Source organism: Sceloporus occidentalis, unplaced genomic scaffold (genome assembly GCF_023333645.1).
Source record: "Sceloporus occidentalis isolate IW3139 unplaced genomic scaffold, rSceOcc1.0.p SCAF_373, whole genome shotgun sequence".
Lineage (NCBI taxonomy): Eukaryota > Metazoa > Chordata > Lepidosauria > Squamata > Phrynosomatidae > Sceloporus > Sceloporus occidentalis.
Window position 1 is genome coordinate 158,774 of NW_028317353.1, and position 60,948 is coordinate 219,721.

General features: G+C 49.9%; 6 protein-coding genes across 7 annotated transcripts; 5 read left to right on the forward strand and 1 right to left on the reverse strand.

The window, feature by feature from the left end:
• The first annotated feature begins 3,497 nt into the window (after positions 1-3,497).
• LOC149273477 (inositol-trisphosphate 3-kinase A-like) lies at positions 3,498-16,646 on the forward strand. Its single transcript, XM_089506249.1, has 7 exons — positions 3,498-4,388; positions 14,466-14,562; positions 14,703-14,916; positions 15,007-15,211; positions 15,580-15,681; positions 16,114-16,185; positions 16,443-16,646. The coding sequence occupies exons 1-7, from the start codon at positions 3,498-3,500 to the stop codon at positions 16,644-16,646; spliced, it is 1,785 nt and encodes a 594-aa protein (XP_089362375.1).
• A 2,107-nt stretch (positions 16,647-18,753) lies between these two features.
• On the reverse strand, positions 18,754-20,078 carry ACTMAP (actin maturation protease). The gene is made up of 5 exons (XM_089506251.1): positions 20,017-20,078; positions 19,779-19,903; positions 19,500-19,629; positions 19,173-19,243; positions 18,754-19,061 (listed from the first exon to the last, which is right to left on the reverse strand). Exons 2-5 carry the CDS (start codon positions 19,879-19,881, stop codon positions 18,754-18,756), a joined length of 612 nt encoding a protein of 203 aa, XP_089362377.1. The 5' UTR covers positions 19,882-19,903; positions 20,017-20,078.
• Positions 20,079-22,391: 2,313 nt separating this feature from the next.
• Positions 22,392-24,305, forward strand: LOC149273479 (U1 small nuclear ribonucleoprotein A). 2 transcript variants are annotated; one of them, XM_089506240.1, is made up of 6 exons: positions 22,392-22,464; positions 23,014-23,186; positions 23,402-23,572; positions 23,653-23,826; positions 23,981-24,069; positions 24,146-24,305. In XM_089506240.1, the coding sequence occupies exons 1-6, from the start codon at positions 22,392-22,394 to the stop codon at positions 24,303-24,305; spliced, it is 840 nt and encodes a 279-aa protein (XP_089362366.1). The 2 variants fall into 2 exon arrangements, with proteins under 2 accessions (XP_089362366.1, XP_089362367.1); XM_089506241.1 differs by having other exon boundaries at positions 23,662-23,826.
• A 2,465-nt stretch (positions 24,306-26,770) lies between these two features.
• LOC149273480 (melanoma-derived growth regulatory protein-like) lies at positions 26,771-27,564 on the forward strand. The gene is made up of 4 exons (XM_089506252.1): positions 26,771-26,882; positions 26,981-27,114; positions 27,197-27,307; positions 27,541-27,564. The coding sequence occupies exons 1-4, from the start codon at positions 26,771-26,773 to the stop codon at positions 27,562-27,564; spliced, it is 381 nt and encodes a 126-aa protein (XP_089362378.1).
• A 4,915-nt stretch (positions 27,565-32,479) lies between these two features.
• On the forward strand, positions 32,480-34,782 carry LOC149273481 (rho-related GTP-binding protein RhoU-like). Its single transcript, XM_089506221.1, has 3 exons — positions 32,480-32,699; positions 33,965-34,023; positions 34,330-34,782. Exons 1-3 carry the CDS (start codon positions 32,480-32,482, stop codon positions 34,780-34,782), a joined length of 732 nt encoding a protein of 243 aa, XP_089362347.1.
• A 21,903-nt stretch (positions 34,783-56,685) lies between these two features.
• Positions 56,686-60,283, forward strand: LOC149273482 (ras-related protein Rab-4B-like). The gene is made up of 7 exons (XM_089506223.1): positions 56,686-56,701; positions 57,862-57,942; positions 58,067-58,181; positions 58,839-58,901; positions 59,267-59,421; positions 59,557-59,652; positions 60,168-60,283. Exons 1-7 carry the CDS (start codon positions 56,686-56,688, stop codon positions 60,281-60,283), a joined length of 642 nt encoding a protein of 213 aa, XP_089362349.1.
• Positions 60,284-60,948: the final 665 nt, after the last annotated feature.

A 60,948-nucleotide genomic window follows, 5' to 3' on the forward strand; every position in this document is an offset into this window, starting at 1 on the left:
GGGCTCCGCGCCCCCCACTGTGAACTCCGCTCCCCCCATGGACTCGGGCAGCCCCCCCGTAAACTTTTCTAATCCCTTCAGGTATTCGAGGGACGAGGCCGAGCCAAACGCAGCATTAAAGGCGCAGCGATGCATACGGATACCCTGTGCAACGGCATGATGCGTAGATACTCGGTACTCATGTACTGCGGCCCCTGGGGACCCACACAAACCGTCTGTGCAACTGCATGATGCGTAGATACTCGGTACTCACGTACTGCGGCCCCTGTTAACCCTTTCATCACCAGGGAACGCAGTTTGATCCATACATTCCAGATAAAATGGTATAGGTTCTGGGAGACCCCCATCAGGCCGACGCGCTTAGTGTGACAGTTTACTACCCCTTTAGGGCTACAACTCTCATCACTGCCAGCCAGCACGTTAGGCATCCCATAACGTCATGGTTACTGAATGTTCTGCTGCAGGTCACTCATCTCACCAGGTGGTGGCAGCACTGAGTCACTTGCCTTTTATTTCACATAAATACAGCTACAGCCACACCCCTTCTGTCTGTGTCGCCCCGCAGTGGGAGGGGCAGAGTCCGTGTCCCATAGCTCCCCCCTGTCCGCATCACCAGGCAGTGGGAGGGGCAGAGTCTGCAACCTATAGTCCACTTCTGTCCTGTTTACATGACTCAGTCCCACACGTTCGGGAGTCACGGGTGACGCTTCATTTACGCACTAAGCACAAAACATGCATTCTAAGCATGAAGGGGGGGGGCGTTGGGTCACTTCCTGTGGTGCCAATAACATGTTTATACACAGAGCTAAAAAAAAGTATCATTATACAGCGCGCCGTGACACTTGGTACCGTTATAGAACGTGCCATGACACTCTGTATCGTTATAGAACGTGCCATGACACTCGGTACCGTTATAGAGCGCGCTGTGATACCCGGTACCGTTATAGAGCGTGCTGTTATACTCGGTACCGTTATAGAGCGCGCTGTGATACTCGGTACCGTTATAGAACGCGCCGTGACACTCTGTATCGGTATAGAGCGCGCCGTGACACCCTGTATCGGTATAGAGCGCGCCGTGACACTCTGTATCGGTATAGAGCGCGCCGTGACACTCTGTATCGGTATAGAGCGCGCTGTGATACTCGGTATGATGTTTTTAGGGATATTGTGATCTTTCCTGTCACCCCGTCTCGTGTCTGTCCTTCTGTCTGTCTCTCTATCCCCATCCGGCCGACTCTCTCTATCCCCCTCTGTCTGTCTCTCGATCCCCGTCTGGCTGTCTCTCTTCCTTTAGACGCCGGTTCCCAGCAGCGCTCGGGTGACTCACTTCATACAACAACATGACCAGCAACCAGGACGGGTTCAGACAGCCCCGGCGCGCAGGAACACGCAGAGCGAGCCTCATCCCCACATTACATACCATGCCCGAGCCCGTCCCGATACCCTGCCCCAGCCCGTCCCCACACCCCCCCCGGAGCCCGTCCCCATACACCCCCCCGGAGTCCCCCCCCCGGAGCCCGTCCCCACACCCCCCCGGAGCCCGTCCCCATACCCCCCCGCCGGAGCCCCAGGAGTTTACAATCTAGAGGCTGGGAGGGGGATGAGCTGATCGGTCCGGATGATGTAGAGGTTGTTGGTCGTTCAGTCGGCTGGATTAGGATGCTGGCTGAGAGTCATAGGAGAAAAGGTTGGACGCTTCTCGTAATAGCAGGTTTTCAAAGAGCGTTGAGGGAGAGAGTCTGACGGGACGGGGCAGATAATCCCACAGAAGGGGCAAATCCTGAATACGGGAGCGAGAAGGGGCAGAGCAGGGGGAGCAAATCCTGAATACGGGAGCGAGAAGGGGTCCCCCCGGCCGCCATCACACGTTATATAAATGTTTCACCAAAAATAACTTACCAAAGAGCTGCCTAATACACACACCAGGGAGCCGTCAGTCAGCGGCTGGCTAAGGGTAATGGGAGCAGATGTCAAATGCTTCTAACGTGTTGCACAAACCTTCATTTTATACACTTAATTCCAGCCCAAGTAAGAATGCTTCCTCTGCCACTCAGGGGGCTGCGGCTGGCTGAGCATGCTGGGAGTTGTAGCCCCTGCCTCTGATATGTGTATATATGTATATATATATATGTTATTAGCATGTTCCGTTTTGTATGTAAAGGGGTTTTTTGGGATATTCGGAATATTTCACGTTTCCCTGGAAACGCATTAGTATATTCTGTATGTAAAGGCTGTGTATGTATATAACAATCCCTGCTCTTGTCTTTCTGCACAGATAAACCCTACGGAGACAACAGCAGCATTTGGAAGGGTCCTGCCGGTGACCGGTCACTACTTCCTGCCGGTGACCGGTCACTTCCTTTATTAATCACATTTCCGGCTTCCCCCTTTTTTTTTTTTGCCATCGTTGGAAGTGTTATGGACTATATTTTGGTAGCGCAGCTTCCCCGCGGAGGCACACCTGTTATCCGACCTAAGATACACCACGCGCCGCTGAATGTGTTGCTGGGACACGCTGGGCTTTGTTTTTCCAGTCACGCCTTCTCGTCTTTGATTGGCTGCTTCCGCTCGTGACGTATGCTACGAGTGTAGGGAGTCTCCGGATAACGGTGGCTGGGATGGGACAAAGATCATCTAGTCGCGCAGCTGGGGCTGCCGCTGCTCCCTCCGCACCCGGAGACTGGAAGAAGCTGTTGGAAGTTCGGAGGCGTCGGCGAGGGGAGAGCAGGAGGCCGAACAACACCCTCACCCCTACCCCGAGGACCGAGAGGGGCACCGAGCAAGGGTACCAGCAGCCGGGCAGAGAGAGGGGTACAGTACTGAGTACACAGGCTGAAATAGTGAGGGGTACAGTGCTTAGTATACAGCCAGGTACAGAGAGGGGTACAGTACTGAGTACATGGCCTGAAGTAGAAAGGGGTTCAGTACTCTGTACTCATTCTGAAATAGAGAGGGGTAGAGAACAGAGTACAGAGTGTGGTGTAGAGACCAGTGCAGTACAAAGTATACAGACTGAATTAGATGTGGGTACAGCACAGGGTTTAGAGCCTGGCGCAGCCAGGGGTACAGTGCAGAGTATAGCAGCAGTCCCAGGGCAGAGTTTAGAGTCTATGAGGATTGCTGGCACAGTGCAGCCCGGACTGTCTGATGGCACAGCGCCGTGCGCAGAGGTCCCCGCGCCGGGTACACCGCAGGCCGACACCGTCCTAAGGCTGTTATCGGGCACAGCACCGAGTACAAGGACTGACGCAGGAGCCACTACTCTTAAACCTTCACAAAGAGCAGATCCCCCGATCGGAGCTGCCGGTCCGTCTCTGGGCGCAGGCAGCCGAGGCTGGCCAAGCGGAGCCGGTTTAGGAGGAGCGAAAGCAACAGTGGCCCTTCGTAGAGGTACAGCACCGAGCACACAAGCCATCCCAGCACCTGACATGACACTGGATGTGCAGGGAGTCGGATGCACGAGGGATTTATCCACAGCGGGCGGCTCAGCGACCGAAATGACCGGGAGAGAGAAGCCATGGCCCGTGGACTGCGGAAAAAGCCAAGCGGGGTCACTAGGAGACCCCCCAATCATCACAGCGGGGGAAGCGATCGTCTCGGGGGGCAACAAACACACGAGCAGCCTTGGGGCAGAACACCGGAGCGGGGCAACGGACAGCCTGGGGCAGTTACACATTCCAGAGGGTATGGGCCCCAGGGGTAACAACACAGTGATCTGCCCCGGACCCCCTGGGACTGCGGACCCCCCGGTAGGGGTGGTCTTTACTGGAGAAACAACGACCGTAACACTCGAGAGGACGGGGAAGACAGACTGTTTCCATCTGGCCGACCTGTCGCTACCCGGGACGGGGCACTGCTGCCGGGCCCCTCGGCCCCCCTCTCGCCCGCTGGAGGGTCCGGGCATCGGGGCTCTTGGCATCACCAGCTTGAGGCTGACTGTTACCCCACCGGCTCAGGAGACCCTTCACGAGACGTCGCCCGGGGCGGACCCCCCGAGAGAGCAGCCGCGGTGTAAGAAAGGACCCCCTCTCCTGGAGTTCAGGCTGCTGCCGGCCGAGCTGGCCCCCGACAACCAAACTTACCCCATCCCGAGGCTCATCGTCACGCGGGACCCCGGCCCCAACCACCACCTGTCCTCCTCCCCCCAGCTCTCCGACCCCGGCTGCTGCCTGGACGTGCCCCTCTGCGGGGAGGCCGAGTCCCCCTGCTCCGACAGCGGCTGCGGGGGGTCGCCGGTGCCCTCCCTCTACCTGCGGAAGCTGTCCAGCTCGTCGGGTCTCTCGTCAGCTTCTTCCTTCGAGGAGTCCGAGGATGACTTCGGCGGCAGCGACGCGGAGCCCAACGGGGTTCATGTCCTCCTCTGCAGCCCCGACGACCAGGCGGCCGCCGTGAGTATCTCCTCTTCTCGCCTGTCCGCACTCTGGGTTTATGTGCCTCCTGAGCCTCGTTTATAGCGCAGGTCGGCCCCATCCGGCCCCCGTCTAGTCGCCTGCTTCTCCTGCTGAAACGACTCAAACCTTAATCAGGCGTTGGTCTCGTCTTAGATTCAGGAGCTGTATGTCTATCCCATGCATGTTTAATCCCCTCACTGTATTACCCTCTACCACCTCTGCTGGGAGGCTGTTCCACTTATCTACCACCCTAGTAGTAACGTTTTCCGAGGATGGAATATCTCTGCTGGGTTACTATAGGGCAACCACAATGAATGTGTATGTAATACTGGGCAATGTGATAAAAATGTGAGAGACGGTCCCACGGGGGCCGGTTCAGGGATTGCTGTATGGGGCATTCAGGAGGGGGGGTCAACAGCAGTCACCCCAGAAAATGCCCTCAGGGTGTGGAAGTCCGAAATACTCGACGATGCATGGGGGGGGGCATTGACAAGGGTTTTATGTCTACATTGGGATGGAATGTGGGGGGGCTCCCTGGGGGCCGTGGGTTCGCGGATGATCCTGCAGGTCATGGAGCGGGTTGGAGAGCCGGTGCCCCCCCCAGTGAGACAGTTCATTAGAGCGCTGTCTGTGTTTGCCGAGAGATAATCGTCGTTATGTTTGCTCTTCAGGCGCTTTGTGCTCAGTTTACCTCCGGCAAACACTTTGTGTGCAGGGACTCGGTACTCAGCGCAGAGCAAGCTGTCCGCGCGTGCCCCCCGCCCCCAAAGAGAGCGCCGTCCCCGTGCGTGCTCCCCCCGCCCCCAAAGAGAGCGCCGTCCGCACGCGTGCTCCCCCCCGCCCCCAAAGAGAGCGCCGTCCCCGTGCGTGCTCCCCCCGCCCCCAAAGAGAGCGCCGTCCGCACGCGTGCTCCCCCCCGCCCCCAAAGAGAGCGCTGTCCCCGTGCGTGCTCCCCCCCCGCCCCCAAAGAGAGCGCCGTCCGCACGTGTGCACATCGTCCCCCAAAGAGAGCGCCATCCGCACGCGTGCACATCGTCCCCCAAAGAGAGTGCACCGTACCCTGCACATGTAATTAGGGGGTATAATGCAGAATTGCCCCCATGTGTTTGCACCCCCCCATCCTATGAGAGCGCGTGTGATGCTGCGGCCCCCCTTTAAGAGGCGAATCATTGCTGTGGATACAAAGTATCTGCCGCTCTAAAGCTGCCGTTCCACCTCCTCGCGGAATTCGACACTTCTTGTAACTAAACGCTGTTTCGGAAACGTTGTTCCCGCTTTTGGCGGCCGGCCGGACCCCTCCCCCTCTCTGTCTGGGATGGCGCCGTCATATTCCGCAGCGCTGCACAATCATTCCTTAATCAAATACCATGTTGCGGTCATTTTTTATTTGATTGTCACGTGACATGGAAGCGGGCAGTGATTGGATGATGAAGACGTTTTATCGTATGATGGATCTGGTCCGGGTGATGAGTACGTTTTTTTCCCCTGAAAAAGGGACCTCCGTGGCATTTATCCGGACGTGGGGAAGAATAAGCTTCTGATTTAACCCTGTGTGTTCCGCGCTGGGTTACGCATGATGATGATGTGATGATGATGATGATGATGATGATGAGGCTGTGAGTCAGTGGGTTTGAATCTGTTTTGATTTACTGGGACGGGATCCAAAGCGGCTCGGCCCGGACACGCCGCTCCGCCGATAAGCATCTCCGAGCTCTGCAGGTGCCGCGGAAATACCTGTCCGACCGGTGCAGCATGCGCGACTCGGGGGAAAAGTTCACATTCCTGCATCATCATCATCATCATCGTCGTTCCATTCCTGCCAACTGTCCCATGCTCCAAAGAAGTCCTGTGTTTTCACGCGCAAGAAACGTACCCTTTCCCTTCTGGGTGTTCTGACTGAGTGTAGTGGGAGTTGCTCTCCAGCAGTTATAGCCCCCCGATTAGGCTTGGCAAGGGGTAATTGGCGCATCTCCTTTCGTTCATTTACAGTGCCCGTCGAGCCCCCCCTGTAGAGGGCAGCATACGAGATGTTGGTGGAAGGACCCGTATTAAATTACCCCCAGAGAGGTTTTACAGCAGGGGGCAAAATCCATTTGGAATTTCTATACCCCCTTTGATTGGCTGAGATGCTCGCTGACATCATTGATGCTAATCATGCCGTCACAATGTAGCTCCTGAAATTAAAACTACTCAATAAAATCCTTTTTTTTTTTTTTTTTTTTTTTTATTTATTTAATGGGTTTTAAATATTTTTAAAAAATGATGCATCTTGGGCGTAATGCATGAATTTTTTTATACGACACAACATTCCGTCATGAGGTGTTAACCCCTTAAAGGCATTGTAAAAATCATTTAAAAAAAAAACTTAGGTTTTTTTTTTGTTCTTTTGTGGCCCTTCAAAAAAAAAAAAATCTAAATACCTGCGTATGAAGGTGGCCCCGTGGGCCCCCTACCTACGAGTGACTCAGTACCCGCCGGGGGGGGGCCACTGGATAAAGATGTCATTAAATTCCTAGCTGGATTGCGGAAGGATTCTGCGTGTAATTCCTCACGCTCCCTGCAGACCTCAGCAGTCTCTTCTACGATCAAAGGTTGTTTACGTTTTTTGCGCGACGTTTCCTTCTCCTCCCGTTTTCTTGGCGCCGTCACCCGGCAATTAACTTATTTTTAGGTACCAGAAACCTGAGGGTATTCACCAGGTCGTAACACCTGAAGTTATGTATCGAGAGGGCGGTAGACCCTGTTTGGCAGGCAGGGTTTGTCTGATAGGAATTCCTCTGTCAGAAATTCCTGCCCTGCTGAGCAAACAGGGTGTGCAAGTCCTGCTGCCCCGGGAGAGTCGGCACAAAGTGATACTTCAGCAGTTACCTCTGCAAACGCAGGCAGGGGCCCCGATTAACCCTTTCTGGGGCACCAGAGTCTAACACTAGAGGGTCTGAGGCTGAGATGAAATGGAAGGGAGATTTACTTTACTGAGAGGGGGGTAGATAAGTGGAGCAGCCTCCCAGCAGAAGTGGTAGAGGGTAATACAGTGAGGGTATTAAACATGCATGGGATAGACATACGGCTCCTGAATCCAAGACGAGACCGACGACTGATTTCTCCATTCAGCGTAACTGGCGCCAGACTCCAGGCGTGCCCCTTAACCGCGTCCCTGTCCTTCAGGTTTCTCGCCGTGACGTCTGCCCCGTGTTTTTTCCTCCCCCTTCTCTTTTTTTTGAGAATAAGCAGCGTTTTCCGTCCGCGTCTCTGTTATTTCCAGATGGCGTTTAATGACCGCGATGTTTAGCGCAGACCAGGCGTGTGACAGCAAATCACGGCTTTATGTGTTTAGCCGGGAAATCCTGGCTCTGTTTACATTTTTCTTTCTTTTTTTTTTTTTTTAAGGAATTTTTATGATTTTAGGAAGTTCGGTTGATCTTCGGCGGGTCCTGACGCATCACAGATCCTGGCACACAGAGGGTTAAAGCATTGTTGTTGGTTTGGGTCTTTTCTCCCCCCAAAAAATCCACTTTTTGTTTTTTTGTGGATTAGAAACGCTCTGTATTAACCTCTACCGCTTATGCTGGGAGGCCGTTCCACGTATTTACTAACAAATACAAACATCTTAAAGAGCCAGAAGCCCCTGCGGATCAGGGTTTATAAAGTATTACGGGGTCCGCTGCAGACTGTGGCGTCGCTTCAGGGCTCCGTGAATGGATGGCGTCACCTCCGTCCCCGTTTTACCTGCTCTCGGCTCTCCCCGCCGGCGGGAGGTCTGCGGGAGGTCGGGGGTTAATACGCACACGCAGTTTTTCTCCTGTCATGGAAAATTCTCCTGTGGTTGCAGCTACTGAGCAACTTCTCAACGTCAGCACCGAGCCCTCCCTCCTTCCACCTACCCCCCCCCCCTCCTTCCACCTACCCCCCCCCATTGTACCTTTTTTAGTGTTTTTTTTGTCTCCTTGTCACTGACAGCCACAGACAGGTGTGACGCTGGTACGTTAAAAGGGGTTCAGGGGTAACAAGTCCCTGTGTGTGCGTGTGTGTGTGGGGTAGATTTCAGGTCAGTGGACGATGTGGGGGTCCTAATACCCACCTAGGGGGCTGACCCCCCTCTGCCTCCCCCATCTTCGGATTTTTTTTCTGAAAGTACGGTGGGGCAAATAACCTGCAGGAGGGGTATAGATATACCTGCGGTGATGGGGTGGTTTATACCTGCAGGGCAGTTACTGCCAACAGGGGTATGTGCCTGTGGGGAGGGAGGGGGTAGTTGTACCATCAGGGGGGTTACTGCCAAGAGGTGTAGGTACTTACCTGTAGTGATGGGGGTTGTTTATATCTGCAAAGTGTTAATACCAAGAGGGGTCTGTACCTACTTGCGTTGAGAGGGGGGTATGTACCTACTTGCGTTGAGGGGGGGTATGTACCTACTTGCGTTGAGGGGGGGTATGTACCTACTTGCGTTGAGAGGGGGGTATGTACCTACTTGCGTTGAGGGGGGGTATGTACCTACTTGCGTTGAGGGGGGGTATGTACCTACTTGCGTTGAGGGGGGGTATGTACCTACTTGCGTTGAGGGGGGGTATGTACCTACTTGCGTTGAGAGGGGGGTATGTACCTACTTGCGTTGAGAGGGGGGTATGTACCTACTTGCGTTGAGGGGGGGGGTATGTACCTACTTGCGTTGAGAGGGGGGTATGTACCTACTTGCGTTGAGGGGGGGTATGTACCTACTTGCGTTGAGGGGGGGTATGTACCTACTTGCGTTGAGAGGGGGGTATGTACCTACTTGCGTTGAGGGGGGGTATGTACCTACTTGCGTTGAGGGGGGGGTATGTACCTACTTGCGTTGAGAGGGGGGTATGTACCTACTTGCGTTGAGGGGGGGTATGTACCTACTTGCGTTGAGGGGGGGGTATGTACCTACTTGCGTTGAGGGGGGGTATGTACCTACTTGCGTTGAGAGGGGGGGTATGTACCTACTTGCGTTGAGAGGGGGGTATGTACCTACTTGCGTTGAGGGGGGGGTATGTACCTACTTGCGTTGAGGGGGGGGTATGTACCTACTTGCGTTGAGGGGGGGTATGTACCTACTTGCGTTGAGAGGGGGTATGTACCCGCAGGGGGCTTAGCAGAGGGGATGTGCCAAGTTAGAGAGAGACCCAGCCGTGTGCGCACCACGTGTGTCGGTGTGCTCGTGCACACGCTCACACACACAGTGCGTGGGTTAGTGGTTTGGTTTTTCGTTGACCCCCCAGGACAGTGAGAGTTGTCCCGAGGCCCCGGCTGGGTGTGATCGGAGTGAACCACGTCCGTCGTTGCTTTTCATGATGTCATCAGCGGTGGGTTTTTGTATTCGGGGCGATCGGAATTCTGTGTTAGCCCTGAGGCTCAACTGTGGTTTAAAGGGCAGTTGGTATTGAGGGGCTTCATGGTGCCACGGGGGGGGGTTTGTGGCTTTTGCGGTGCTGAGGAGCGGGGCAGTGGCATTCGGTGGCGTTGGTGCCGCGGGGCGAGTGCTTGAGGCTCGTTGTCTCTCTGCCGGGATGTTTGATCTGTAATAAGCTTGGTTTGGTGATAAAGGGCCTGCCGTGGCTCCGTGAGTGGCTTGCGCATTCCCTCCTACCCACGCAGAGCTCTGGCTTTGGGGGGACGCGGCCGGCGGGGCTCGTGGGACTGTCTCACCGGATGCCGTGGCCCCCGTCGGATCTGTGCATGCGCAGGTCCTCCAGAAAAAGACAGAGAAATCCTGGCCTTGTCTGCCTCCCGGTAGCCAGTGATGGTCTCACCATTGGCTGCCCACCCCTGGGGCATAGCGAGGGGCTTGGCTCTTGTGGCGCGTGGCAGAGCGCCCGTGTTTCCCGCGTGTAACGCGTCGCGTGTTCTGATGCATGCAGTCCCCGTGTCGCGTCTGTTTGCACAGAGACCTCTCACACCAGTGACCTCCAAACCACAAGCAGACGGCAGCGGAAACGAGCTGTCATCAGCGACATCCCCCCCGCGCTGCTCTGATTCCTCCCCACGAGACTAACAAACATGCTGGCGTTTACTGTGTGCAGAGGGTGGACCGTTAAACATACCGGCCGAGTAGCCCTACCTAGTCTGTCCAGTCCCATGAGAATGCTATAATGGTATAGGGGGGGTCTGTTCTCCTGCTGAGTCTCCGTTAAAGTCGGGACCCCCCACTTGTTTGTTGTGTCTGTGAATCTCCCTCCCCCTCCTCACAGTTGGGGTAAATTCCGCAGGCGCCCCCCGTTGCCGGAGTTTGGAGTCCTCGTGGAATTGTCAGGATTCTCATTTTTTATTTAAACGCCCCTAAAAAATATTTTCTAACAAAATCTGCAGACCTGGAGCCGCCGTTGCTGTCGGTCATGTGATATTTTGGGTGACTTTCCCGGCTCAAACGCCGCACTGAGCTGATGCTTTATGGCGATGCTAATGAAGTCCGTCCCTCCATAGACTTTCATTAGTCAGAGAGTCCGACTGGGTGATTAAGACTGAGACATTCCTTTATTCCCACAGGCAGTATGATAAGGAGTTGGGGGAGGGGGATCAGATCCTCTGGTGCCACAGATTGCCTAAAATAAGGCTGCAGTCGCAGGCCTTTCTGTAACAAGTGGGTTGGGGGCTCCCAGCGGCTTCTGCGATTGTGAGGGGGGAACGAGCGCCCGAGGCTGGGGGGGAGGGGGAGGCGAGGGTTCGTGTCGAAGCTCCGGGGAGGGAACGTGGAAGTTTTTGGAATTTCCCTTTAAAGCCAAACAACGCGTCCTTTATGCAGAAACAGCCTGTGGCTGAAAGGCCGCGTCTGGGAGGTTCGGGGCATCAATTACAGGTAATAGCGGCGCGCTATAAATACCTTCATTCCGTGAATCCCGCATTGTGCGAGCGACAGGCGGAGCCGTGAGTCAGCGGGACGCCGGCGCCCGACAGCTGCTTTCATCACTTTACTCGATAAACCGGTTGTAGTTTTTGCCCCAAAATATGTTTTCAGGCAGCTGCATATCAGCCATTTGTATGTAACCCCCCCCCCCGACTCCTTATACTGCCTGTGGGAAACAATAGAATGGCTCAGCCTTAATCACACAGCTGGACTCTCTGACTAATGAAAGTATGTAAAGGAACGGACTTCATTAGAATCGCCATAAAGCGTCAGCTCAGTGTGGTGTTCGAGTCAGGAATACATATTATACAGGGTATACAGCGCTGGGGGTTATATTACTGTATACAGCACTGGGGGTTATATTACTGTATATAGCGCTGGGGGGTTATATTACTGTATACAGTGATGGGGGTTATATTACTGTATACAGCGCTGGGGGTTATATTACTATATACAGCGCTGGGGGTTATATTACTGTATACAGCGCTGGGGGTTATATTACTGTATACAGCGCTGGGGGTTATATTACTGTATACAGCGCTGGGGGTTATATTACTGTATACAGCGCTGGGGGGTTATATTACTGTATATAGCGCTGGGGGGTTATATTACTGTATACAGTGATGGGGGTTATATTACTATATACAGCGCTGGGGGTTATATTACTGTATACAGCGCTGGGGGTTATATTACTGTATACAGCGCTGGGGCGTTATATTACTGTATACAGCGCTGGGGGTTATATTACTGTATACAGCGCTGGGGGGTTATATTACTGTATACAGCGCTGGGGGGTTATATTACTGTATACAGCGCTGGGGGTATATTACTGTATACAGCGCTGGGGGTTATATTACTGTATACAGCGCTGGGGGTTATATTACTGTATACAGCGCTGGGGGGGTTATATTACTGTATACAGCGCTGGGGGGGTTATATTACTGTATACAGCGCTGGGGGTTATATTACTGTATACAGCGCTGGGGGTTATATTACTGTATACAGCGCTGGGGGGTAATTACTGTATACAGTGCTGGGGGTTATATTACTGTATACAGCGCTGGGGGTTATATTACGGTATACAGCGCTGGGGGGTTATATTACTGTATACAGCGCTGGGGGTTATATTACTGTATACAGCGCTTGGGGGTTATATTACTGTATACAGCGCTTGGGGGTTATATTACTGTATACAGCGCTGGGGGGGTTATATTACTGTATACAGCGCTGGGGGGGTTATATTACTGTATACAGCGCTGGGGGGGTTATATTACTGTATACAGCGCTGGGGGGTTATATTACTGTATACAGTGCTGGGGGGTTATATTACTGTATACAGCGCTGGGGGGTTTGATAGTTCGGCCCCCGTGGCTGGCGTCGGCCCGGCCGTCCTGCACACAGATCCGCCACTTGTCGCTTTAAGCTCTCTGTAAATATTTGTCCCAAAGAACTAACAAGCGCCACATCGGTCCCCCCGTCGCCCTGTTTACTCTCTGCTCCTGTATACATTGACTCTGAAACAATGGTCACGCTCCTCCAAATCTATCAATCCTGCGAGACGGGCAAACAGAGGGCCACGTGATGGCGTCACAGCTGAGTGACACGCGGGGTGATGCCACATCGGGCTCTTTCTCTCTCATCAAGGGCTTTATTCACTAAACTGTGAGATACAGTGACTTGAAACATTGTAGTCGGGCATTTATTCCGGGCCAAACCTAAAGAGAAGAGCCAAGTTGGCTCCCTGTAATCATTCCATATGAAGAAGAGACCTCTGAGGTCTGGCGCTGTGTGATATACAGTTAACCCCATAGGAGCAGCTCTGTGATTGGTCGGAAACATTTTAATCCCTCTGCGAGTGAAAACCGTTGCTTTTGTTTTTTCGTGGGAGCGCTTTGTCATGTGACGCAAACGCAGGCATTGATTGGTTGTTTCTGCAGAATCCCAGCCATTGGCTGGCGTGTCCCTTTAACACGCGACGGAGTGCGACAGCAGCTTAAACTGCCTACTTTAAATGGTAGAATTTAAGCTCTTTGGCCCGGCTCCCCGTTCTGTTACTGTGATAAAAATAATTATAATAATAATTTAGCCTTTTCTATACTATTTAGTTTGCTGTAGATTTTCGCTTTGGCCCGTGTCTACTAAGTAGTTTACCCCTCCTGGTGCAAGGTGACTGACGCTGGCTGCGCCTGGGAGTGAAGTTACCCTGTGTGATTAGTGCTTGGGGCTTCTGAGAGCTTGAAATACCCTCACGCGGGGCAACAGACCCCCCCCTGTATTACTGTGATGTCCATGCCTGTGGCACTCAGGGGGTTAAAAGTAAATCACCTTCCCTTATAGCTTTTAACCCCCTATCTTCTGTGCTGCCGAGGGCGGAAGCCTCCTGGGTCTCCCTCTCTGTCGCTCAGTAAGCCGGTGGAGTTAGGACTTTGCCCGGCCCCGGCACAAAGTGTTTCAGACACGCTGAGATTCCAGGCTCGCCCCACCGGCCCCTCTGTGTGGCCCTGCGCCGTCCTCGGAGCCTGTAGGTGCAGCTCGGGGGCCCCCCTGGTGCTGTAATGGAAGCTGACCTGCCCTCTGATGAGGTAGGATGGGGTTAATCGGGGGTTTAATTGATACTTCAATGAAACCCCTATAGTAACCAAAGGGTTAAGTCTCTATTTCTGGCCAAAGGAGCCCAGTTTTAGTTTGAGGTTTGCTTTGGGGCGGAACAGATCCTTTGGGGCAAACGTGGACCCCGCGGCTTTCTATGGGGGGGCTTTAAAGACCTCCGCTGCTGTCTCTTTAAATGTCGTTTCCTCTTCCTGCTTCCCACCAGACTGTGGGGTCTTCGGTTAGTTTCCCCGCTTTGGGGCAGATAAACGAGCCTGGAAGTGATGGGCGGCCGGGGGATTCGGGTATCTCTTCGCGTCCCGCTAGCTGTATTTCCCAGGTGGTTGTCCGGGGGCCGCAGGGGCCGCCGCTCCTTTTGTAATCTATCGATGTTCCGTTCATAGAATGTTTGGGAAGCCGCGGGATTCTAAGAACCGAACCCCGAATGTTCTTCTTGAGCTGACCTGAAGTCGTCATTCTTTCCATAAGATCCCCGGGGCCTTCATACAGGCGTCTATAGGGGGGCTCGGAGCGATGGGAACACGTGAAGTACATGTTAAGCACGCCCCTCGCGTGTTTCCGGTGCCCCGCGCGCTCAACGTGACTTATCTGTTTCTTTCCAGAGGTCCTGGAGGAAGCTGAAGAACATCGTTCATTGGTCCCCGTTTGTGGTGTCCTTCAGGAAGAACTATCCTTGGATCCAGCTGGCGGGACACGCAGGTAATTTGGACCCGAGTGCATGATGGGAGTCGTAGTTCCGCTGGGTTCTGGATTTAAAGCCCCCCTGTGCCGCCTGGATGTCCCTTTGCTGCGGTCCACGCTCTCCATCCACATGCGCGCCTTTTTTTTCCCCCCGTCAGGTAACTTCAAGGCCGGAGAATACGGGAAGATCCTGAAGAAGTTCTGCCAGTCGGAGCAGCAGTGTTTGGAATGGCTGAACAGAGACTCGCTGCGTCCGTTTGTCCCCGGGTACTACGGCGTGGTGGAGAAAGACGGAGAGACCTACAACCAGATGGAAGACCTCCTCTCCGACTTCGACTCTCCGTCCATCATGGACTGCAAAATGGGGGTCAGGTAAGAGACGTTTTGGTCTGGCTCTTCCTCGGCGCTGTTTTTTTGCCCCCTTCGACGTTCTCCTCGACCTTCTTCTGCTTCTCCGTCCAGGACGTATTTGGAGGAGGAGCTGGTGAAAGCGCGAGAGAAACCCAAGCTGAGGAGGGACATGTACGAGAAGATGATAGCCGTCGACCCCGACGCTCCCACGGAGGAGGAGCACAAACAGAAGGCCATCTTGAAGCCACGATACATGCAGTGGAGAGAGACCCTCAGTTCCACGGCTACTCTGGGATTTAGGATAGAGGGGATTAAGGTGAGGCCGGGCTTTTGGGGTATTAAACTCGTTGGGTTGGGGGGGGCGGGGGCATCCGTCTTAGACATCTGGAGTGATCCGCGTCCAGCGTGATTCTGGCCAAAGCTGAAAACTTAGGTGTGACCATCGTGCCTGGACCGTACCATGAACACTCGTGTAATGGGGGCCGCGCCGTGTGTGTTGAAGGTAGAGCGCGTGTCTTTTATGGTGATACTTAGAAGATTCACAGAACGGTTTAAAAGAAAACAAGGAAGCCGCAAATAAATAAAAGGTCGCGTTGTCTCCGGAGCTGCCGGGGGGGGGCACAAAGTTTACGCGTAGAATTCGGAGACCCCGCTGTCTAACTCGGCCGTCACTTTACTCTGCAGAAAGGCGACGGGACTTGCGACACGAACTTCAAGAAGACCAAGAACCGCGAGCAGATCGTCCGGACGCTGGAGGACTTTGTAGACGGAAATAAAAACATCTTGGTGAGTGTGAGGAACGTCGTCTGCCTTTTTTCCCCTTGCATGTTTAATCCCCTCACTGTATTACCTTCTACCACCTCTGCTGGGAGGCTGTTCCACTTATCAGCCACCCTCTCAGTAAAGTAAGACTCTCTTCCATACCATCTAAACCTCTGACCCCTCTAGTGTTAGATTCCCCCTGGTCTTTGTTAAATCCCTTTTATGTATTTAAATGCCCCCCCCAGCCGGACATATTGAGACCCCCCAGTCTTTCCTGATCGCTTTTATCCCGCAGACCGTTCCCCCATTTTAGTCGCCTCCTCTGATCTCTGTCCAGAATGCCCATGTCCTTCCGGAGACGGGGGCCTCCAGCACTGTATCCACTACTCTAGATTGAGATCTGGCCAGAGATCCCAGAACTGATCCAACACGGTTTCTTTCTTTCCTATTTAACAGAAAAACTACTTAATGAGGTTAAAAGATCTTCGCACGGAGCTCGAAAAATCCGAGTTCTTCAAACTGCACGAGGTAAGAAGCTCTCGGCCGCCGGGATGCTGCGCTTTGGGCTGAAAACAGAACGTCTGAATCGCCTTAATAGGAATGTTTAGAATGTGCGAGTCAGAACGCGGCGGTTCGGATAGATCGTATTCATTGGGCTCTGTGACGCTCTGCACGCGTGTAACACACTAAGGATCCGTGTCACCGATGGGGGGTGGGTGCCGTGTTTTTGCTTCGCGCGTCCTGGCGGGTCCCCGGCACTCACTCTGTCCTTCCGCCCCGCGCAGGTCGTCGGGAGCTCCCTGCTCTTCGTCCACGACGCCTCGGAGCTCGCCAAAGTGTGGATGATCGACTTCGGGAAGACGGTGCGGCTGCCGTACAAGCAGACACTAAACCACCGGACGCCGTGGGCCGAGGGCAACCGGGAAGACGGCTACCTGTGGGGCTTGGACAACCTCATCAACATCTTCACCGACATGGTGCAAGACTAGCCGAGGAGACCACCGGGGCCGCCGGGGGGGGGGTGACCTCGACCCACCAGCCCGGCTCCCGTCCCGCTGCCTGGACTTCCGGCCCCGAGAAGCCGGGAATATTTTTTCTGGAATTTTTTTTTTCCTGTATTTTATCCGAATGTATTTTTTTTATAATTCTGTTTTATTTATGCTGCATATTCCCGAGAAACAACACTGGAACTTCTTGTACATACAGAGCGGCTGTAAAGCCGAGGAGACGGATTCCGCTCCTTTTTTTTTTTTTTTTTATTGTATATATTATTTTTATGACGACTTTAGATACTCGGAAGCGATTTCTGTTCTATTTTAAGATATATATTTTTTCAAGCAAATAATGTTAATAAGAGGGTGAGGATTTATACTTTTATTTATCTGTTATATATGACTATAGATTTTAGGTTTTTTTCCCTTTTTATACTTCCTTACTAAACCAAAGAAAGTGAGTGAATGAGGATTTAATGGGGTGCAGTAATTTCCTTTATGGGCTTCCTCTCCGGGGTGGAAACAACCAATCAGCTGCCAGCTCCAGTCTCCCTTAATGAACATTTTATATGACGCTTTCAGCCCAAATACGACAAAAATCCTCATTCATTCACTCTTTCATTCGTATTGCAGACCAAACGTAGATTACATCGTTCTAGGAAATAAAATCTGCAAAAACTGTATTTTTTGGCATCTTTCTGTATTTAATTTTCCGAACAGATTTTTTTTTTTTCTCCCTCTCGGTTTTTGTTATTAACACATTCAGTGCCGTGGCCGGCGTGGATTCCCCAAGTCTTTAGGGGTTAGAGCAGAGGATGCAGATAAGAGACTCCTGGCGCTCACCAGAATTCTTGGGCCGACTGCTTTCATGTTGGCAAAGGTTGATGGGAGTTGTAGTTCGCTATAGAAAAAATGCATTCAGATTGGTGGAGGGGCTGATTCCTAAGGGGGAGATATCTATCATCAGGGACGTTAACAATCCTTACCCCAGGGGCCGCAATTGTGATATAGACCGCCAGTCCAGGGGGCCCTAGATTAGTCTGCGTGCGGCACGGAGGGAGAGACACGGACCGCTCTCGTGGGTAAGTGGTGTGGGCTCGGGCAGGCTGTTTGGGGGCAAATACGGCACTGATAAGTTGTTTGGGGTCAAAGTTGGCATTGTAGGAAATGTTGCTCGGTAAAGTCAAGGGGGGCAGTTATTTTTGCAGTGGGGTCCTGCGGTCTCTAGTTTTGCCCCTGTCCACCATTATACCCAGGAGAAGAGGGCCTGTCCCAGTGAGCTTACAGTTTATCAGGAGGCAGAGGAGGGATGAGGCAAATACCGAGTCTGCAGACCCTACGTCCGATCCCGAGCTATCGAGTAAAAAAAAATATATATATATTTGGAAAATTAAAAGAATTGTATCAAATTCCCCTAATCAGATTTGTATTTATTGCTGAATATTTGCTCCTTTTTATGACTTTACGTGTAAATAATTATTGATTTGGGGAGATGGTCACGATGAGCCCCCAACCCCGTGACCAAGGGCCGTGTGAAAGCTCGCATTTAAAGGGGATTAAACCCAGGGGCTGGAAGGACGCCGGCGGTGACCAAACTGTCGGGAGTCCGTTCTTCCGGTAACGGTGCCGCCAGAAACTGTCTTATGTCAGCAATAAAGAGCGCCAGACGCGCGTGCGCCCGTTTAAACATTTCCTGGTGAATCTGACTTCCTGTGTAAATAATTCCCGTTTACAGGAAATAGTTTGGTATTTTGGGCTGAGTTCTGTAAATGCGTTTCTCCAGCGTTCACCCTGTCCTTCCGCAGAGTCTGGTCCACAGTGGCCCCGAAGGCCTCCTAACGAGGGGGACAGAAGATCCAAATTTTCGGTGTTTTGGTAAACTGCAGAATGCAATAAATAATATCGGTTCATATGTTATTTCATCCTCCGCTTTGATTCGTGGGATCTTGAGGTCTCTGTGTAGTTGTTGCATAGGTGGAGAGCCCTGTGGAGTTGGGCCCGGTATCAGACTCACGTGTTTTTCTTTTCTGGATTGTTCTGGATCGCACACGAGGATTTGGGGGTTTGGTGGAGGATCCCCAAAAGCACTCCATTGATTTTATCCTCAGTCCTCTCTGGGTTGCAGGAGGACGGTCTGCCCGCAGAGCCCGGCCCTTACACCCCCCTCGGGTACCACGTACACGCTGCCGTCGCTGGCTCTTTTGGGGTCGAGCTGCGTAAGCTGACCGTTACTCCTTCTCACGGACTCGTAGTCCCACAGCTGGTACCGGACGCTCTTGCCCTGCTTGGCTACCAGGTACGTCTCCAGAATGTCTCCGGGCTCCAAAGCGCGCAAGTCCGACGTCGGGTGATACAATCCGGGGACCTCGGGATCAGGTTCAAAGGATCCGTTCTTCATCCCGACCAGGACACCTTAAAGAGACAGTCGTCAGCGCGTAGAGTGCTGGGACGGGCAAAGACAAGGGACCCCCAAATAACATTAACTGTCTCAATGTCCCATCCGGAGCATCGCCAGACCCGTACCTGATATGACTGCCCAATGAGCGCGATGGCCGCTTCGCTGACACGGCTCGTGATTAAAGTCCTCGTCGTATCTGTGGCGGAGGTTAAAGGCTGTAAGAAAAGATTGACCCCGGAGCGGGACCCGGACCGCGATGGACTATTGTGTACGCTTTGGAGCGAAGACCATCGACCCCGATCAATGCTCCAGACAGAAAGCTCTGGGGTTCTACGGGTATATATCAGGTTCTAACGCCGATCTGTGGGGCGTATTCGCTAAGTCTGCGCACGCACGGAACAGCTGGCTGAACGAACCGATGCCCTCTGTAGCCATTGGTTCAGGAAGGATACGGTATGAGTATCGGAAGGCCGGCGGTCAGCTGATTCAGGATTCGGGTTCTGTTCTCTCCCTCCATTCCCCCGGTGAGAAGCCGGCACCGGCAGCCAAAGACGTCTTCTGCCAGGCGGGCCATGTTAGCGGCTGGGAGAGAAAGCGCAAAACAATGGCTCACAGATCCGCGGGATCTACAGACCCGGAGAGTTTCAGCCGCGGCGCCTCCTGCAGTCCACCGGCGGCAGCCATCTCTGCCCCGGGGTAACGGTAATGCGGTATCAAGCTATAGAACTGACCTGAAAACATCTCCCCCTGGGCTGTGAACCCCTTCGATACGGCAAAATTAACGACTGTGTCCAGAGGCACTTCCTGTGCAACGTTCAATAGCTTCCCTGCCATCCAGAGAGCCACCAGTCCGCACCTGAGAGGCGAAAGAGCTGTAAATTAGAATTATACACTGGGGGGGGGGAATAAATCGGTTCCGTATACCGCGTGGTCTCTGTGTACAGCGCTGTGCGGGATGTAAATACTTACTGGGGTCCTTCCTGTATCAGGGACGGCACATCCTTGTTGTACAGAAGCCATTTTAACTCCTGGCTGAATCTAGAAACAAAAGAAATAAGAGTAAAGATACACGGGGAGGGTGAACGTCAGGTCTGTCCGACCCCGGCCCATTAACCCCTGCGCTCTTAGCTCACCGGCCCTGTCTGTTTCTAATCATCCGCTTTAACTCTTTGCATCCTGCCACCGACGGGTCGCTGTTCTCTGCCACCGTCTTAAAGAACTTGCTTTTCGCTAGCGTCGGTGGAACCGGGGGAGAGAGGGCAGGAGGTGGGGGAGGTAACGGCTCGGTGGGGGGTCTCTCGCCATCTTCTTCAGGCATGGAGTCCTGCAAAAGCAGTCATTGCACATGCGTTACGTTGTTTTATGGAGGATGTAAACAGGTGGTGGTTATCCATAAGAATAGTTCCGTGATATGATAGCGAGCGCTGGCTTGCACATGCGCATTACCGAAGCCATTAGCAGCCAATGGCGTTAATGCCCTCCTGAGACCCCCCGTACACCGCATGTACACACAATCTGCCCTCCTAGTAACCCCAACCCAGATCCTCCCCACCTTCCAGATCTCCGGCTGCTGACCCTTCTGCATCCCCCTCGCTACAATCACATCATCCTCAGCATACCCTCAACCTCCTGATAGAGTGTTAGCTCCTATGAGCAGGGCCCTCCCTTCCTCCTGTCCCATCTATCTTAATGGCCATTAATTCTTATATTGTTCATTTTCACTGTCCCCCTAATGTGACAGCGCTATGGAATCTACTGGCGCTATATACATTTATGGCATGTACATTCTAAAAGTTCCTAATAGACCGCATGGCTGAGCGTGATGGGAAGTCATATCTGGCGGGTTGTGACATCATGCGGCCAAAACGCCGACGGGCAAAGTTACTGAAATAAGAACAATTCTCGGGTTTAATTTATATTCCCGGGCAATTTATCAGGAGAGTCTAAACCCGTCTCTCAAACACAGCAGGGTGAGCGGTCTAAAAACATGGGGGACAGGACGCCTCTAGGACAGCAACGGTTAGAGTTTAACCTTAACAGACTGAGGGTGATGGGAGTTGTCCTCAAGAGTGAACCTGGCAGGCTTTTCACTTATATAGATTAGTTGCAATGAAGTGTCCTCGTCCTGGGGAATAAAAATATTAGTTTTATTAATTAATATGAATAGCAATTGGATAATAATAATAATAATATGAATTGGATGCTCCACAGCCCTGGGTGGATAACACACGTGACACGAAATAATATAAAGATGGCAGCCTGACCTGGAGTAATAACTGTGTTCAAAGGTCAGGCTGCTGGTAGAATAATCCTTTAGCCCTGAGCGCGAACTCGGGACTCCTAGCCCAGCTGCAGGGAAGTTTCCACTAACCAGTTGAAAATAACCGGTAAATATAAGTTACAATCACGTTCCGGCTCATCGGGAGGTTCCGTTTCCGGGAGGAAGGTTTCAGCAAGCGTACCGTCTCATCTGTTTCCTGTGCTGGAGTTGGGCAGTATTACTATTGGCTAGAAGAACTATCAATCACGCAAGCGTACGGCGAAGGACAGGAAAAGGCCTGAATACTATAAGCCAATCAGCAGCGGGAAAGCATTATGAAGGCGGGACTGGGAAAGCTTTTTTAACCTGGACGCCCCCCTGGTTGCTTTGGTAACGCGGCCTAGGCTCAATCCGAGTTGAATCTGTGCGAGAATCCACCATCCGTCGCCCCTTTATCGTCGGCTGTGATCTGCGGCTGCTCTGGTTTGCACTCTTCTGGTTCTGTACGGAAGCAATCGGTAGGTAACGCGCACTCCATGTTGGCGTCTGCGGCCTAGTACCCCGGATATGGTCGGGTAGCGTAGGTTTTGGGCAGAGTTTGTTTACAAGGATGTTAGGCCTCAGGTAGAAACAAAGCCTGTGGCGGTAAGGCGGCCCCGGAGGCCCAAACGCTCGGTGGCTTAGTACTTTGCTTTGGGGCTTCTGTGGGAAGCGGCGCGGTCTCTATGGCTACCGCTGGAATGTTTCGGTGCAAGTCCCTCTCTGCCCGCGGGGCGCTCCCCGGTTTCGTCTCTCTATCCGTTCCCAGCAGCAGTCATTGAGCCAAACAGGCCGCTGTCTGACGGCTTCGCCGCCTGTCTACCTCTTCGTCGGTACCGCTCGCCCAATGCATTAGATGTGCCTCCGCTGGTGTGAATGGGAGCAGGTTGCCTGGGGTTGATACGAGGGCCGCCATTATTGAATGTATATATTATATGTATATATGTTCTGTCGGTGCGCCGTGTGGTCTGTAAGCGTAAAGTACTCGTTATTTACATCTTACTAAATATGTTGCGGCCTCTTCTTTTTTAGTTAACGGTAAAACATGGCGGTTCAGGAGTCCCGGCCGAATAACACGATCTACATCAACAACCTGAACGAGAAGATCAAGAAGGATGGTAAGCGCCTGCGCTGCCCCGATGAGCCGCTATTAACCCTTCGTGTACCCAGCGGCCCGGTAATGCTGGTGCCCGGTTTGATCCTCCATGCGGTGTCTGGCGATACCTGGAGGCTGCAGTCGGGTTTTGTCAGTGGCTGTAGTTCATTCTGCCAAAGAGCTTGCACTCGGGGCAGGGAAATCGTGCGTTAGAGGGCCGCTTTGTCCTTGGAAAGGATCACAGTGTGTGCAGCTGCAGAGTCCAGAGACTTAAATATTACCTTGGAGGTTAAGCTAGGGGGCCAAGGTACTAAATAGCTGTTAACCCCTTCGCTATAAACTGTTAACCTGTTCATAACCCCTGCGTTCGACAGAATATTTGTCATTTCCAGCTGGTGATAAACTAGAATGCAGAATGGGCTTGTGACATTGTTACCAAATATAAAACTATGGGGGGGGGGGAATAAAACTGGCCCCGGCACCCAGCGGGGCACAGTGTTGGAAGCCGATGCTTTGATTTCCTAGGCTGGTGTTAAATGCCGGCCATGCATTTCATTTCCTCTCCTTATAGAGTTGAAGAAGTCTCTCTACGCCATATTCTCCCAGTTCGGGCAGATCCTGGACATCCTGGTTTCCCGCAGTCTGAAGATGAGGGGTCAGGCTTTTGTCATCTTCAAGGAGGCAAGCAGTGGGACCAACGCCTTGCGCTCCATGCAGGGCTTCCCCTTCTACGACAAGCCGATGGTTGGTATCCTGAGTGGAGGGTATGGGCTGGGTGGAAAGCGGGGGGGCAATTACATTGTGCTGGTGGAAGGCTCACAGACCTGGCATGTTGGTCATTTTGAGTCTGTTTTAGGAGATTGTAATAAATGGGGACTGCACCTTTTAATAGCCCCGCGGTGCTTTATAAATGGGAATCTCTGCCACCTGCCCTCACGAGTGGCTTCCGCTATCCGCAGAGAATCCAATACGCAAAGACCGACTCTGACATCATCGCCAAAATGAAGGGCACCTTCGTGGAGAGAGACAGAAAGCGACAGGAGAAGAGGAAGGTTAAAGGGCAGGAAGCCGCAGCGAAGAAGCCTGTGCCGGGAGCTCCCGTGGTGACTGGCGTGCCGGGCCAGATGCCGGTAAGGGGGGCTGCTTCTCGTTCTGGAGAACTGCGTTTGGTTCTCTGCGACGGGAATTAACGGTGTCGCTGCTGTTTCAGGGCATGCAGGCTATTCCGGGGATGACGCAGGCTCCTCGTATGATGCACATGGCCGGGCAGAACCCTTACATGCACCATCCGGGCATGATGCCCCCGCCGGGAATTGCCCCGGGACAAATCCCCCCTGGTGGAATGCCGCAGATGATGCCGGGGCAGATGGCGCCAATGCAGCCGGTAAGTGATGTTAAATGTCCTGTGAGCTCTTTAAACGCCAGCTCTTCTACGTGACCTTTAGAAGGGCCGGTGAGGATCTCGTAGCACAGATCTGCTGGTTGTCGGATCGCTTTCTGTCTGTAGATGCTGACTTACGATGTTCTTTCATTCAAAGATCTCAGAGAATCCTCCCAACCACATCCTCTTCCTCACCAACCTTCCCGAGGAGACCAACGAGCTCATGCTGTCCATGTTGTTCAACCAGTAAGTATCTCCAGAATGCTTCTCCTCCATAGACCAATCCCCCAGCAGACTCCTCACCTCCATCCTCTCCCCTCAGGTTCCCCGGCTTCAAAGAGGTCCGTCTGGTCCCGGGTCGGCACGACATTGCCTTCGTGGAGTTTGACAACGAGGTCCAAGCCGGAGCGGCTCGCGAGTCTCTCCAAGGATTTAAGATCACGCAGAGCAATTCGATGAAGATTTCCTTCGCCAAAAAGTAGTGGGGCGCCGGCGTTTCGCTCCCGCCGCCAAAACAAACTGTTTCCTGTATATTTTTACGCTTTATTTTATTTTTTTATAATAAACTGCTGTTGTCCGGTGGTGAGTATGAACCGTGTTTGTTTTTACGTGTGGAAGCATTGCACCCAGCGTCTGGCGGTCAGACATTGTACCTGGAGCTCTTCAATAAAACTCTTTAACACCATCCGCGCTCGTCGCTTTATTTCACCGGGGTGTCCGCCAATGAAATGCTCCGCGGAGAGGAGCGACGGTCCGGTTACGTGTCCCTCGGCTCGGCAGCGCTCTATTAGATAGGTTGCTGGCTGTTGGAACGGGAGTTCTAGAGTCCTGCATAGTGCTAACCCCGTCTGGTGTGTTTTTTAAATCCCTCACTGGGTTAACGTATAGCAGGGGCTTCCTGTTACCTGCAACAACTCATCCGTAATCAAAATCGCTGCCAGCAAACTTCATTATCAATTGGTTGAATCGATTATAAGATGAGGGTTTTATTATCCGACCTCAAATAGAGGTCAGGTAATAACACTAAGATCCAAATTACCCCCCCGCGGCGCTGGAGGGACCTGGGTGCTACTGTCCTCCACTTCTGCCGGGTCTTCTATGATGGAGCACCAGCGTGACATGACCTTCCAGTGCTCCACCATAGAAGCCCCGGCAGAAGTATTGGCCAGCACAGCGGGGGAGGTCTGCGTTCATTGTGCAACGTTGAGAGGAGGATCCCCCGCAGCGCTGCATGGGAACCCGGATCATTCTCTCTAGCAGCCGGTGGGCGTCCGCGATGCATGCAGACATCCTACCCAACTGTCAGCACTTCCACTGGGGATTCTATGATGGAGCACTGACGTCACATGACCTTCCGGTGCTCAGTCATAGAAGCACCAATGAAAGCGCTGGCCACCAGCAGAGGTTGTCTATGCGCAGACACTCACCGGTGGCCCCTATGAGACACCAAGGAGTCTGGAGCGTGGGGGGGGGGGATATATCAAGGGCACAGTGGTATATAGGGTGTATAAGGCATACCGGACGGGCGTAGTGGGGTATTTGCGGGTATAAGGCAGCGGCGGAGTGGCATTGCTGGGGGGGCAGTGTGGGAAGCCTGGGCTCAAACGTGTGTAACGGGGGGGCAGGTTGGGAAATAAAAACGAGAAATTCATTTTTATCAGTGTTTGGGTTTTTTTTATTCTGCGGTTTGTTTTTATCGTCCTGCGTTAAATTATTTTAAATGAAAAATTTACATTTTTTTTATGTAATTGAAAAAATAATCGTTCGTTGCAGCCCTAATCTAGCAATATTTATAATATATATTTATTATACATCCATCATCCCAAGAGTATCACCCCCCCGACATATGTAATGTTATGCGTGAGTACACGCATGTAAACAAATCCACTAACACGCTTCCTCCACCATCCATGATAACACGCAGACACGGTACCTGCTTTAACATACATATGGGGGGGCTCCCTTGACGGCGCCGTCTTCATATACAGATTATCCAATCAGAAGCCGCGAGCAGAGTCTCCACTGGCTTTAGTGTCACCGAGGGGTAACCGTGTACCCCGTATAGGTGCAGATTCTCGCCCCCCCCGTGACCCCCCAGCTCTGTATGTCGCGCTCTTAGTCCTCCCCGTGGAAGATGTGGCGTCACATAAGCTACCGAAACCTCGGAGGTCCCTTCTTCAGAAATACTCTGCGGAGGGAGACTCCGTCTTTTTAATGGAGAAGTTGTAATAATTGTTATTTATGATTATTGGTATCCGGCTCAGAAGTGGAAATCAGGACCGAGGAGTAAAAACGGGGCCTCCTCTGTGCGGCGACTCCATCCTGAACTACTCCTGTGTCTAAGGGTTTGTTTTTTTTCCCATCAGACTCCTATAAAAGAGACCCCTGTGCTCTCCGAACACTGGAGGCTCTGTGCTTTGAATTTAAAGATTGAGTTTACGGTTCCTGTCCGGCTCGGAGGCTCCAGAACCGCGCGGGAGGGCGGAACGTTCTAGATTTTATCTTTCCCTCGAAATTTATTATCCAATTATCTCTGAATAAAAGTCATAATAGTGCAAAAAAATATTAAATGTAAAAAACACCCGATCCCGCCGGCAGATCGGCCCCATCCGGCCCCCGTCTGGTCGCCCGTTTCTCCTGCTGTAAAGACTCAAACCTTAATCAGTAATTGGTCTCGTCTTAGATTCAGGAGCCGTATGTCTATCCCATGCATGTTTAATACCCTCACTGTATTACCCTCTACCACTTCTGCTGGGAGGCTGTTCCGCTCATCTACAACCCTCTTAGACATTATACCATTTTTTTAAATTTTTTTCTGGTTTTGGCAGATTTTTCCTTTGGTGAAAATATGATGAGGCGGGAACGTGCAGCGAAGTAACGAGCCTCAGCGAGACCTCGGCTGGTGATCGGCTCGGTGCGAGAGGACGTTGGTCGAGGGGCTGCGATCATGCGTTGGGGGGTCCTGTGTTTTGGCTTCTGCCTCCTCGGGGTGGCCCAGAGCGGCAGGAAGATGCCCAAACTGTCCGACAGGAAGCTCTGCGCGGACGAGGAGTGCAGCCGTAAGTACATACAGCACATTGATCCCGCTTGACGCCTCAGAGGTCTCCTCTTCGCATGTAATGTCCCGCCAGCTGCAGTGACCAGAGTGTGTTTGTAGATCCCATTTCCATAGCCGTGGCGCTGGCCGACTACATCCCGCCGGACTGCCGCTTCATCCCCGTCAGACGCGGCCAAACCATCTACGTCTTCTCCAAGCTGAAAGGCAGAGGGAGACTCTTCTGGTCGGGAAGTGTGAGTCTGGGACTGCCCAGCTAAATCCGGGACTGTTGGGAGGTGTTACGGTACACGGCTTTACGCGCTCTCCTCCGCGCAGGTTCAGGATGATTATTACGGCGAGCAGGCGGCACGGCTCGGATATTTCCCCAGCTCCATCGTCCAGGAGGAACATTACCTGATGCCCGGGAAAGTGGAGCTCAAAACCGACGTGAGTTTAACTTTAACTCCAACACGTTAATGGGGAGAGGGGGGGAGATAAGTGGAGCAGCCTCCCAGCAGAGGTGGTAGAGGGTAATACAGTGAGGGGATTAAACATGCATGGGATAGACATACGGCTCCTGAATCTAAGACGAGACCAACGACTGATTAAGGTTTGAGTCTTTACAGCAGGAGAAACGGGGAAACTAGAAGGATTCTCTGTAATAATGTTTTTTATTCCAGGCGTGGGACTTCGCCTGCCAGTGACAGAAGAATCCGACCTCCGGCAGTAATACCCCCGACACTGTATACAATAATATAACCCCCCAGCGCTGTATACAGTAATATAACCCCCCCAGCGCTGTATACAGTAATATAACCCCCAGCGCTGTATACAGTAATATAACCCCCTAGCGCTGTATACAGTAATATAACCCCCAGTGCTGTATACAGTAATATAACCCCCAGCACTGTATACAGTAATATAACCTCCAGCACTGTATACAGTAATATAACCCCCCAGCGCTGTATACAGTAATATAACCCCCAGCGCTGTATACAGTAATATAACCCCCAGCGCTGTATACAGTAATATAACCCCCCCAGCGCTGTATACAGTAATATAACCCCCAGCACTGTATACAGTAATATAACACCCCCAGCGCTGTATACAGTAATATAACCCCCAGCGCTGTATACAGTAATATAACCCCCAGCGCTGTATAAAATAACATCCGGTTTTATCTCATTTTGTTCCAATAAACTACTCGTTTACTCCAATAAACTCGTTGCTGTCAGTCATGTGATATTTTGGGTGACTTTCCCGGCTCAAACACCACACTGAGCTGATGCTTTATGGCGATGCTAATGAAGTCCGTTCCTCCATAGACATTCATTAGTCAGAGAGTCCAGCTGGGTGATTAAGACTGAGCCATTCTATTGTTCCCCGCAGGCAGTATGATAAGGAGTTGGGGTGTTTAGTACATCGGGGATCAGATAACAGAGCGAGAATCATAAAAACGGCTGAAAACATATTATGGGGCAAAAACTACAACTGGGGTAAAAAAAAAAATAGGAATAAACTTTAAAAATAAAATTAAATTGGTAATATTAGAAATAATTAAATGTCATTTATTGTATAAATCTTAAGCTTTGATTATATGATTATTATAATAAATCTTCATCTCTGCGAGACGACAATCAATTCAATGAATGCAGCAGCTGCAAGAAATGAGGATTCACAGAATATCATAATTATAATGGGGGGGGTGATTGATTTAATTATAATGGGGGGGGGTTGATTACTGCCCCCGGCCCCTCGGCAGCAGGCACTCTGGGGTAACTTTTCATTTTACGGTTAGCTGTCATTCACCAATTTCACCACTAGATGGTGCTAGATAACAACGTTCTGCGTAGAATCCATTGTCGCATCCGTTTATTGATATAGCGCCAGCAGATTCCGTAGCGCTGTTACAAATAATAAACAACAACATTTACAATAAGAATAAAGCAGACAGGAGGAGAGGGGGCTCTGCTCCACGAAGCTTACAATCTAAGCTTATGAAAAGTAATAGAATTCTACGGCGCAACTTGGCATTTTACCCCCAGCCTCCCGCCAGCTCTTCTTTTAGGGACAGCCTGGCAAGGGTTCCCGGCAAAGGATATCAATGTCCCCCAAAAAGGACCCTCGTTGAAAGAAACGTGTCATCTAATTACTGCATTTCACACCCGCCCGCCGCTTCGTGACGCCCAACGATGGGCGATGAGAGCTTCTGAGGGGGGCTGCGGGGATAAGAATTGGACCTGCCTGATGAGGCTGGTTACCCGAAAAAATAATAATAATAATTATAATAATAGATAATATAATAATAATAATTATAACAGATAATATAATAATAATTATAACAGATAATATAATAATAATTATAACAGATAATATTCAAATAATAATAATAATGGATAGTGTTAAAATAATAATAAAAATAATAATAATGGCTAATAATATAATGATAATAGATAATATTCAAATAATAATAATCATAGATAACAGAATAATAATAATAATAAATGATATCTCGCTGTGGCAGCGGCTCTGTTATTATTTTTATTCCCCGGATTGAAATAAACTGCATGTTGACCTCAGGTGGGAGAGGAAGCTCAGTGGAGGCGGCTCGGGGCAGGAAGGCAGATCGCGGGGGTCACAATAACAGGAGGGGCAGAAGGGGAGCCGGATTTACTGCATTCACTGTCCGGGGCGTCCAGTCCGGGCAGAAACTTCCCAAAGAAATAAAAACAGAGTCGGGACAGAGGTGGGGGACTATTCACTATACATAATGCAGGGGCCGGCTCACTGATTTATCTATACATTATACAGGGGCCGGTCACTGATTTATCTATACATTATACAGGGGCCAGTCACTGATTTATCTACACATTATACAGGGGGCTGGTCAGTGATTTATCTATACATTATACAGGGGCCGGCTCGTTGATTTATCTATACATTATACAGGGGCCGGCTCGTTGATTTATCTATACATTATACAGGGGCCGGCTCGTTGATTTATCTATACATTATACAGGGGCCGGCTCACTGATTTATCTATACATTATACAGGGGGCCGGCTAGCTGATTTATCTATACATTATACAGGGGGCCGGCTCACTGATTTATCTATACATTATACAGTCTGGTGTACGGTTTGGCGGAACACAAATCCCTGCTTCTGATTGGCTGACACTTTATAATCTGGGGATCGACGCGGCGTTATTCCGCTGGGTGCGATGTATGACGCGGCCACTAGATGGTGCTGACCGCTGGTTTTGTGACCCCGGGGCATTTGCTCCACGTGATGCCGAACGCCTTAACCAGCAGACGGCCGCACGGAGGGTTACATGAAATCCATACGGTTACCCGAACGCCCCGTGAAGATGCCCGGGGGGGGGGGGTTAGGTTCTTGGGATTTGGAAGTTGTAATAGGATTTAGGTGTCATTTACACTCAAATCGTAGCTGCTAACAGTCCTGTGTTTTCCAGGGCAGTCCTGACTGTCCGAGCCTGCGCCCCGATGCTTGGGAATGCTTGCAGTTAAAGAGGAAGAGATGGGGGATTTTCATGGGTGTAACATCTTATGACATCACAACGAGATGACATCACAACGACGCTTTTTATGGCAGCTGAGCTCCGTCCTTCCTACAAGCAAATTCTTACACTAAAAAAAGAAAAAAACGTCAAAAAATGAGCTCATTTCTACATTAAAAACAAAGACGCTGCCCCCCCCCGCCGCAGAGGGTTCTGCCTAATTGCATCACAGATATTATTATTACTTTAGCGCCATCATACGCTGCAGCGCTGTACAACGGGTGGTTTGGCTGCCGCTGAGGATTCTGGGTAACTGACGATAATTATGCTGTATCTCATAACGTACAGCGCCGGGCGAGCGAAGGGTTAATTACGGTTTTACCAAACGTCCTACAATTGAAGAAAAAGTCGCAGGATACGCAGCGACAGGAAAGGGTTAAATGGTTTATAAGACGGATTCCAGCAGTTTTGGTTAAACTGCAATTTTCGTGCCCCCCCCAAAGAACAAGAGGGGGGAAATATTGCCCCAAAAGGGAGTCTCTAACGGCGTGCCGCAGGGGGCAGCCGGGTGGTCTGCTTGGCGTCTGCGTGTCCCCCGGCACGGGGCAGATGCGGGGGGGGGCAGCTCTGGAGAGGCGACAAAATCCACACCTCTGGCGTTTGGTGGGAAAGTGTGTGTCGGCCTCCTGTGGCCCTCATCTGGCAGATCTGCCCCTGAATACACCCAGGCGGGGGGCAAACTGATGTACAGGGGGGGTACGGGGCACAAATAGAGCTCACGTGGGGGGTATCTTTAATAATAATAATGAGTGACATCAATTTCAAGACCTCAGAGGTCTCTTCTTCAGTTGGCTTTTTTCTATGTTGATTTAATAAAAGGTATCCAGGAGCGTCGCCGGGTGAGGGATGTGCGTGGCAGGGGGGCGCGCATGCACCGCCGGGTGAGGGATGTGCGTGGCAGGGAGTGCGCAGGGAGTGCGCATGCACCGCCGGGTGAGGGATGAGCGTGGGGGGGCGCGCATGCACCGCCGGGTGAGGGATGAGTTTGGGGGGGCGCGCATGCACCGCCGGGTGAGGGATGTGCGTGGGGGGGCGCGCATGCACCGCCGGGTGAGGGATGTGCGTGGGGGGGGGCGCGCATGCACCGCCGGGTGAGGGATGTGCGTGGCAGGGAGCGCGCATGCACCGCCGGGGTGGAGGGGCCGCCGGCAGCCATGTTGGTCTCTCCCGGAGTTTAGGGGCTGAGTGATGCGGAGCGGGGGATGTTCCAAAGTGTTACATAAAAGCCGATGACATCACTCAGAGCGCCCGAGGCGGCTCAACTCACTGAGTGATGTCAGCGGAACGAGTGAGCGCTCGTTACCCTGCAACCAACTCCGAGACGCCGAGAGCCGGGCGGCCGTAGAGCTTCCCTCCGTGGAGCGTCAGCTCTGCAGGACAGATTATTACTGTGCCCCATGTCTGTGTATTACATCTAGACCTATCTGTATATTAGACTGTCAGCTCTGCGGGTCAGAACTCCCCTCTCTGTATGATATATCTTTCTGCATATAGGACGTAATCTCTACAATCTCTGAATTAGAATGTAAGCTCTGTGGGTCAGTACCCCCTTTCTCTGTATGATGTTAATATATATATATCTGTATTTTAGACTGTAAGCTCTGTGGCCAAGACACCAGTAACTTTTTGTGATAAATCAGCGCCACATTGAGGGTTAATATTCTTTTATGGGACTAACATTTAGTTTTTCGGTCATAGATTAGATTGTAAGCTCTGTGGGTCAGGCTCCCCCTTTCTCTGTATTATGTTAATATATATATCCGTATATTAGATTGTCAGCTCTGTGGGTCAGGCTCACTGCAGCTCACCTGGGTGACACAGGAGGATTAGTGTGAAGTGTCCTTCAGGGAGGTCCCCCCCCCCATCTGCCACCCCCTCTCCTGCCTCCCCCCCCCTCTCCCCTCCCAGGGGCAGCTCCTTCCACCCAGGAGGCGGGGAGTGGATTTAAAAAGTAATCCTTACCTTCCCCGGAGCACTGACTGAGCAGGGGACCTGGCAAGGTTGTTGTCGTCACCTCCGAGAAGCCCCCCGCGCACGGATTATGCCCCCTCAAGAGCCCGCCATGGATTTTATGTCGCACTTCGCCCCTCCTGTCCCGCCCCACATGCCCAAAGTTACCCCCGCGCCGGGCAGCCAGGAGCGGAGCCTGAAGTGCGTGCTGCTGGGGGACGGCGCGGTCGGGAAGACGAGTCTGCTGGTCAGCTACACCACGAACGGCTACCCCACCCGGTACATCCCCACCGCCTTCGACGACTTCTCCGGTAGGTCGCAGCCCGGGGCCGGGGGTAATTCGGGGGGGTTTGGGGTAAAACCAAGACTCCTTCACAGATAGGGGGCAGATACTTGGTATCTTAGATCCTTGGTTTAAATACAGGGGAAGTTCTGGAACTTTGGGGTTAATTCCCCCCCAGGGGCAGCATGCTCACCCCAATGCAGGGTAAAAACTTTTTTAAACCAGTTCATGGCCACGGACCCCCTAACCCCCCTGTATGCGCCCCCCCTGTATGTGCCCCCCCCCCTGTATGTGCCCCCCCGTCACTATGCGCCCCCCCCCGTGTTGTTATGACAGATGATGGAATCTTATTGGGATTCGCAACAAGTTTTTGTAACTTTGTATCCATGTCTTTCCTTTACGTCACAATCGCGTGCGCCCCCCCCGAGCTGCCGGTAACTCCCAGTACTCTCAGCCACGGCAGCATGCAGGTGTACCCCAACTCACCAGATCCCGGGGGGGGGTCCAGGTGTACCCCAACTCACCAGATCCCGGGGGGGGGGGGGGGTCTTACTCGTTATTTAGGATTTGACTAAAGATCCGGGTTCTGGGCTCAGGTGGCGCGCGGAGGATTACAGTTCGTCACGGATCAAAGGTCACGGGTTTGCTTTTTCCACCCCACCCCCATTTGGACCGGTGACAAGGAAAATAAACCCGGATCACCGGATCTAACGCGGCAGATAACCCTTTGAGTGCTAGAAGGGAACATTTTTAACCCCCTCCCCCAAACATGAAGGCGATAAGACGCCAAGCTGGATTTCTTTTGAGTTTGAGACGTCGCAGGACTGTCGCAGAGTTTCAGGGCAGACGTCAGCGTTACCGGCGGGACCCTGAGTGCGATGGGTCCGTAATGTGATCCCTCTACCTTTTCTCGCCGTATTTCCGATGGAAACCCGGTCGGCGCACCTGAGTCGCGCATGCTGTCACGCGCCCTCGCACCGATCACTTGGACGGCGCTTATCGGCTGCCTTCTGCTCTCAATCACTCCCATTATGCTCGGTGCCAGAGCGGCCATCTTAACTTCCTGTTCTCAGGATCTGCAGGATTATTCCTCCCCGTTAAGTTACCCCCTCCTCTTATTCCTAAACTGCTGATTGGTTCGGGTGAGACATCCCTGGTGGTTAAAGTTCACCCCTAGAACCCTGAGTAGGGCAACTGATACGGAGGAGGGCAACACTGACAGGGGGGGGGGAATAAACAAGTGGCGTCAGCTGATCGATTAACCCTTTGTTGTCTTTCTCTTTTCCCCTGCAGCTCTAGTGGAAGTTGGAAAGATTCCAGTGAAGCTGCAGCTGTGCGACACGGCCGGCCAGGTGAGTCATTGTGCCTGGCTGAGGATTGTAGGAGTTGTAGTTAGATGCCCCCTCTACATAAACATAATATAGCCGGGGGCGATGGGGGCACCTGACCTCCTTTAGGGGCCGCTTGTTTTCTCTAAACGTGATAATTACCTCCTAGAGAGGTTTTTTTAAACTTAAATCTATTTTTTAAGGAGTTAATATAAAAATTTTATTTAACATTTATTTTTTTACATTTTATTTGTGTTTTTTGTTTTTTTGTTGTTTTTTTTACGTGGTTTTAATATAATTTTTTTTTGTTTGTTTTTTTTTTGAATCCAGGATGAGTTCGACAAACTGCGGCACTTCTGTTACCCCAGAACGGACGTCCTGATCCTGTGCTTCAGCGTGGTCAGCCCGGCCTCCTTCCAGAACATCTCCGAGAAGTGGATGGAGGAGATCCGGGGCCACTGCCCCAACGTGCCGCTGGTCCTGGTCGGGACGCAGTGCGACCTCCGGGAGGACGTGAAGGTCCTCATCCAGCTGGCCCGGTACCGGGAGAAGCCGGTGCCCCCCGCGTCGGCGCGGGCCCTGGCCGAGAAGATCAGAGCCGTGGCTTACGTGGAGTGCTCCGCGCTGACCCAGAAGAACCTCAAAGAGGTCTTCGACACGGCCATCGTCTCCGGCCTCCGCTACTCGGAGGTCCGCGGGCAGCGCGAGAGGAAGGTGGCGTCCACGGCCAACAAAATGAAGACCCTCTCGAAGGCCTGGTGGAAGAAGTACGTGTGCATATGATGCCACCGCCCCCCCACACGGGCCACGACGCCACGTTCCTTGGCCGAAGAGCTATCGCTCGAGACGTCCGCGGTCACCCGCGGAAAGCTGAATCCCCCCACGGAGGGAATGACGACCAAAGAAAATACTTTTTTTGGACCAAAACATGCAGCGCGAGGAAGAGATCCTGATCCCGACGACCGCAGCTGAGATTCTGATTGGCTGGGATAAGACTTGGGCTCCTCCAATCACAGAGCGATTTCTTTGTGAGGAAGCCACTGAATTGCCCCCCCCCCGAATCTTCACTGCGGGGGGGGGGTTCGTTGATTGTTCCCCTAATGAATGGGACCGAAGCCGAGCTCCAGCGATCGATGAGTTAAAGGGGCGGAACTGTTTCAGACCACTGGAATTCTAATACAGCTTCTGTTTAAAGGAGCGTGCGCCATGGGACTCGGGTCCTGGGGGGCTTTGGGGGCTCCTTCTCCACCCCGGACCCGGGTGCTTTAGATGTTTGTCTCTGTAATTAAAGCTTCATAAGCGAGCGTTTGGGACGATTTCTGGGATTTGATTCATGAAATAAAATCACTTTTTTTGTAAAAATAAAAATGTCGTCGCGTTTCACTGCGTGGGGGGAGGGGTACTGGCAGAAAGGGAGCTCTGGGGTGTGGAGTTGGCTCCTCCCACTGCGGGGCGACACAGACAGAAGGGAGCTCCTTCCCGTTGTACTGCGCCGTGGTATATGATTGGCTGTGCGTTATGATGTCGGGGGAGGGGATCTCCTATAAATAGTTTATTATAAATTGCGCTTCTTCTCAAGGACTTTTTTTTTTTTTTTTTCCTCCAAAATTAGCCGTGTTGCCACGGAGACCAGAAATGACATCATTAGGACGGCAGGTTAATAAACTTCGCTAATTCCTAATGGGGATCTATTTATAGGAGACGCCGGCCGCCGGAGGAAGTCGCCTGGATGGGAATCTTTATCTTCCACGCGTGGCGGGCGACGTCTGCGGGGCCACGTGGGGGGGGGGGGATTCTCCGTAATATATCTGCCCCCACCGGGGCCACGGGAGGCTCTATTCTATACGTTTCATGTTTGCCCTGTAGGATGGGGGGGTATGGACAGGTTCGCCCCATTCCCTGAGGGGGGTAATAGATTGGGGCAGATCAGGTGGGGCAATAACTTAATTATACCTAGAACTGGAATCTTTCTAAATGAGCAGCCCCTGACATATTAACCCTTTAATAACCCATTGTGAGGACTCACCTGCATTCAAGCAGGGATATCACCCATAACATACTGGGAGCAAAAGCACTGACTGAGAGTCTTATATATAATCCCAGCGTGGGGGGGGTAGGAAGGAGTCAAACTGTGCGACGTGGAGAATCTGCCCCTTCACCCTGAGACTTCGGGGCAGATCCCGAGAGTTCCCAGGGGTGAGATATCCTGCATGCGATAAGAAGTGCCCCCCCAACCGCAGGCCGTGCCAATGGAAATACCTCGGGCTCAGATAAGGAGCGGGAGCTGCGCAGGACGGGGATTCCTTATCTCTGGCTGAAGGTCACTTGTGAGATTTCATTGTCAGCGTGAAGGCGCTCGGTATCGATATATAATGCAGGGGCCGGGGTATCTGCGTCCCGGGTGGCACACGCACGGCGTACACGTGGCAACGAGTCCACCCCTGCGTGTGCCAGCGGATCTCTGCCCCCGGGGGCCCGAGGCACTGGAACATCCCACTGAGTGACCTCATTGCCTCATATATCCTCATACGTGTCATCAAAGGCACCGATGACATCACAACCTGAAATAACACAACGGAGGGATTTATCGTATAAACAAATGAAAACTCCCCTTCTGGAAAGTTCTGCTTCCCGCGGGGTGGTCCGCCAGGAGGTAACGCTTAGCCCGAGGTGCCCCTGATGACCCTGCGTCCCGGGGACAGAGGCCAACAGGAAACATTGTATCCAGAACGATTTCCTAGACCATCCCCCACGTCCTACCAGCCCCCCCCCCATCAGATACAGAGGATGTGCCCGGGGGGGGGTCGCGTATCAATTAGGAAGACCCCATAGGTCTATATATAGCACACGGGGCAAAGGGTGCCTGACCTAGGAACGGGGGGGCTGTGTGCGGGTGGCCCTGGGGGGGCAGAATAAGAAGGGGGTCTCGGCCCTATACGTTAAAGCTGCCGTTCCACCGACTCTGCTAAATGTAACACTTTCATTCAGAAACATCATTTCTCGATGGCGCCTCATTCTCGTGGACTCACGCGGCCCCCGATTGGCTGTTGCCGTAGAAATTGAAAAGGTTTCCGAAACGTTTTGGGTGAAACCTGTGGAGGGGAGAATCAAATGGCAGATCCGCTAAGGTGCGTTCGCTTTACGTACCAGCGGAGCGCGATGATCGGCCTTTAGTGGAACGGCAGCTTTAAAAGAGTTGTCTGGAGTTTGGAGGAGGAGGTTCTTTTATCAGCCATTTTCGCTGAATTTCTCCCTAAAATTCCTACCTGTTTTCTGTTTGCGTTCCGGGTTTATTTCTTTTTACGCACAGCGCTACGGTATATGACGCCGCTTCATACTGTGCGGTTTCTATAACCATCGCCCGCTGAAATCCAGTCTCTGCTCCCCCCAGTACCGGGTGTGCTTAGTTTTTCTGTCTATGAAAGGGTTAATAGTGCCCCCCCCCGCCTTTCCACCTCCTGTCAATCACCAAAAGGTGAAAAAGGGGCAAATCGGAAAAAAAAAAGTGCAATGGAAAAAAAGGTGGAATTCCCTAAAGATGAGGTCAGAACTTTCCACTTCTGTTTGGAGAGACGGACAGGTAATGGAGAGAGAGAGAGAGAGAGAGAGAGAGAGAGAGAGGTAATGGAGAGAGAGACAGGTAATGGAGAGAGAGAGAGAGAGAGAGACAGGTAATGGAGAGAGAGACAGGTAATGGAGAGAGAGACAGGTAATGGAGAGAGAGAGAGGTAAAGGAGAGAGAGACAGGTAATGGAGAGAGAGAGAGACAGGTAATGGAGAGAGAGACAGGTAATGGAGAGAGAGACAGGTAATGGAGAGAGAGAGAGAGAGAGAGAGAGAGAGAGAGAGAGAGAGAGAGAGAGAGAGACAGGTAATGGAGAGAGAGAGAGAGGTAATGGAGAGACAGGTAAAGGGGAGAGAGACAGGTAAAGGGGAGAGAGACAGGTAATGGAGAGAGAGAGGTAATGGAGAGAGAGAGAGAGACAGGTAATGGAGAGAGAGACAGGTAATGGAGAGAGAGACAGGTAATGGGGAGAGAGAGAGGTAAAGGAGAGAGAGACAGGTAATGGAGAGAGAGAGACAGGTAAAGGGGAGAGAGACAGGTAATGGAGAGAGAGACAGGTAATGGGGAGAGAGAGAGAGAGAGAGAGAGAGAGAGAGAGACAGGTAATGGAGAGAGAGAGAGAGGTAATGGAGAGACAGGTAAAGGGGAGAGAGACAGGTAAAGGGGAGAGAGACAGGTAATGGAGAGAGAGAGGTAATGGAGAGAGAGCGAGAGACAGGTAATGGAGAGAGAGACAGGTAATGGAGAGAGAGACAGGTAATGGGGAGAGAGAGAGAGGTAAAGGAGAGAGAGGCAGGTAATGGAGAGAGAGAGAGAGAGACAGGTAAAGGAGAGCGAGACAGGTAAAGGGGAGAGAGAGAGACAGGTAATGGGGAGAGAGAGAGAGAGAGAGAGAGAGAGAGAGAGAGAGAGAGAGAGAGACAGGTAATGGAGAGAGAGATAGGTAATGGAGAGACAGGTAAAGGAAAGAGAGACAGGTAATAGAGAGACTGGTAAAGGGGAGACAGACAGGTAGAGTAGTGACAGACAGGTAAAGAGGAGACAGGTAAAGGTGAGTCAGAGACTGCTCTGGTTATTAATGGGTAAATAGTTTCCAAGGATCCCCCAGGTGCCCGGGGGGGGGGGGGGGGTATGTGTCATAAAGTAGTCTCTTTCTGCAGGTGTCTCTCGGATGGAGAGACGGGTGAGTCACATCGAGTAGATCGCCCTCCAGACCCCCAAGAGCCGCCGACCAGACGGGGTCCGGGTGAGTCAGATGCTAAGTCAGGTGGGGGCAGTTATGCCCAAAGTGCCTCTTCTCTGCCCCGAGCCCCAATAAAATATCCCCACACACTCTTGGGGGGGGCAGTTGGGTTTCGGGGGTGATCGGCGGTCATGGAGTTACCTGTTTGGGATTATTTAGAGGAGGGAGATCCGGAGAAGGTGGTAATCGGCTCAGCGTTGGCTGCTGGAGGGGGCTTTGGTGGTTGCGTTGGCTGCCGGTGTTAGTTTGGGGGGGGCGGTGGGGTGAGTGGGGGTTCTGTCCACGTTAATCAGGGACACTTGGCAGGTACGCACGAGCCGGGGAGAGGGAAGCGGCCGTTTTGGAGGGAAGCGTCACGCTGGGAGGCGGATGCGGGATCTGCGGAGGGAATCCGGTTTCCTTCCCAGCGAGGAGCGGAGGCTGAAAGACGTCCTCGGCGGTCTCTGTTTACACAACAAACGCTACTCAACGCCGAGCGGCCACTCACTCATCGGAGAAACACTCAGCGTCCCATAATAATCACCCCGAAGGGGGCAACCGCAGCCCCGGGGCTGTCCTGAGAAACACAGAACCTGCCGGCCCATCGGCCCCATTCGGCCCCCGTCTAGTCGCCTGTTTCTCCTGCTGTAACGACTCAAACCTTAATCAGTCGTCGGTCTCGCCAATAAACCTCAGCGCTCAATAACATTCCGGCAGATAAACATGCGCGGCCGGGGTATAGAACTGCGTAAGAGATTCCGTCACAAAAGCCACTGGAATACCTGCGAGGGCCGACGAGCGGACAGCGTCTTCATTACCCGATGGGAAGTTAGAGAAGCTTTCGAGGCCTCGGCGGTCTCTTTTTAGAAATGGATGGAAGAAATATCCTGAAACCCTCCATTTTTAGGGGCAGACACAGCGATTTCTATTTACGGCCCAAAATCGGCCCCTGAAACCTCCTTAAGTCTAAAGATATAATGAAAATATTTTTTTAATCATTAAGTATAATTAATATTTTTAAATAGAATTTAATTATTTAAAAAAATACAGTAATTATATTTTCTTTAAAAAAAAATCTTATATTTTTTTTTTCTTTTAATTCATTTTTTGGGGATTTTGAAAGTGAAAAATACTAAAATTATCTTTCTGTGTAAAGAAGAAATCGCTTTATTTCCTTTATTTTTTATTTCTTTTTTTATTATTTTTACAACGTATCCTTCCTGCTTCGCCGGGAAAAAAAACCAAATTTCCCCAAAATCAGGGTCGTGTGGTTGGTGGGGATCCTGGTGATCTGGCGATGAGATAAGAAAAAAATACCCCCCCCCCCCAGAGAAGAGGAAGACAACAAGCTGCAGCTTCTTCGCAGGACGTGGTTTGGCCGAACGATGGCGGAAGGCGGCGGCGGCGGGTCGGAGGCTTTTGTTTGGAGGAAATGGTGTATTTTGGGGAGGCTCATTAATCACAGAAAACGAGACAGATCCCAAAATAAAGAGACGGCCATTGTTCTCCGTCGGGGGGGGGGGGGGGCAGATAACAAACAAACCAAAATAACACAGGCTATAAATACCCCCTCTGCCTACTGCCCCCAGACAGAAATATACCCCTCTCCCTGCACCCACTGCCCCCAGACAGAAATATACCCCTCTCCCTACTGCCCCCAGACAGAAATATACCCCTCTCCCTGCACCCACTGCCCCCAGACAGAAATATACCCCTCTCCCTACTGCCCCCCAGACAGAAATATACCCCTCTCCCTACTGCCCCCCAGACAGAAATATACCCCTCTCCCTGCACCCACTGCCCCCAGACAGAAATATACCCCTCTCCCTACTGCCCCCAGACAGAAATATACCCCTCTCCCTGCACCCACTGCCCCCAGACAGAAATATACCCCTCTCCCTACTGCCCCCCAGACAGAAATATACCCCTCTCCCTACTGCCCCCCAGACAGAAATATACCCCTCTACCTACTGCCCCCCAGACAGAAATATACCCCTCTCCCTACTGCCCCCCAGACAGAAATATACCCCTCTCCCTACTGCCCCCCAGACAGAAATATACCCCTCTCCCTGCATATACCTGGGAACTCTAAGGCATCTGCCCCGGAGTCTCAGGGTTTTTGCCCCAGTCTCAGGTTGAAGGGGCAGATTGATGTCGGCAAATACACTTTATGGCTTTTAAAGCTGCTGTTCCACCAAAACAGGAATGAATGGCCGTCTCCAGCCGGTTTGGCAAACGCCCCAGCAGATCCGCCGTACTATTTTTTAATCACAACTAATTCGTTTTTGTTCCGTTTCCATGCCAACAGCCTATCTGGAACCTGAGTTTGTATCACATGACAATTAAGTCTTCCCAACAAAAATATAAAAGAGTAAAAATTTTAAATTCAGCAGAATAAGAGGCTCAGCAGCTTTAACCCCCCCCATACCTTATTGCCCTCCCCTCCCCCATTGCTAACTTCCACCTTATTCTCATGTCCCCGGCCCACACCTTCTCCCTTTATCCCGGGTATTATGACTGCGGATTGTGGCCATTGTTTGATCTCTGTTGACTATCCGGGTCATTAGCCCTGCTGTGCGGGAACGCACACCCAGACAATACAATCATGTTACCATCTGAACAGGAGACCTCCGAGGTCCTTCAGCATATGCCATTTTACATCTTTGTTTCTCTTGGGTTAATGCGGCCGCAGCGGAGATCCTGAGCAAATCCCGCTCGCCGTATAACCCGGAAAAAACCCCAAACCCTTTATTTACTGCAGTTTCCCATCCGTGAAATCAGAGCGAAAAGCGACTTCCAGAGAAAAAAATCAGAAAACATGAAAAGGCTTCCAAAAAATCCTTTGAACTCCCCCCGTGTGCAACGCTCTGCAGCCGAGACGCTCATTATTTTTCTTTTATTCCTAATATCAGAATACGGTATAAATATTATCGCCCGGTTTTCACTTTACTACTAGAAAAAAAACACCCGACTCCTTATCATACTGCCCGTGGAAAACAATAGAATGCCTCAGTCTCAATCACCCAGATGGACTCAAAATGACTGACAGCAATGGCGGCTCCAGGTCCGCAGATAAAGGGGGTTTATTGGGGCAAAATGAGATAAAACCAGGTTTTTGTCACCAATCAACATTACTGGGGGGGGGGGTTATATTACTGTATACAGCGCTGGGGGGTTATATTACTGTATACAGCGCTGGGGGTTATATTACTGTATACAGCGCTGGGGGGTTATATTACTGTATACAGTGCTGGGGGTTATATTACTGTATACAGCGCTGGGGTTATATTACTGTATACAGCGCTGGGGGGTTATATTACTGTATACAGTGCTGGGGGGTTATATTACTGTATACAGCACTGGGGGTTATATTACTGTATACAGTGCTGGGGGTTATATTACTGTATACAGCGCTGGGGGTTATATTATTGTATACAGCGCTGGGGGTTATATTACTGTATACAGCGCTGGGGGGTTATATTACTGTATACAGCGCTGGGGGTTATATTACTGTATACAGTGCTGGGGGTTATATTACTGTATACAGCGCTGGGGTTATATTACTGTATACAGCGCTGGGGGGGTTATATTACTGTATACAGCGCTGGGGGTTATATTACTGTATACAGTGCTGGGGGGTTATATTACTGTATACAGCACTGGGGGTTATATTACTGTATACAGTGCTGGGGGTTATATTACTGTATACAGCGCTGGGGGTTATATTATTGTATACAGCGCTGGGGGTTATATTACTGTATACAGCGCTGGGGGGTTATATTACTGTATACAGCGCTGGGGGTTATATTACTGTATACAGCGCTGGGGGGTTATATTACTGTATACAGCGCTGGGGGTTATTACTGTATACAGTGCTGGGGGTTATATTACTGTATACAGCGCTGGGGGTTATTACTGTATACAGCGCTGGGGTTATATTACTGTAGAGGTCTGTAGAGTTTGGGGTCAGCGTGAGACGCCCGCGGGGGGGCCGTTCACATCAGGATAACGAGCGGTCTGCGATCAGCCTCGGCTTTCGTTAAGTTAATGAGAGTTTTGGGGACGAGACGCTCGCCGAGTTTCGACTGCCGGGAACGGAGGATCGAGAGCGAAACCAAAACCCAATGACTGCTTTCAGAGAGCGAGACTGACGGGGATTACAGAAAGCCGCCCATAATGAGACCCCCATTCATAACGAGACATTCCCAGCGCAGGGGGGCCATTAATTAAACTTCCCAATAGTGAGAGCAGCTATGTGACAGCGAGCGAGACCGCGGGCTGGTGGGAGAGAGACCGTCTGCAATAAAAAGGGGATGAAAGGGCCAAAGTACAAGCCAGGCAAATAATTCAAACGCAACTGAACGGCTCTTTTATACGTTCCCGCAATTATTTGGCCAGCAGAACAGCAAACTGTCCGTGGGGGCATTTAACAAGGGGAGCTGTCCAGAGAGCCCAGGAGAGGGGCACAGACGGCACTCGTGGAGGGCAGAAACGAAATGTGGGCGATACTCGGGGCCACCATCAGACGGGCACAACCAGAACCTGCTCATGGGTCGTACTGTGCGCAAGCAGGGGCCACCCGATCCGTCACAGACCCTCCATCACCGGCCCTCCATCACTGACCCTCCATCACAGACCCTCCATCACTGGCCCTCCATCACAGACCCTCCATCACTGGCCCTCATTGTCGGCTACCAGTGTCTGGAATCCTGTGGGCTTTGGGGCCCAGATGGTTTCCTTCCCAGGGGCCGGTCTGTGGGTTTGTACTGGCCCCGGTGGACACGTCCGTGGTGCTCGGAATGGAGCTGGGAAAATATGGTGACCCCATCGAGGCATCACAACGTGATCACTAAAGGGACACTCCAGCCATCATCGGGGGGGGGGGGGGGTCAGACTCTGTATTATACAGTGTGGGGGGGGTCAGACTCTGTATTATACAGTGTGGGGGGTCAGACTCTATTATACAGTGTGTGTGTGTGGGGGGGTAGATTCTGTGTTATACAGGGTGGGGGGTCAGACTCTGTATTATACAGTTTGTGTGTGGGGGGGTAGATTCTGTGTTATACAGGGTGGGGGGTCAGACTCTGTATTATACAGTTTGTGTGTGGGGGGGTAGATTCTGTGTTATACAGGGTGGGGGGCGAGACCCTGTATGTCAGAGATCGGCTCTGTAACGCAGCAGTGAAGGCCCTGCTCTCTGTATTACAGGGTGTGGATATACAGAGTCCCGCAGACGAGTCGGCGCATGTTCCTTGTGGCTGATTGTTTGACTTTACCCTCTATAACAACACCGATCCTCCATAAAGCACAATCCGGCTGTAACCGCGGCGCTCTGATCTCACCCGCTCCGCCGTTAACCCCTCCGCTGCCACCCGCCCCGTGCTGTTATGTATATAGTGTATATAGTACGGGGTTGGTATGTATATAGTGTATATAGTACGGGGTTGGTTTGTATATAGTGTATATAGTACGGGGTTGGTATGTATATAGTGTGTATAGTACGGGGTTGGTATGTATATAGTGTATATAGTACGGGGTTGGTATGTATATAGTGTATATAGTGTATATAGTACGGGGTTGGTATGTATATAGTGTATATAGTACGGGGTTGGTATGTATATAGTGTATATAGTATGGGGTTGGTATGTATATAGTGTATATAGTGTATATAGTACGGGGTTGGTATGTATATAGTGTGTATAGTACGGGGTTGGTATGTATATAGTGTATATAGTACGGGGTTGGTATGTATATAGTGTATATAGTACGGGGTTGGTATGTATATAGTGTATATAGTGTATATAGTACGGGGTTGGTATGTATATAGTGTGGGGTTGGTATGTATATAGTGTATATAGTGTGGGGTTGGTATGTATATAGTGTATATAGTGTATATAGTACGGGGTTGGTATGTATATAGTGTATATAGTACGGGGTTGGTTTGTATATAGTGTATATAGTACGGGGTTGGTATGTATATAGTGTATATAGTACGGGGTTGGTATGTATATAGTGTATATAGTACGGGGTTGGTATGTATATAGTGTATATAGTACGGGGTTGGTTTGTATATAGTGTATATAGTACGGGGTTGGTATGTATATAGTGTATATAGTACGGGGTTGGTATGTATATAGTGTGTATAGTACGGGGTTGGTATGTATATAGTGTATATAGTACGGGGTTGGTATGTATATAGTGTATATAGTACGGGGTTGGTATGTATATAGTGTATATAGTGTATATAGTACGGGGTTGGTATGTATATAGTGTATATAGTGTGGGGTTGGTATGTATATAGTGTATATAGTGTGGGGTTGGTATGTATATAGTGTATATAGTGTATATAGTACGGGGTTGGTATGTATATAGTGTATATAGTACGGGGTTGGTATGTATATAGTGTGTATAGTACGGGGTTGGTATGTATATAGTGTATATAGTGTATATAGTACGGGGTTGGTATGTATATAGTGTATATAGTGTATATAGTACGGGGTTGGTATGTATATAGTGTATATAGTACGGGGTTGGTATGTATATAGTGTATATAGTACGGGGTTGGTATGTATATAGTGTATATAGTACGGGGTTGGTATGTATATAGTGTATATAGTGTATATAGTACGGGGTTGGTATGTATATATAGTACGGGGTTGGTATGTATATAGTGTATATAGTACGGGGTTGGTATGTATATAGTGTATATAGTGTATATAGTACGGGGTTGGTATGTATATAGTGTATATAGTACGGGGTTGGTATGTATATAGTGTATATAGTGTATATAGTACGGGGTTGGTATGTATATAGTGTATATAGTGTATATAGTACGGGGTTGGTATGTATATAGTGTATATAGTGTATATAGTACGGGGTTGGTATGTATATAGTGTATATAGTGTATATAGTACGGGGTTGGTATGTATATAGTGTATATAGTATGGGGTTGGTATGTATATAGTGTATATAGTACGGGGTTGGTATGTATATAGTGTATATAGTACTGGGTTGGTATGTATATAGTGTATATAGTGTATATAGTACGGGGTTGGTATGTATATAGTGTATATAGTGTATATAGTACGGGGTTGGTATGTATATAGTGTATATAGTACGGGGTTGGTATGTATATAGTGTATATAGTGTATATAGTACGGGGTTGGTATGTATATAGTGTATATAGTACGGGGTTGGTATGTATATAGTGTATATAGTGTATATAGTACGGGGTTGGTATGTATATAGTGTATATAGTGTATATAGTACGGGGTTGGTATGTATATAGTGTATATAGTACGGGGTTGGTATGTATATAGTGTATATAGTGTATATAGTACGGGGTTGGTATGTATATAGTGTATATAGTACGGGGTTGGTATGTATATAGTGTATATAGTGTATATAGTACGGGGTTGGTATGTATATAGTGTATATAGTGTATATAGTACGGGGTTGGTATGTATATAGTGTATATAGTGTATATAGTACGGGGTTGGTATGTATATAGTGTATATAGTGTATATAGTACGGGGTTGGTATGTATATAGTGTATATAGTGTATATAGTACGGGGTTGGTATGTATATAGTGCATATAGTGTATATAGTACGGGGTTGGTATGTATATAGTGTATATAGTACAGCAGCTTACAGGGGTCCAATAGATAATGAATTGGAATTATTAATAATGATTATATGATTAATTATTCTTAGTTAATATATTTGGTGATTTCTCATTTAGTCCCTTTGGAAATGTCAGATAATGACTCATTACTTTATTGAGAGGGTAGTAGATAAGTGGAACAGCCTCCCAGCAGAGGTGGTAGAGGGTAATACAGCGAGGGTATTAATCATGCGCGGGATAGACATACGGCTCCTGAATCTAAGACGAGACCGACGACTGATTAAGGTTTGACTTTTTACGTGCGAGGCAGCAGTGGATGACTTTGGCTGCTCGTGGAGTGCTGTATGGAGTAGTGTTCGCCTGGTCTGCCACTAGGAAGCAGAGGATAAATTCCAGCAGAAAGCCCCAGGCCAGGGGCGCAGCACTTAACCCCGGATCCGCAGAAACTTAAAAGCTTTGGAAAGACTTTGAGGCTGAGGCTGATTACAGAGCCCCGGACAGGGGAGGGAAGCGCAGGAAGGCAGGTAGTGTTCCTCGGCCTCGGGGCAGATACAAATTATAGAGGAGAGGAAGCCCCGGATTACCGTGAGAAAGGGCAAATCCAGCAAGGGCTGGGGCACAGAGACCAGAGACTCGAATAACTGCCCCCAGTGCGATCTACGTGCTAATCCATAGTCACCAACAGTCTTTCCCTAATGTCTCAGTCCCTCGTTCCTAGATCTGTCCGAGCCTTTCCATGCAGGGACTGTAAGAAGTGCTGCGGGGATTATTGGTGCTATAGTAGTAATAATGTGCACGGCCCCCAGGACACGTGGCGGCCCTCGTGCCGAATGCACGGCCTGTCAGATGGCCAGAGCGATTTCCACCCGAACATATAACACGCGTGTTTACCGAGCTGCTCGCGGTGCAAAGGTCTGCAGATAGAACACCGACGAGGAGCGATAATCATTCTGAAGCAGCTCTGTAACCCCCCCCGGGAACAAATAATACTAATAATGATACAAAATAACAACAATAATACTAATAATGATACAAAATAACAACAATAATACTAATAAATAATAACATCAATAATACTAATAAATAATAACATCAATAATACTAGTAATGATAAATAATAACAATAATAATACTGATAAATAATAACAATAATACTAATAATGATACATAATAACAACAATAATACTAATAATGATAAAGAAATACAACAATAATACTAATAATGATACATAATAACAACAATAATATTAATAAATAATAACAAGAATAATACTAATAAATAATAACATCAATAATACTAATAATGATAAAGAAATACAACAATAATACTAATAATGATAAAGAAATACAACAATAATACTAATAATGATACATAATAACAACAATATTAATAAATAATAACAAGAATAATACTAATAAATAATAACAACAATAATACTAATAATGATAAAGAAATACAACAATAATACTAATAATGATACATAATAACAACAATAATATTAATAATGATAAATAATAATACTGATAAATAATAACAATAATACTAATAAACAATATCAAGAATAATACTAATAAATAATAACAACAAGAATAATACTAATAATGATAAATAATACTAATAATGATACATAATAACAATAATACTAATAAATAATAACAACAATAATATTAATACATAATAACAACAATAACACTAATCAAAATTAACAATAATACTAATAATGATACATAATAATAACAATAAAATAAATAATAATAACATAACTAATAGTAATACTACTGATAATAACAAAATACATATTATTTATTTTACTGTTATTATGATTTCATTAAATAATAATAATAATAATAATAATAATAATAATAATAATGTTGCAGGCCGGGCCTCTCCGTCTGATGGACCGTTTTGTCTCAGGCTGTCGGTTCTCGTCGGACGCTTTGATTGGATTTATTGTAACAAGCGCTGCGGGGATTTTTGCCGCTTTAGAAATAAAAACAATAAATAATAATAAAAAAAATGTTTATATTTGTTATTTTTACACCAAAATGTAACATCCGCTGCAGCGGCGTCCGTAGTGCCGTGTGACTGTGCGTGTCCTGGCAGGGAAGGGGTTAAGGTGGCACATTTGCCCAGTGCTGACAGATGACACGTTACAGACCCTTTACCAGACCAAAGGTCAAAGGCCACCCAGGCCTGGGAACAGCAGTGTGTGTGTGGGCCCCGGGCCCCGCAATCTGGAAGTATAAACATCATAATCTCCAGAAGGAGGGACCTGATTTATACCCCACCACCCAGCCTGCGGAAAATACACGTCCAGACAGCGGGTCCCCCTGATACCCCCTCTCTCCCCCCTGATGCCCCTCTCTCCCCCCTGATGCCCCTCTCTCCCCTGATACCCCCCTCTCTCCCCCCTGATGCCCCTCTCTCCCCCCTGATACCCCTCTCTCCCCCCTGATGCCCCTCTCTCCCCCCTGATACCCCTCTCTCCCCCCTGATGCCCCTCTCTCCCCCCCTGATACCCCTCTCTCCCCCCTGATGCCCCTCTTTCCCCCCTGATGCCCCTCTCTCCCCCCCAATGCCCCTCTTTTCTAGGAGGTCAGAATGTTTGCTGGGTATGAGGGGATCGCAGGGTTCTACAGCCCTAAAAGCCCCGATAATGTGTATAGAAACCGCAGGAAACAGCTTTATAAATTAAACGGGGAAATAAACCCCATTATTCTTCTTCTAAATGCCCCTCAGTTACACAAATACCCCGCGATGGGGCACATAGAATCTCCGTTCCACTCCCGGCCATTTTTCCATCTGCGTGGATCATGTGACATGCGTGTTGCGATGCGCGTCTCGTGTATCCGTGTCCAGGCCTCACACAGACACAGAGCAAGTAATTACCCCGCAAGACCTTCCCACACGGAGGCCGTCCAGACAGAAACACCCGGAATCTACCCGCAGCACCCCCCCAAAACTAAACCAGCACCGGCCCCCGCGGCCCCCGCCACCAACCGGGGGGCTCTACCTCAGTGATAACGCAGTCACATCCCCTACATTACATACAGACCTGCCGCTGTCTGACCAGTCCTGATAACGCGGTCTGGGAGGCTCTTCCACTTATCTACCACCCTTTCGGTAAACTTAAACTTCTTTATAGTAAATCTGAGACTCTCCAACCTCTCGGTATCGGGGGGGGGGGGGGGGGCGGTGACCGCGGGGGAGAAGAAACGACGAAAACTAAGATGGCCAGAGCGGTGGGTTGTAATCGGCATGAAGTGGCCCCGAGGGGCAGATACAATGAGTGACGCCGGGATTAGGCCGTGGACCGGTAATTTGGGGGTTATTACATCTTTATTGGGACCCCCTTGTGGGGAGGTTATTACTGTAGCCCCTGGGGAAGCAGCAGGGTGGGGTTGGCCAGCAACGGGGCAAAAGCACTCAGATCTCACCGGGGTATTAATAACTACCCTGGATCGGCCCCTGAGGTGAAAAAGGGCCCCCTGTGGAGCTTAACTAATGCGTTTACTTTCCATTGGATGGATGCATAACATCATGATCTGATCCTAAAAAGGATCCATACATGGAGAAGACCGCCCTGTGCAGCTGGCAAGAGCCCCCCGCAGATTGTTGCCCCTGGAGGGGCCATTTGGCCTGTCAGTGGAAGCAGTCGGGACAGAAAGGAGGTGGCCGACGCTCTTTCACATTTATGGATAAATTTACCCCCCTGACCGGGTGCCGGGTCCTATTTACTAAAATGCCAATAAGGATTTAGAGAAGCCAGACTTCCAGATAATTCCGCCCTGTTCATAGAAACAGAATTTAATGGCAAATAAAGAACATGCATGTTTAATCCCCTTCACTGTATTACCCTCTACCACTTCTGCTGGGAGCCTGTTCCACTCATCACCACCCTCTCAGTAAAGTAAAACTTCCTCCCGTTCCATCTCAGTCTCTGACTCTCTAGTGTTGGATTCCGCTCTCTTGTTGTAACTTCTCTCCTCCTTTGGAATAATCTTCCCTCCCGTCCTTTATTAAATGTCTCTCTTCTCTAACCCATCTTTCTCTTCCTTCCCTTGTCTCTGTCTCTCTCCCATCCCCTCTCTCACTCCTCTCCAAGCCGCCTCTCTCTTCTCTCTCCCATGCTGTCTCTCTCTTCTCTCCTCACTCTCTATGCACGCTGTAGTTAGAATGTATCGGAGATCTCGCAGCAGTCGAACCGGTTTCAGGTAATCACATTGGGGGAATTTCGGATAAACCTGCTGGTTCAGGGGTTACAGGATGAGATCCAATGAGATCACCGGGAGATTGGAACCCCCAGCGGTCAGATGGTGACCCTTAAAGGACCGGCCCGGGGGTGGTGACAGGCAGATGTGCTGCAGCCGCGCGTGCGCAGGGGGGCGAGCCAATATTTCGTGTGCATGACTGGGTAGATCCCGCGGCGGAGAAAAGGATTTAAAGGGATTTAAAGGGACATTCGCCATCATATGCACTTTAACACATCTAACAGCTGGGTGGGGCCCTTTAAATGTTGGGGGGGGTCACCGAGCGTTACTCACAGATACTTTAATATAGAGGTGACGTCATACCGATGACATCACACCGTCCCTTTAACAGATAGATCACCGGAATAATTGGGACATAAACCGGGAAGGATTAACGTTTGAATCCTCAGCCTTTAATGTTAGCGATTTTATCCTCCTTATCTCCCCGCGATAAATCCTTTAACAGTCTTACTTTACTGCGCCCGCAAAAAGGGGCAGATCTGATAAACGCCGCAGAATGCGATCCAAACGCCAAGCCAACGGACAACGGACGGCATTTTGTTAAGTTTGGAAATATTACATAATTAATAATATTATTATAAACAATAATAATAAATTGTTGTTATTATAAAATGTATTTATTTAATAATAAGTAATATTATTACTAACAATATATATTTGTTTATTATTATTATTATTATGTATTATTTTATTTGTTGCCATGGGAACTTTCAGAGAATGCTTCACAAATATTCATTTATCTCATCGGGCAGACCTTTGCACCGTGAGCGGCTCGTTAAACACGCGTTTGTAATATGTTCTGGCTGAAAACAGGCCGTACATAATAATAATAATAAATAATTACATAAAATATTAATAATAATATATTTATTATTAGTATTAATATTATTTATATGGCACCAACAACTCCCACAGCTCTTCTTACAGTCCCTACATCCAAAAGATCTGAGAGAACTAGAACCGACCAATCCAATATATTAATTAAAAAGGGCTCGGCTTGTGAGCTTACAATCTAGAGGTTATTATCAAAGTTTTGGGCCAAGGGCACCTAATTTACATAAAATAATAAATATGATGTAAGGGAACAAAAATATTAATTAAAAATGAATAAATACAATGAATGAATACATATAACTGCTTAACCCTTTCCTAGAAATGAGACGTGTCCCTTTAAGATGAATAACTAGCTGTTTTTACAGCAGCTGTAAAGCGTTCCTTTGCTCTGCTCTGCCTGAGTAATGATCCTTTTGTCTTGTAACGTAGCACTCAGTCCCTTCGTTTTGTTAATCGCGTTGAGGATGGAGATTTCATTCATTATTGTAGATTTTTCTCAGGAATTTCCCCCCAAAACTGGAATGTGTCTGTTAAAATAAGGAAATCTAATCGGGGCGGAATAACCTTAAAGGGACCCTGTTTTGTTGTCCTTACGAAGAAGTAAGCACGGGCTAAATTGTCATAATCTATATTTTAGGGCTGAAACGTAAATTAATTGGAAAAGTTTTGAGTCATAACATCAATGTTTATCTATATTGTTATAATTAAGTTTTCAGGCCATAAAGGGGCTATTTACGTTACTGAGAGGGTGGTAGATAAGTGGAGCGGCCTACCAGCAGAGGTGGTAGAGGGTAATACAGTGAGGGGTATTAAACACGCATGGGATAGACATACGGCTCCTGAATCTAAGACGAGACTGACGACTGATTAAGGTTGGAAGCCAGCAGACCGGACGGGCCGGATGAGAGCCGATCTGCTGGAATATTCTCGGTTTCTGTCGTTTTAAAGGGAAAGAAGCCACCGTGGGGCATGCGAGGCAAGGATTTCCGGGTCCCTTTATGAGGCGCCGCTTGGCCTCGGAGTTCACCGGGGAGGTTGTCGGGAGAACAATGGGCCATTTTTCCTCTGATGTTTTTTTTTCTGTCGCTCCTTCAATCATTAGAGGGAGGTAATGGCCTCTTCCTAATCCCGAAGATCCCGCATAAACCTCACAAAGAGAAGTTGACAGAAGAGATTTATTTGCATCCTCGAGATGCTGAGGTTCCATCCGGCCGGGACATTCCCAACCCCCCTGCCGCGCAGGTACAGATCCCATCACACCTGGGCGCTCCGCAGGAGCTGATCCCGCGGCCCGAGGGCTCCATCTCTAATATCCAGACTCACAGAATACTCTCCTTTCCTGCACCCCTCTTTCCTCCCCTACTGCCCCCTCTCCTGTCCTATACTACAAAGAAGGGTGCTGCACAGGAGAGGGGGCAGTAGGGGAGGAAAGAGTAACGTAGTGGAGGAAAGAGGGACACTTTCCTCCCACAATACGCCTCTTTCCTCACCTGATCCCCCATTTTTCTTCCCGATGCCCCTCAGTGCAGATCCTGGCAAAGATGCGGACACACGGGGGTTAACGAATCCCTCCACTCCTATCCAGATACCGGGAACAGGGGCGGCCGGTGAAATCTCCGAGCCCCGGGTTCTGGATACATAAAGCCTCAGTGTTTTAAAAAGGCATTTACTGTAGAAAACATCCCCTTGTACAGCGCTATGGAATACAATGGCGCTATATAAAACAATCAATAATAATAATAATAATGTGCCGCTGATGTCTCTCTAAGGTCTGTATTTACTAGAATAAACCTCAATAACGCTCTTTTCTTTGGGGGGTTGAATTAAATAAATGGTCGTCACAGAGGAGACCTGCGGAGTCTCTCGAGTCTCTAAAATAGTCCTTTCGCTCAACTCACACTTTAGTAAATTGTGTTAAATGTCCTGGAACTCGCTTTGTGGCGTAAGAGAGCCGCCTGCTGGTGGAAGAGGGAACTGCAATAGAAACATAGAAACACAGAACCTGCCAGCAGATCGGCCCCATCCGGCCCCGTCTAGTCGTCCGTTTCCCCTGCTGTAAAGACTCAAACCTTAATCAGTGGTTGGTCTGGTCCTTTATCTGTAATATATACTGATAGCGCCGTCATATTCCGCAGAGCCGTATAATGGATTCATCTCGTCAGCGATTAGTTTTAATATTTTTGTTAATTTGATTTCCGTTATTTTATTAGCGTTACGGAACCTGCTCTTTCTCTATAAATACATTTTAATAATAATAACGTAATACTTTTCTTTTTAGACATAAATATAATTTAATTACAGCGTTACGCTGCGCAGCGGCGCCCCCTGGTGACCAATTATAAATAATTAAAGAAATTGATTTAATTTGCTTTTATATAAAATAACAGCATTTATATAGGGCTCATTTTATAGCTTTTTGGTGGACAAACTATTGTTTTAATAACTTCTCACATACCCCTACTGGTGGCAAAAAGATCTTCCCCCAGAACCAAGGAGGCAAATCCTTAAAGTTCCATTAACAAAAAAAACCTTTTTTTCCTTGAACATAACCCTCCGCTGTATACATAATAACCCCCCCAGCGCTGTATACAGTAAAACCCCCAGCGCTGTATACAGAAATATAACCCCCAGCGCAGTATACAGTAATATAACCCCCCCAGTGCTGTATACAGTAATATAACCCCAGCGCTGTATACAGTAATATAACCCCCCAGCGCTGTATACAGTAATATAACCCCCAGCGCAGTATACAGTAATATAACCCCCCAGTGCTGTATACAGTAATATAACCCCAGCGCTGTATACAGTAATATAACCCCCCAGTGCTGTATACAGTAATATAACCCAGCGCTGTATACAGTAATATAACCCCCAGCGCTGTATACAGTAATATAACCCCCCAGCGCTGTATACAGTAATATAACCCCCCAGCACTGTATACAGTAATAACCCCCAGCGCTGTATACAGTAATATAACCCCCCAGCACTGTATAACGTACCTAGCGGGGGGCGGTCCGCACCGGGTGCCGCTCATCAGGGGGGATGACAGTAATGTCCGCCGCTGGAGGAGCAGGCTCGCAAGGGAGCGGTATCGGAGGTCTTTAACAGACCTCTGGCTCCCTTGAGTGATTTTAAGCCGGTTCAAGGATCTCCCTTGAACCCGGCTTAAAACCACTCAAGGGAGCCGGAGGTCTGTTAAACTTTGCGTTTATCTATGCTGAACCTCATCTGTCACTCACCCGCCCGGCCCCCAACTCTAAATCTTCCTGCAAAGAAGAAATGCCCAGATTAGCAAAACCTGGGACCTGGCTCTCGATGCAGCTCGGGTTTTTACCTTCCGGCCCAGGGGCCTTGTCTACCATAACAGTATTTAATTGCTTGAGCACTTTTTCTTTTTTTCCCCCGTTTCAGATAATAAACAACCAACATTCTCCACCTTTTACATAAACCCCCTTTATCTGCAGACCCGGAGCCGCCGTTGCTGTCAGTCATGTGATATTTTGGGTGACTGTCACGGAGCTGGCTAGTCCGAGCGACTACCTCCGCTGTCTTGTGCTCCCTTAGCCTGGGACAACACACTTTCCCCGGTTCCCCAGTCACTCGCCGAGACTCAGTGTCGGGTAAAACCAAACGAAGACTGATTTATTTCTCACACACAGAGCTGGATATATCCAGCAAAACACACATTATATATATATATATCACACACACACATTATATATATATATATCACACACACAATATATATATATCACACACACACACATTATATATATATATATATATCACACACACACACATTATATATATATATATCACACACACACATTATATATATATATATCACACACACACATTATATATATATATATATATCACACACACACACTATATATATATATATATATCACACACACACATTATATATATATATATATATATCACACACACACATTATATATATATATATATCACACACACTATATATATATATATATCACACACTCACACATTATATATATATATATCACACACACACATTATATATATATATACACACACACATTATATATATATATATATACACACACACATTATATATATATATATATATATATATATATATATCACACACATTAACATAAAACAAGATATTGGGACACAAACTGCCCCCTTAATCTGCCTCCCAGAGACAACAGGGGCAGTAACGGGATTAACAATACAATAGGGGGGAGACTGATTTATATAACATTAAACATCAAAGAATGGCGGCCTCTCCCTGGTGGCAGATCCTGGCTGTCTGCTGGAGATAATCCCCTCAACCAGTGATGAGATGATGCTGCTGGGGGTAGCCACAGAAGCCTTTACAAACCCAGGGCCCATAGTCAATAGGGAGGAGGCTGGCAGTCAGGCCTCTCCAGTGGACCCAGGGATGGAGGCTTCCGTCACAGTGACTTTCCCATCTCAGACACCGCACTGAGCTGATGCTTTATGGCGATGCTAATGAAGTCCATCCCTCCATAGACTTTAGTCAGAGAGTCCGGCTAGGTGATTAAGACCGAGCCATTCTATTGTTCTCTGCAGTGTGGGGGGGGGGGGTTAGTAGATCAGGGTTCACATAAAAGAGCGAGAACTCTGAATATATTATTTTTTCATACTTTTTTGCAATTTTCTTCCTGGCATTTTTATTTGCAAAGATTTGCAGCATTTTAGTCATTTTGCTGTCGGTGGGATTTCTACCCAACAGCCCCCAGACCCGGCCCTCACAGGGTAAGTAATAGACAATAATTCCCCATCCTGCTCCCCTCATGCCCCTATGATCTCTCCCCTCAGCAATGGGCCCTCCACAAAGTGCAGTCTGATAGCCACGCCCATATGCAGATAAACCTCCATTGCGCTTTCCTATTGGCCAAGCCAGGTTCTGTGCCCGCTCCAGACCCGGAAGCTTCTGCCGCGCATTGCGCACTGGGTATGGGCAATGTCAGGCGGTGAAACCTGGGCCGCCATGGTTGAAGTTCCGTGATGCCGCAGCCGGGGAAGGAGAGTGTGGGCAGCAGCGGGTGGTGAAGCCGGGGCCGCCATCTTGAGGCACCAAGGAGAGCCGGAGACAGGCCGGGCCCCGGGGCCAGAGGAGGAGGAGAGGGGCCGGGACTCCCCAAACGGGCAACATGTCTGAGACTTACGGTGAGAGCCTCGCCATGTCTGCCTATTGTACATACTGAGGGACTAGTGACACGGGGGGTATTGGGGGGCAGTTCCTGTGACACTGGGGGGTATTGGGTGACAGGGTCTGTGACACTGGGGGTATGGGGGGGCAGTGTCTGTGACATTGGGGGGGCAGTGTCTGATATTGTGGGTCTTGCAGGAACTGACACTTACTGATAGTGACAGGGAGGTGGGTTGTTACCCTGGGGGATGCAGTGTTGTGACTGGGGTAGGGGGGCGTTACCGATGGGTAATTTTGGCTCTACCTCTCCAGTAACCCGATTGGAATATTCCACGGTAACTGCCCCACGTTTATACATTTGCCCCAGAAATTTCCCTTTCCTGAAAATCTCATAGCCTGTAGAGGGGAACCTAAATCTGAGTCATTGGATCGCCAGGGTTGGCTGGCGTCTGAGGGGTTAAATCACCGTATCTACTTCCTGCATGTATGTTTTGGTTAACGTGCGGTGAAGAGAAACTTCCGGTGTGAAGCTGCTGACTGGCCAGAACTCAACGAAATCCTGCCGGCCGGCCGGCCGAGACCCGCCCCCAGAAATCATTCCCCGTCCCGTTTCGTTTCTCATTTTTCAGGGAATGGATAATTGTCATGTGACACCAAAGCGGGCTGAATAACCCTAAGAAGAAAGAAAAATGTTTAATCTGCTGAGTTTGTTTTTTCTCCATACTAGAGAAGAGCGATGAATGGTTTGTGGAAGTGGAACCGCAGCTTTAATTCCAGATCTTTAGCGGGAGGGAATTTATTTCAAGGGAGGAGAAACGTGAAGAAAGGAGAGACTGGAATCTGACACTAGAGGATCAGAGACTGAGATGGAATGGAAGGAAGTTTTACTTTACTAAGAGGGTGGTAGATAAGTGGAACAGCCTCCCAGCAGAGGTGGTAGAGGGTAATACAGTGAGGGGATTAAACATGCATGGGATAGACATACGGCTCCTGAATCTAAGACGAGACCAACGGCTGATTAAGGTTTGAGTGAAACGGGTGACTAGACGGGGGCCGGATGGGGCCAGTCCCCCGAAAGGTTGTGGGTGTAGATGCAGGCAGAGGAGGGCTAATGATATAATTATTCATTCGTATTTAAAACGCTAATTTGAGTGACAGAATTTTTGGGCTTTTTCAGACTTTCTGTTCAAGTTTCTGGTGATCGGCAGCGCGGGGACCGGGAAGTCCTGCCTCCTGCACCAGTTCATCGAAAGCAAGTGTAAGTGGCGATGGTTATAGAGAGAGACCTAATATATGCCCCCCCCCCCCCCGAGTCCTGCGCGCCCCCCCCCCCCCCGAGTCCTGCGCCCCCCTCTGACGTCTTGTTCCTATTTGTCGTTCAGTTAAACAGGACTCCAATCACACGATCGGGGTGGAGTTTGGGTCTCGGATCGTTAATGTTGGAGGCAAATCAGTAAAACTTCAGATCTGGGACACGGCTGGACAGGAGAGATTCAGGTACACGCTGCGCAATATAGAGTCTGACCCCTCCCACGCTGCGCAATATAGAGTCTGACCCCTCCCACGCTGCGCAATATAGAGTCTGACCCCTCCCACACTGTGCAATATAGAGTCTGACCCCTCCCACACTGTGCAATATAGAGTCTGACCCCTCCCACACTGTGCAATATAGAGTCTGACCCCTCCCACGCTGCGCAATATAGAGTCTGACCCCTCCCACGCTGCGCAATATAGAGTCTGACCCCTCCCACACTGTGCAATATAGAGTCTGACCCCTCCCACACTGTGCAATATAGAGTCTGACCCCTCCCACGCTGCGCAATATAGAGTCTGACCCCTCCCACGCTGCGCAATACGGAGCCTGATTAATTTTGGCTTCAGACCTGCAGTTCTCACACGTGTCCAGCAGAGGGCGATCGCTGACTATTAGCAGCCCAGTGAGTTATTAAGACTTGTGAATGTTTAATATATTAGTAACAGACTTGCAAGTGGCTGCGCATGGAGCGTCATGTGTGTTATGTTCTGTAAACACGCATTACATGCTTAACCCCCTGTACCAAAGTTTGTTCAGATAAGGATCAGTTTTATAAATGCATTAATTGTTTTGTGTTTTTGTTTTTTTTTCTCTTTTTTTTTTTTTTTTTTCCTCCCCAGGTCAGTTACCCGCAGTTACTACCGAGGGGCAGCCGGAGCACTGCTTGTGTACGACATAGCCAGGTATGTGGCCGAGGGCCAGTGGCCCCGCTGTTATTCACACTCTTTAATGTATAGATAAATCAGCTAGCCGGCCCCCTGTATAATGTATAGATAAATCAGTGACCGGCCCCAGTATAATGTATAGATAAATCAGTGACCGGCCCCAGTATAATGTATAGATAAATCAGTGACCGGCCCCCTGTATAATGTATAGATAAATCAGTGACCGGCCCCCTGTATAATGTATAGATAAATCAGCTAGCCGGCCCCCTGTATAATGTATAGATAAATCAGTGACCGGCCCCAGTATAATGTATAGATAAATCAGTGACCGGCCCCAGTATAATGTATTCATTTCTGTTCCTATAAATGTCACCCCCCTCCAGCCGTGAAACCTACAACGCTCTCACCAATTGGCTGACCGACGCCAGGACCCTGGCCAGTCCGAACATCATCATCATCCTGTGCGGGAATAAGAAGGATTTGGATGCGGACAGAGAGGTGACGTTCCTGGAGGCGTCTCGCTTCGCTCAGGAGAACGGTGAGAGATGGCGGAACCTCCCCAATGCAGGCTCTTGGGGTTGTGGCCCCCCTGATGCTGTGCCCTAGGGGTCGCCCCCCCCCGATACTGCACTCTAGGGGTCCCCCTGACTCCCATATACTTTTGTTTTTCCAGACTTGATGTTTTTGGAAACCAGCGCCCTGACCGGAGAGAACGTGGAAGAAGCTTTCCTAAAATGCGCCCGGACGATCCTGAATAAAATCGATTCCGGTAAGAGAAGCCGCGAGTAAACTGGCCCCGCAGCGCCCCCTGCCTGCCGCATTCATACAGACCACCAGAAATCCGGCACGTAGGGGCCGGCGCGAGGAGGCTGCCCGGCAGGAGCGCTCGTTTATCGGGCGTCGGGACGAACCTCCCGGAACGGATTGCTTATGAGCGCTCGTTATGTGCTGCAGGAGGCTGTCATTACAAGTAATATATATATATACTATTAGATTGTAAGCTCCTGCGTGGGGCCCTCAGCGCACGGTCCCTGCCAGGAACTTTGTACGATAGTTCCATGAGGCTAGAGTGTAAGCTCACGGGCCGGGCCCTCAGCTCCTGTTGTATTTTCATGTGTACCATTCTTATGTGTTTGTCAACCACGCCATATTATCTTGGCAGCTGGGGAGGGGTAAATTAATGGTAGTGAGACCCCCTCCCCCGGCACTCCTCATATATTGTATATTAGAAAATGTTGGTGATTTGTTGATGGCGGCGGCCAATAGCTTTGTGCGTCTGTTCAGGAGAGCTAGACCCCGAGAGGATGGGATCCGGGATCCAGTATGGAGATTCCTCGCCGCGGCACACGAAGCACCAGCACGGGGCGCAAGCACACGGCAAGCAGCAATGCAACTGCTAGCGAGAGACGGGTAAGGGGGGTGATATGGAGGGGGGGTGATATGGAGGGTTATATTGCGTAATAAAGAGGGGTTATAGGGAGGGGCTACATGGAGCAGTAGGAGGGTTATTGAGACCTGCAGGGAGGGGTTTTGTGGGGTGTAGGCTGAGGGATCTGACATGGGGTAACTAGTAAGTGTTACGGGGTAATTAATCCAATCCCCTGTTTTCAGCTCCAGTATCGGGTGGAGACGACCTCCGCGGCACAGACGCCCGTCCAGGACCGGCTCTTCTGCCCCCCCCCCCCTGCACTTGTCCTGCATACAGGATTCTTCATCCGTCTCCGGTGTGCAGAAGCCCCCCTGATACGGCTCCTATCGCACTCTGCCCCGTGGCCCGGCCGGCCAGTCCCTCCTCCCGGGTGGAGGATCACGTAAAACCTCTGGCAGGGCAGCGGAACCGGCTGCGTATGGACAGGGAGCTGCTAGCATGCATGTATGTGGATAGATAAACGTGTTCTGTGTTACGTGTATCCAGACACGCACCCGCAAACTCCCGGCTTCACTTTAACCCCTTGTACTTCAGTGTCCTCAGGCTGGGCTGTCCAGTCGTGGCCCCAGCTGTATGCCGTGGCATTTGGGAGCAGCCTGGGGGGGGTGGGGGGGCTGAAGATGGCCGGTCCTGCCC

Coding starts and splice junctions, on each gene's coding strand:
- LOC149273477 (XM_089506249.1), top strand. CDS start 3,498: ATGACCGGGAGAGAGAAGCCATGGCCCGTGGACTGCGGAAAAAGCCAA. Junction 14,563..14,702: donor CCAGCTGGCGGGACACGCAG/GTAATTTGGACC, acceptor TCCCCCCGTCAG/GTAACTTCAAGGCCGGAGAA. Junction 16,186..16,442: donor AGTTCTTCAAACTGCACGAG/GTAAGAAGCTCT, acceptor CGCCCCGCGCAG/GTCGTCGGGAGCTCCCTGCT.
- ACTMAP (XM_089506251.1), bottom strand. CDS start 19,881: ATGGCAGGGAAGCTATTGAACGTTGCACAGGAAGTGCCTCTGGACACA. Junction 19,630..19,778: donor CCAGGGGGAGATGTTTTCAG/GTCAGTTCTATA, acceptor TTTCTCTCCCAG/CCGCTAACATGGCCCGCCTG. Junction 19,244..19,499: donor GGCCTTCCGATACTCATACC/GTATCCTTCCTG, acceptor CCTCCGCCACAG/ATACGACGAGGACTTTAATC.
- LOC149273479 (XM_089506240.1), top strand. CDS start 22,392: ATGGCGGTTCAGGAGTCCCGGCCGAATAACACGATCTACATCAACAAC. Junction 23,573..23,652: donor GCGTGCCGGGCCAGATGCCG/GTAAGGGGGGCT, acceptor CTGCTGTTTCAG/GGCATGCAGGCTATTCCGGG. Junction 24,070..24,145: donor CTGTCCATGTTGTTCAACCA/GTAAGTATCTCC, acceptor CTCTCCCCTCAG/GTTCCCCGGCTTCAAAGAGG.
- LOC149273480 (XM_089506252.1), top strand. CDS start 26,771: ATGCGTTGGGGGGTCCTGTGTTTTGGCTTCTGCCTCCTCGGGGTGGCC. Junction 27,115..27,196: donor GACTCTTCTGGTCGGGAAGT/GTGAGTCTGGGA, acceptor TCCTCCGCGCAG/GTTCAGGATGATTATTACGG. Junction 27,308..27,540: donor AAGTGGAGCTCAAAACCGAC/GTGAGTTTAACT, acceptor TTTTTATTCCAG/GCGTGGGACTTCGCCTGCCA.
- LOC149273481 (XM_089506221.1), top strand. CDS start 32,480: ATGCCCCCTCAAGAGCCCGCCATGGATTTTATGTCGCACTTCGCCCCT. Junction 32,700..33,964: donor CGCCTTCGACGACTTCTCCG/GTAGGTCGCAGC, acceptor TTTCCCCTGCAG/CTCTAGTGGAAGTTGGAAAG. Junction 34,024..34,329: donor TGTGCGACACGGCCGGCCAG/GTGAGTCATTGT, acceptor TTTTGAATCCAG/GATGAGTTCGACAAACTGCG.
- LOC149273482 (XM_089506223.1), top strand. Junction 57,943..58,066: donor CCAGTTCATCGAAAGCAAGT/GTAAGTGGCGAT, acceptor TTTGTCGTTCAG/TTAAACAGGACTCCAATCAC. Junction 58,182..58,838: donor GCTGGACAGGAGAGATTCAG/GTACACGCTGCG, acceptor TTTCCTCCCCAG/GTCAGTTACCCGCAGTTACT.